Source organism: Mixophyes fleayi, chromosome 5 (assembly GCF_038048845.1).
Source record: "Mixophyes fleayi isolate aMixFle1 chromosome 5, aMixFle1.hap1, whole genome shotgun sequence".
In the NCBI taxonomy this organism is placed as follows: domain Eukaryota; kingdom Metazoa; phylum Chordata; class Amphibia; order Anura; family Limnodynastidae; genus Mixophyes; species Mixophyes fleayi.
The window spans coordinates 33,821,023-33,893,111 of NC_134406.1; the positions used below are offsets into that span (position 1 = coordinate 33,821,023).

Sequence of the window (72,089 nt, forward strand, 5' to 3'; positions counted from 1 at the left end):
TCAATAGCAGTACCATGGATGGAGAAAAAGTCAGGTAACTAAACACTGCTACTGCCATAATACTGCCAGCACCAATATGTCAGTTGAAGGGACAAAAAAAAGAACATCTGTAAAATAGTCTCTAGAAGGAATGAGCATCAATTGGTAATTGTTCCAACTGCAGATACACAAAGAAATATAACACTGTACAATTTTCTTTTGGAAATCAAGTAGGTATCACACATTCAGAGATAAAGCATCCCTCTCAGATTTCTCTTCGTCGAGGAAGGCCTAAGTATCATCTGCAGAATAAAATTCCTTAAAGTCCTTGCTGTTGAAGATGCGCAGTCTCGCCATGTATAAGAGTGCAAATTTCCGACCCATTTGCACAAGGTTTGTGCAGACAGGCGACATCTTTTTGCATACACTGGAGATCTCCGAAGAGTAGTCTTGAAATAGTAGGATATAGTTGTCCATCCACGTCATTTTACCAATTTGTTTAGCGGCAGTCGATAAAGACTGTGGACATCAGTCATCAATTTGAAGATGGCGGTCTGTGGTTTCACTTCAGTGTTGTCCAGCAATACACCTAGCCAATGAGCTCATTCAATTTCGAGGACCCACGTGTCCACCAAAATATTAAAAATATTATGAAGGTCAATCGTAAGGTACTGAAGGGGAGCCGGGCCTTTGACAATTTCATGAACACCAACTAGACGTAGGTTATTACAACGCAATCTGTTCTCCAATCATCAATTTTAATTAGCATGTTTTTGCCTCTTGTGTAATGAGGCAACTTGTTATTTTGGAGTAAAGATATCTTGCATATGTTCACCTAGGTGTTGCTCCTTTACAGTGACTTGGTTGGTAGTTTGTGATATCTGATTCCTGAGTTCCCTTATGGCTTCCATGAATTATGATGCTTGGATTTGCATTAAATCTACCACTATACTTTATAGGGATTGTAGCATGCTTTCCACCAAAAACTTGGTTGCTCTGAATTTCTTAAAAAATAGGAGGTCAGTGCAAGAGATGCAATCTGTGGCCCATACAATTTGTGGGCATTTTTGGCATTCAGTGCTTACATGTAGATCATTGCAGCAGCTTCAAGAAAAATGTCCTGCAAAGCCACCAACTGAAAGAAGTAATAACAACATGGAATTCCACACTGCTCTGCCAGGATGTTTTATATGGATAGCATCTTTTTTTAAACTGCCATGTATTTGTGCCTCTGCTCTGTCACTAATTTTAGCCAGCCAGCTCACTGTAGTCTTGGCCACAATTGGTGAAAATTGACAGTTGTGAAAAAATCTTTAGAAGACAGACGGTAAATGACTGTTATTTAATGTTAATGCTATAAATATTAATATAGGAACAAAATCCCGCTGAAAATCACATGATTTTACCTGTTTTTCTCAATTTTTAGTTAAATACAGATCCAAAACCAAAGCACATGAGGAGTTTTGACCAAAACATGAAGATGGCTTTAGAGCAGAAATCGAAACATGGGGGGTCTGCACACATCTCTACTATATTTTAAAGTCGGTGGGCCTGATTCATTAAGGAAAGAAAGAAAAGAAAATGACTACATTTGCACCTTGGCAAAACAATGTTGCAAGGAGGGGGAGGTAAACTTAAGACAGATTTTTGGATTAGGGCATGCCCTAGATCAACTTTAAATTTCAGTGTAAAAATAAAGCTATCAAGTATTTGCGTGCTACATGAAAAAGCAGCCAGTGTTTAACGTATGTGCAAAATAATAAACTAATTTGCTTCTGTTGTATTGTAACATGGTTTGTCCACGAGCAACTTTACTATTTTTTTTGCTTTGCTTTCCTTAATGAATCAGGCCCAGTGACTAGAAATGTGGGGTAAACTTTCAAAGATATAGAGCGGTATATAATGAGCCACTTGTGAATTATTGTTTTGAGTAAATAATGATAGATACAGTTCATCCTCCTCAAGAACATACTGTATTAACATATTTTTTTCAGGTTGCCCCTGCCCCTGACATGTCTGACCCTAAAGCGCCAATACTCAAAATACTTAAGTACCTTCTCCAACTCTCACCAATTCTTACACTGATCTGACTTTGTTGGCCCCGCCACCAAAAACTCATCCAGGAAATGCACCACTGATTTGCATCCTGTGCTTGATTCAAAACACCACTGCAAAAAGAAGTAGTTGGAATCAACAACATTTGGGAGGTTGGTTGACAAATAATTGACCCAAAACTTAGATGCATTTAAGAAGAATTCATACAATATTTTCAATGACACTTAGAGGTTGCCATAGATTTTACAAGCAGGCCAAATGGAAACCATTTTATTAGGACATCACCACATGTATATTTAGAAAGGCATTTCTTGGGTTCAAATATATATTTGGGTTTTTTTGGGAGCTTGCTCATTATTACAGCGGAGAGCATTGGTGTCTTAAAGGAAACAGTACTAATAAGTGGGATTTACCTCAAAAATATCTGTCCACCACATACTGCCTGAAGTTGGACCCTTGCTCTGATTCCCGACGTCTGGCTTCCGAATCCCCCTCCTCGTCCATCCCAGCAACCTCGTCCACCACCCCTGGAGCCCCCTCCGTATGGCAATATTGTGAAACACCACACACAGAGCTATGATGTCACATACTTTACTCGGCCCATACATAAGGGCACCACCAGACCGGTCAAGGCAACGAAATCGTGCCTTTAATACACCAAAAGCCCGTTCTATGACCGATCTGGTGGCTGCATGAGCCGAGTTGTATGCAACCTCACGCTCTGTGGGTGGGCTCAACATCGGAGTGAGGAGCCAAGGGCATAAGGGATACGCATTGTCTCCTATGTAGGATGAGAGAAAAGACATAAGAAACAAATATTAATACAGTTTAACACTAACAAATCAACACCGTCCAACACGCCTTTCATTGTCAAATATGTCTACTACATTATATCCACAACAAATTGACAGGTAAGTGAGGAATATTACCAAAAAGGAACCAAACATTGTAAACTGGCGACCTTTTAAAAATTAAAGGCAAACAAATATTATGGACCATTTTCTAAAGAGACATTTCCAAACAACGTGACTTACTTACATGGCCTTGTAAAGTTTACTAACACTTTACAAACATCATGTAACCTTAAATGTTAGGTCTGTTTATGAAAGATGCTTACATTACCAGGCACATTTAGAAACGTGGTCAATTTAAAAAAAAACAACTATAAATAAAAGGCACATGCACTATATGACAATGTTGAAACTGAAAATCTGAGCACAAAGATAACATTTAGGGTACAGTAACTTTGAATTTGATGATTCAAAGAAACATAGCAATAAATTGAGTGCACCGCCTTGCCTCTGTTGTAATCTGCGCCACATCCCCGATTGCCTAAACGCAAAGAAGCCATTGGTACTCCCACCCCATTTGGCAACCAGGTTACGAATCTGGAGAGACGGGTCACATATAGCCTGTACGTTTATGGAGTGGAAATGCTTCCTGTTCAAAAAAACAGAAGCATCTCCACTCAACGGAACCAAAGCCACATACGTTCCATATACTGCCCCTATGATGTGGGGAAAGCCAGCTATGGTGGCAAACTGCTGCTTAATCTTCACAAGGAACTCCTCATCGAGTGGCAGATGAATAAACTGTGAGAGCCGCGACAGGAACGCCTTTAGCACAACCTTCAGCACGCGGCTGAAGTTGGCCTGGGACATACCTGCCGCAACCCCCACTTTGGTCTGGAATGATCCAGACGCACAAAAATGCAGTACCGCCAAAAGTTGGGTCAAAGGCGGTACTGCTGTCGGGATGTTGCACATTGGCTCAAGGTCACTCTGCACAATGCGCAGGGTGTCCAAGATGACATGTGGAGGAAGCCGATAGCCGTAAGTTCCGCAGTTCCACTGACAGGAAGTTCGGCATTTGGAACGTTCCAAATGCCGAACTTCCTGTCAGTTCCACTGCGGAACTTAAGGGCTGAAGCATCACTGTTCTAAGTTAATCAATCTCTCTCTCGGAACTTAAGGGCATAAGCATCACTGTTGTAAGTTAATATCTCTCTCTCTCGATGCCGAAACTGTATTAAGTCATGATAAAAGTGTTAGCTGGATATTCTGTAGAGGGTGATCTGTTCTCTCTATGTTACCATTTTACATGGTTACTTTTTGCTTTTATTATATTTCGGTTTATTGTCTGCATATTGTGAGGGACAGCCATCATGGCTGCTTCAATTTAATCGCAGAAGTCATAAAACATAATATTAAATACCCGTTGATCACTTTCATAAGAATGCATGTCGCTCACATGTACTTAGTTGCACTTTTAGTTCAAATCATTTTAGCATCTTTGTATCATACCAACCACTGTCCATCCAGTGCACAATGTAATACATGGATACACAGATTTCATTGCACTTGTATATGGTTATAACTTATTGTACATGTGCGGATGTTATGTCCTATACAAACCTTTCATATGTCACATTGCTGGTGAACGGAGGCAGTGGGATCAGTTAGATGTTTCCGTGTTCTATATACCTATTTGTTACTATATCTTTCTTGTTTCCCACAGCAAGAGTTATTCTCATCATAACTGTTTACGTGCAGATATTCAAGTCTACATATACTACAAATATATATATATATATATATATATATATATATATATATATATATATATATATATATTATATAAAGAAATATATAGTGAGAGAGAGTAAGTATATGTGAACCCCCCCCCTTACATTCATGCCCAGTATAGTTTATGTAAAATAAATATATACTTTGTCCTCTACATAAATACCTATAGAATACCCATTGCTATATATTTTTTGCATACCTTAAATGAGCATTAGGCCAGAGAGCTGGTTGTTAATTTATTGGAATCCCACCACTGTGTGTGTATGTATATATATATATATATATATATATATATATATATATATAAGAATTCTTTCAGTAAAGTGCTAGCCACACCCACGCATTAGGTTGGTCACACCCACTTGTCAAATGCCACTCCCACTTAGATGGGGGGCGCCTGCGCCCTGTCTTACCCAGGGCGCTAAAATGTCTAGTTACGGCACTGACACAAACACAGGCAAGTCCGTTTCATCAATATATCATTAATAGTTAATGTCTTTGACAACTTTAATCTGTTAGGGAGGGGGAGCAGGTAACAAATCGAGACAAAAATAGGAGACACAAAATAAAGCAAACAATAAATAATTCAGTCTTGATGCAGTCCCTCTTCAAAGTATACACAGTGCAAAAATGTTGAGAATCCAAATTAATTTAAATGACTTTACTCCTATCATCCAAAAACCACTGTAGAAAAGGTAATGTAAACCCCTTTCATCAGCAAGTAGAGAAGCTAAAAGAGACATTATCACTGGTGTATCAAACAATAAAACACATTGCAATGCTTTTGGAGCAAATAAAACATACTTCAGGTTGTATAAGGTATTAGTCTAAACACCTATGTCTGACTTGTACTCACCCAAGCCATTGAAACTCCCAACAACACTGAAGTGCAACAAAGGCGTTTTTAAAGAGAAATCTGATTACAGAATTATCTGCCGGTGAGTACGCACTGCGAGGCCACCGTCAGACACAGGTGTGTTTAGAGAGCGAGTGTGTTTATTTTAGCGTATAAAACACAACATGCATATTTTGGAAATCGATACCAATTGTGGGCAGTGTACGTGTTTTTTTTAATTACATAATTAACAAATATATTTACATGTTTCTGGTGTGTAAAGATCCTGGTTTCTTGATTATAGATATGTTGTATAATGTTTTGGTTCAATGTATTCTATCTAACATATATACCATTCAGTCTAGACGGTAGCGTGGTAGTTAGGCATTCCATCTGGCAATAGTAAGCTCATGAGTTCGAATCCTCTAGTATGTCTTTATTATTACTTTTAAATCTGACTTTTAATATGACTTCCAAGTACTTTTCTACAGTGTATAGAAAAGTACGCATGTGAATTGCTCGCTATTACATACTCATCAATGTTTATTTACTGATTTTACTTTTCTATCACATGCTTGTTGTGTTTGTAAAATAAAAAATGTGTATGCATGTTACTTTATTACTTTATCCTTAAACCTTCATGTTGCAAGTAATGCATGTGTTGTGTTGGGAATTTCTATATCCAAACATTTAAAAATGTGCATGTAGCGCAGACTCGAATACTGCATTGTTTGTTATAAGAAATGTTAATGCTTTCCTTCTAGTCTATTTCATGCACAAACTGTTTCACCTTGAACTTTGGTGTAGTATTTAAAGAATACACTTTTCATCCGTGGGTTCCTGACTTTGATTCTTGCAACCTTTTGTGGAATATGGCTAAATGGTTTAAAATTGTGTGCAGCTACAACACAGAGAAGCAGCTGTTCCAAATAAGTTGTTCGCAAACACTTAGGAAATATCCCCAGACGGAAGTCCCAAAATCCAAAGTGGGCCCAAATTTTTTTTTAAAAAAAACAAGCAATTTGAAGCCCTAATCTAATTTTTAGCAAGTTTTTAGTTATTAGGATACATGACTGCATTTCCATATTGACATTAATTCAAACTTATAAAGGAAATAACCTAAACATTGTTATAAGAGAATTCCGGCAGCCGGAATGGAGCGCTGCCGGCTGCCGGAATGGATGGGGAATACTCTCAGCAATCCATTCCGGCTGCCAGAATGGATGGGGAATGTACTCAGCAATCCATTCCGGCTGCCGAAATGGATGGGGAATGCATTCACCAATCCATTCCGGCTGCCGGAATGGATGGGGAATACTCTCAGCAATCCATTCCGGCTGCCAGAATGGATGGGGAATGTACTCAGCAATCCATTCCGGCTGCCGAAATGGATGGGGAATGCATTCACCAATCCATTCCGGCTGCCGGAATGGATGGGGAATACTCTCAGCAATCCATTCCGGCTGCCAGAATGGATGGGGAATGTACTCAGCAATCCATTCCGGCTGCCGAAATGGATGGGGAATGCATTCACCAATCCATTCCGGCTGCCGGAATGGATGGGGAATACTCTCAGCAATCCATTCCGGCTGCCAGAATGGATGGGGAATGTACTCAGCAATCCATTCCGGCTGCCGGAATGGATGGGGAATGCATTCACCAATCCATTCCGGCTGCCGGAATGGATGGGGAATGCATTCACCAATCCATTCCGGCTGCCGAAATGGATGGGGAATGCACTCAGCAATCCATTCCGCCTGCCGGAATGGATGGGGAATGTACTCCGCAATCCATTTTGCCTGCCGGAATGGATGGGAAATGTACTCAGCAATCCATTTTGGCTGCCGGAATGGTTGGGGAATGTACTCAGCAATCCATTCCGGCTGCCGGAATGGATGGGGAATGCTCTCAGCAATCCATTCCGGCTGCCGGAATGGATGGGGAATGCTCTCAGCAATCCATTCCGGCTGCCGGAATGGATGGGGAATGCTCTCAGCAATCCATTCCGGCTGCCGGAATGGATGGGGAATGCTCTCAGCAATCCATTCCGGCTGCCAGAATGGATGGGGAATGTACTCAGCAATCCATTCCGGCTGCCGAAATGGATGGGGAATGCATTCACCAATCCATTCCGGCTGCCGGAATGGATGGGGAATACTCTCAGCAATCCATTCCGGCTGCCAGAATGGATGGGGAATGTACTCAGCAATCCATTCCGGCTGCCGAAATGGATGGGGAATGCATTCACCAATCCATTCCGGCTGCCGGAATGGATGGGGAATACTCTCAGCAATCCATTCCGGCTGCCAGAATGGATGGGGAATGTACTCAGCAATCCATTCCGGCTGCCGGAATGGATGGGGAATGCATTCACCAATCCATTCCGGCTGCCGGAATGGATGGGGAATACTCTCAGCAATCCATTCCGGCTGCCAGAATGGATGGGGAATGTACTCAGCAATCCATTCCGGCTGCCGGAATGGATGGGGAATGCATTCACCAATCCATTCCGGCTGCCGGAATGGATGGGGAATGCATTCACCAATCCATTCCGGCTGCCGAAATGGATGGGGAATGCACTCAGCAATCCATTCCGCCTGCCGGAATGGATGGGGAATGTACTCAGCAATCCATTTTGCCTGCCGGAATGGATGGGGAATACTCTCAGCAATCCATTCCGGCCGCCAGAATGGATGGGGAATGTACTCAGCAATCCATTCCGGCTGCCGGAATGGATGGGGAATGCATTCACCAATCCATTCCGGCTACCGGAATGGATGGGGAATGCATTCACCAATCCATTCCGGCTGCCGAAATGGATGGGGAATGCACTCAGCAATCCATTTTGCCTGCCGGAATGGATGGGAAATGTACTCAGCAATCCATTTTGGCTGCCGGAATGGTTGGGGAATGTACTCAGCAATCCATTCCGGCTGCCGGAATGGATGGGGAATGCTCTCAGCAATCCATTCCGGCTGCCGGAATGGATGGGGAATGCTCTCAGCAATCCATTCCGGCTGCCGGAATGGATGGGGAATGTACTCAGCAATCCATTCCGCCTGCCGGAATGGATGGGGAATGCAGTCAGCAATCAATTCCGGCTGCTGGAATGGATGGGGAATGTACTCAGCAATCCATTTTGGCTGCCGGAATGGATGGGGAATGCACTCACCAATCCATTCCGGCTGCCGAAATGGATGAGGAATGCACTCAGCAATCCATTCCGGCTGCCAGAATGGATGGGGAATGTACTCACCAATCCATTCCGGCAGCCGGAATGGAGCGCTGCCGGCTGCCGGAATGGATGGGGAATACTCTCAGCAATCCATTCCGGCTGCCAGAATGGATGGGGAATGTACTCAGCAATCCATTTTGCCTGCCGGAATGGATGGGAAATGTACTCAGCAATCCATTCCGGCTGCCGAAATGGATGGGGAATGCACTCAGCAATCCATTCCGCCTGCCGGAATGGATGGGGAATGTACTCAGCAATCCATTTTGGCTGCCGGAATGGTTGGGGAATGTACTCAGCAAACCATTCTGGCTGCCGGAATGGATGGGGAATGCTCTCAGCAATCCATTCCGGCAGCCGGAATGGATGGGGAATGCAGTCAGCAATCAATTCCGGCTGCTGGAATGGATGGGGAATGTACTCAGCAATCCATTTTGGCTGCCGGAATGGATGGGGAATGCACTCACCAATCCATTCCGGCTGCCGAAATGGATGAGGAATGCACTCAGCAATCCATTCCGGCTGCCAGAATGGATGGGGAATGTACTCACCAATCCATTCCGGCAGCCGGAATGGAGCGCTGCCGGCTGCCGGAATGGATGGGGAATACTCTCAGCAATCCATTCCGGCTGCCAGAATGGATGGGGAATGTACTCAGCAATCCATTTTGCCTGCCGGAATGGATGGGAAATGTACTCAGCAATCCATTCCGGCTGCCGAAATGGATGGGGAATGCACTCAGCAATCCATTTTGCCTGCCGGAATGGATGGGAAATGTACTCAGCAATCCATTTTGGCTGCCGGAATGGTTGGGGAATGTACTCAGCAATCCATTCCGGCTGCCGGAATGGATGGGGAATGCTCTCAGCAATCCATTCCGGCTGCCGGAATGGATGGGGAATGCTCTCAGCAATCCATTCCGGCTGCCGGAATGGATGGGGAATGCTCTCAGCAATCCATTCCGGCTGCCGGAATGGATGGGAAATGTACTCAGCAATCCATTCCGGCTGCCGAAATGGATGGGGAATGCACTCAGCAATCCATTCCGCCTGCCGGAATGGATGGGGAATGTACTCAGCAATCCATTTTGGCTGCCGGAATGGTTGGGGAATGTACTCAGCAATCCATTCCGGCTGCCGGAATGGATGGGGAATGCTCTCAGCAATCCATTCCGGCTGCCAGAATGGATGGGGAATGTACTCAGCAATCCATTTTGGCTGCCGGAATGGTTGGGGAATGTACTCAGCAATCCATTCCGGCTGCCGGAATGGATGGGGAATGCTCTCAGCAATCCATTCCGGCTGCCGGAATGGATGGGGAATGCTCTCAGCAATCCATTCCGGCTGCCGGAATGGATGGGGAATGCTCTCAGCAATCCATTCCGGCTGCCGGAATGGATGGGAAATGTACTCAGCAATCCATTCCGGCTGCCGAAATGGATGGGGAATGCACTCAGCAATCCATTCCGCCTGCCGGAATGGATGGGGAATGTACTCAGCAATCCATTTTGGCTGCCGGAATGGTTGGGGAATGTACTCAGCAAACCATTCTGGCTGCCAGTAAGGATGGGGAATGTACTCAGCAAACCATTCCTGTTGCCAGAATAGATGGGGAATATACTTAGCAATCCATCCCGGCAGCCGGAATGGATGGGGAATGCACGCAGCAATCCATTCCAGCATACATTAAGGCAGGAAGAGCAGATAACTGGAATATATAGGTGGTATCTGCAATATACATATGTACATATATGTGCAATACTATAATATGTGTACTGGTTGTTCCACATATTCCCAAGAACATATCTGTGTAGCATAAGAAAATGCACTATACAGGCATAGAGAACACAGCAAGCTTTACTCAAGACACACCAAGCAGCAGGGGTGCTATAGTAAGCTGACTCATTCCGGCGTTCCAGCAGTTCCGGGTTTAACCAAAACCCCAAATCTCAGCACCTACCTGTTGACACATCATCAGCCACTTTACATTGTAATTTGTTACAATGTTGGTTGTGAGTTAAAAGAGGGTGGGTTTTTAAAAAAATGTAGGCAATGTTTAGTGTTTGATAAATATCACCAATAAATTTGAAACACCCCCCCCCCACCAAAAGAAAAGTGAAGTATATTAAGATGTATGTATGTTGTGAATAATTATTTGTGAGTATTTTACAAGAATGATGCTTTTTGACCAGTTAAAATTGTTGTTTTAGCTAGCTGTTTTGGATTTAAACATGACCCTCATCTGCATTAACTTTGAGCAAGGAGTTGAGACAACATTCTATTTAACTATCCTACACGGACAGCCTACTATTCTCAAGTCCTGACAAATAACGCAACTTATTTATGATCTCTGCCCACTCTCCTCCCATTCCCATCCCTTTTATCTCAAGTGGACAGCAAACTTCGCAAATGCAGTTGCGATGGATTTTGAGAGATGCATTCCTTTACGCAGCGGATTATCTCCGCTTGCGCAATGGAGTCTAATGGTTTCCGCTTCGCATCTTCTGTTTTTGGGCATGCGCAGAGACGATTATCGTATTATGCGCAAAATATGTTGCTTAATGAATCAGGCCCAGAGAGTCTGATGTAAATGTGTTTGATGGCTTTGAACATTCCATTGTGAGAAGATAACCATATCACCTGTACCAGCTTCAAAGAGCTCTTGGAGTCTTGGACTCCTGAATAGACTTTGTGGGGTCGGTCACAGCTGGACATCCTTGCAGCTCAAGGCAGCATTTTGCAGTCCTATACAGGAATATAGAAATATGAGCTTCAAAGGAAAGTGTCATCATAGTTCATATTGTAGAAAATCCAGGTGTCACTCCATAATGAGCAGCAGAAATCACACTGGGTTTGTGAATGACAGGTACGGGTGGTATCCAGAAACAGCTAAAATCACATATCTTTGGAAAAGGTATATCACATTGTCATAACTTCATCATGTTTGGTTTCAAAAGATGGATAGAATCATAGGGGATTTATTAATGATAAAATTGTATGGATGTGACTTTCTACAGAAAAGTTAGATCACTTAGTAGAATTGGTTAGTAAATCAGGTAACATGCTAATCGTGAATTGAAAAAAGTGTCACAGGTCACAACCCCCTGGGGGCAGGGGCAGGGACAGGTTTTTAAATTGCTGAGAGGAGACACAGAAAGTTGTCAGACTGGGAAATCAATTCACATTGATAAGCTGTCCATCTTCCTTGCCAATTTCCCATTGCACAGAGTATGCAATTAATGAAAGTGACACTCTGAAGGTAACCCCTTTTATTTTAAACTGTTTTTTTTGCTATTAATTGTTTATTCATTATTTTTTATAGCTGTATAACCTGTACTTTTGTATATTAAATCTATAATTTAATATGTTGCGTCCTTGATACTCTTAACAAATCCATTAGCCTGTTAACAAGAAATAGCTCGGCCAAGTTAATCCTTGAAATGCCAGTGTGGGATTTGTTGATACATTTGATTAACAAGCTGTGTGTGCATTTTTTTTACATTTGTGTAACAGTCTAGAGATGTTAAGAGGTAACCCTTTGCTTGCTGGTGTGGGTCTTGCTAGTCTGTGAATAGCTAGAAGTCTTGTGTGCTAGTGTGGAACAGTATATTGGCTGTGTTTGGGGGCGATTCAGTAGGTCTATAACCTATGTGATAGGTAAAGAAAGACTGCGGGCTGGAATCGTGTGAATTCATACAGCAAACACCCCCAAAGTCACGGCAGCTGGGACCGTGTTTGTGACAATATACTATATAGATTTCTAATAAATTGTATATATGTGACCAGTACAAGCGCTTATCTGCTTTATAATTTACTAACCTTTTGATTAGTCCAGATAAAATATGTGTAAGAAAAAAATACTTAGGGGTATATTTACTAAAGTGTTGATTTGCCAAACCGCATTATTGGGCAATGTTATGTGTGGTACATAAGGCCAAACTGCACATAAATTAGCATTTTTCTATATCACATTCCGATTGTTTTATTTTTTTACCTAGAAGATATACAATCCGTGCGATTCATGAAGGGAAAACTGTACTTCAAACCATAAGAAAATTAGCAACTTTTTTAGAACTGGTTCTGATAGACAAGGTAGCTCGAAGCTCAGGCTGTTTTAGTTATCATAACACAGAGAGTTGGAATAGGGCGCAAAGTATGCACTGACAACGCATGACAGTTTTGTATGCTGGCATTTGTAGAACTACAAGTGCCAGCATGCACATGGGCGCCAATACATACTGTCACTTGTAGTGCAACAAGTGTGCATTACAAGTGTTGCCCCCATAATAAATGTCTCAATAGTGACCACTTAATGTAATCAATAAATAATAGTGCCCCTTAATGTCGTAAATAAATAATAGTGCCCCTTAATGTCATAAATGAATAATAGCACCCTCTTAATGTCATAAATAAATAATAGTGCCCCTTAATGTCATAAATAAATTATAGCACCCTCTTAATGTCATAAATAAATAATAGTGCTCTCTAAAGGCCTGAGTCCTTAAGGAGAGCAAGGCAAAAAAGGAGTAAGTTTTCTCCTGGACACACCATGTTACAATACTAAATGCCCCTTTAATAACATAAATGAACTATAGTGTCATTGTAAAAACAAAATGCATTCATTTTTTTTTCTCTAGTGTAGGCTCCCTAATAATTACTTACATAGATTTTTTTAAACTTCTTAATTGATGTAATCCATATGGATATGTAAATAAAAAACACATCAATGAGACAGACTGCTCCCAATGCCTGATAAGTAAAACTCTACTTAACAGCCTACCAGTCAATCAGGAGCGGTCTCTCACAGATTTGTTATGAGAATGCATAAAGGAGCAAAAAGTTTTCACAGTCTGATGGGGAAATCAGGAACAAAGATGAAGATTTATATAAAAAGTTAAATTGTTTAAGAAAAACAGAATGAATCAAAGGTGCACAGAAGTAAAAAAAAGATCAGTGAAATGCCCAAAAATAAATTATAGCAGTTGTATAACATAGGCTTAAGCAAGACAGTTTAAAAAAAATTGTAAGTGAGTGTTGGAGAAACTCTGAGAATTTCAGCATTGATTTATTATGTGCATGGGAAATAAAGTGCAAAAAGAGTTTGGAACATAGAAGAGGTCACTACCAGACGGGAGGAGTGTAATGATGGTCTTAAAGATGTAGAAATACCACAGCCAAGTAATGGAAGAGGGACTTTGCCATAAGTGACCTCATCCCAGAGTTGCTCACCCCAGAGGTTGTGAGCAAAGGTGGAAGTCAGGGGCAGGCTGGGCTGGGGGGCAGGGGGGCATTTGCCCCCCAGGCCGGTCCCATCGAGGGCTATCTTGGGCTGGGTAAATGGGCCACCAGCATTTTTTGTCCTTTAAAATAAGCTGCTGAATTGAGTCTTGCCTCCCGGGCTGAACATTGCCAGCCCTCGCCTGGTGGGAGTTATGTGATGGTTGCAGGGAAAGCGGCACTAGTGTCATGTTACTGGTTGCTTCGAGGTGAGAACCACTTGACTGGAGTTGCTATCAGAGATAGACCAGGGCTAATCAATCCACTTAGTCCTGAGATGACAGGTCATGAGGAACAAAGTTGAAGTCGAAAGGTTGGTAGAATTGTAAGGGGTGATGCCTAAGTCAATATGTTGGAGAAAATAGAATCATTAGGGACAAAGCTGAAATTGATAGACAGGCAAACAAAACAAGACTCTGAAGTACCAGCAGATAAATGAAACTCTAACTTTGCTCATGAAAAGATTGGTGGGACTAAAGGCTTTATTAGAGCTGCATGCAGGTTCTGTCTCTAAGTCCTAAATGACTTGACATTAAGCAAAGTGCTGACTGTAATAAGTAAATAAGAATGAGCAGTTGTCAGTGTTGACTGTGCACTGCCATCTGTCATCCATAGCTGGTATTTCAGCAGATGCTCACAGCTAGTTTTTGCCCTGATGTTTGGAATCTACACCAGCAGGGTTGAATAGGTGTCTGATCATACCCGTCTCCAAAATGCAACTGTAAATTTGTGTTTAGCTATTAAAGGAAAACGTGGTAAACGGCCTAGCAGCCCACTGATTAGATAGGAGCCAAGAAGTGTAGGTAGCCTGCAGAATGGGGGACAGGTGTCGTTGTTTTCTGTAACTCAGTGTTATTTGATGACAAAGTACTGATAATTAAAGCTCATTTATGTTCCAATAGTCTAAGATAATCAAGAGGAGACACTTTGTGCACCTGAAAATTGTATCAATGATCAAAGGCTGCTACATTTGAGCTATTCCTGTCATGACATTTCTAAATATATAAGGAAAAGCAAAGGAAAATATATAATATATACCCTGTATTTACAAGGTTTTGACAGCATCATAGTTAGAGCTCACTCTGGCTATATGCAGTATATGTAACAATGTTTGCTATGCCAATACATCAACCACTATGTTAAATACATCCCACATGAAAGCTAATTTATGAACTGAAAAATGTGTCCACATGAAATGCTTATTTACGTGCCCCAGTTCCTCAGATCCCCCCTTCTTCTATATCTACTTTGTCTCATCCTCATCTCCCTCCTATCATACCACACCTTCCATGTCCCCACTTCTTCCACATCCCACCTGTCCGTTATACCTACCCCAGTCCTCCATCACCCATAACTCAACCCTCCTACAACTTGGATCATTTAGCCTCCAACTTCTCTATTACCCAACTGGACCACTGAGCCTAATTTCATTTCTGCCCCTATTATTGATCATCACCCCCATCCCCTAGAAAGTAAGCTCTAATGGTCAGGGCCCTTTACCCATGTCTCATGCCTGTCCACACTGATGTCTTCCTTGTACTCCCTGCCATGTTTCTGTATGCCATGCGATTTGTTCTATTAATTGTATCTAAACATTTACTATTCTACCTAACTGTCCCCATTTTATTATGTTTGGTCTTTTCATGTATGTTTTATCTGTATGATAATGTCAGGTGCTACAGAATCTGTAGCACAAGGCAAATAAATGGTGATAATAATGCTAAGTGGGAACTTGGTGGGGGGTTCTAAAGATGATTTCAATGTATCAAATTATTTTCGCATTTTCCATACTGCCATTTTTTAATTTCCAATTCAACCTCTGATATAGTATGATGCAGTTTAAAATGGAATGCTGTCTTTTATCTCTAAGTATATGTCTGTTTAACCAGAGAAATAGCCTATAAACTGTACAAATCTCAACTTATTTAAAGACCTCACAGTACATAGGTATATTACTGACATTAATTTATCTTTTTCATGGAAGTCTTCAAAGCATATCAGATGTTTGCGTATACACTATTCGGACAAAAGTATTCGGACGCTTGACCATTACAACAACAGGAACTGTAATGACATTGTATTAAAATACATATACTTTCATATATAGTCGGTCCCCCTTTTGCAGCGATAACATCTTCCACTCTTCTTGGAAGGCTTTCCACAAGATGTTGGGAGTGTTTCTGTGGAAATTTGTGCCTATTCATTTTGTAGAGCATTTATGAGATCAGGCAAAGATGTTGGATGAGAAGGACTGGCTCGAAATCTCCATTCCAGTTCATCCCAAAGGTGTTTGATGGGGTTGAGGTCAGGGCTCTGTGTGGGCCAGTCAAGTTCTTGGTATTCTGAAGCATTAAGCCCTTCACTGAAGATAAGGGGCCTAGCCCAAACCCTGAAAAACAGCCCCATACCATTATCCCTCCTCCACCAAACTTCACAGGTGGCATAATGCAGTCAAGCAGATAACATTCTCCCGCCATTCGCCAAAACCAGACTCGCCCATCCGACTGCCAGAGAAGCGTGATTCGTCACGCCACAGAACACGTTTCCACTCCTCCACCGTACAGTGTCGGTGTGCTTTACACCACTCCATCCGATGCTTGGTTTTGGTCTTGGTGATATGAGGCTTGCATGCAGCTGCTCACCCATGGAAACCCATTCAACTCCAGCCACACAGCTTTTGTGCTTACATTAATGCCAGTGGGTTTGGAACTCTTCAGCTATGGAATCAGCAGATCATTGGGGACTTTTTTATGCACCATGCAGTCATTGACCTCGCTCTGTGATTTTAGGTGGTCTTCCGCTTTGTGGCTGAGTTGCTGTTGTTTCTAAACGCTTCCACTTTCTAACAATATCACTTACAGTTGACCGTGGAATATCCAGCAGGGATGAAATTTCACGAACCGCTTTATTGTAAAGGTGGCATCATAACACAGTACCACGCTTGAAGTCACTGAGCTCTTCAGAACAACCCATTTTGTATCGCAAATGTTTGCAAATGGAGATTGCATAGCTAGGTTCTTAATTTCATACACCTCCAGCAATGGGTCTGATGGATGCACCTCAATTCAATAATTAACAGGTGTGGTCAAATACTTTTGTCTGGTGGTAGTCATGTTCCCAGCACTTACCCCATCATCTTGACTGCGTACCTTGGGACCCCGACATGCTGTGAATATCGATTCTTTAAAAAAATTACTTTCAGTCAGTGCGACTCTTTAAGAAGCCAGGCGCACACAATCACGTAACTTTCAACGTGACCTTAAGGGTGAAACAAAAGGAGGCAGCGCCTGTACAATGCAGTTAAGAAAACTTCTATAATAAGGAGGCGCCGCCTCCTTCCGTTTCACCATTAAGAGTAAGAATAATAGTGCCGGCGTTGAAAGTCAAGTGATTGTGTGCGCCCGGCTTCTTAAAGAGTCACACTTTTTAAAGAATCCACATTCATAGCATGTTGGGGTCCCGAGATTCGCAGTCAAGATGTCGGGGTAAGTGTTTGTACGTACCCAACCCCTTTTGTCCATATAGTATGTATGTATGTATATATTTATATATATATATATATATATATATATATATATATATATATAATGGAAACGGAAGGACAAGGCGCACAATAGTGTAGTATTTAAGTAACACAGTGATGTAATGTGGTGTAAATAAATGTACGTATCAAAATAGTGAGGTATAGATAGGTATAGATACACTGAAACACAGATTGTCACCATAGAGAATGGTTAATTGAACCAGAAGGAATATATACACCCAAAAAAATGTGTATTCAAGAATTGGCAAGCAGTGCACACCATTCCCCACTTATGTGTGTCTTCATACCAGATGTATGATCTTTTAAAGCTTTTCAGTATAATTAAGCTGTATCAAACAGGTTTCCTCAAAACAGGGTGTGTCTGTGTTTTTTGCACTGACACAGACACTCCCTGTCAGTTTGCTGTGAGGAGGAACATTTCAAACCATGTACATGTCTGGAGACTGAAGGACTCCTGGATACAGACCATTCATACAGATAAGCTTTAAAGATTGTATATCTGGTACGCAGCTATACATAAGAGGGGATGGTGTGTAAGGTTCACCACTTTTGAGATGCATTCTCTCTGATACCACTTGGATTTTGAGGAAACCTGTTTGATACAGCTTTATTATACTGAAAAGCTTTAAAAGATCATACATCTGGTGCGAAGACACACATAAGTGGGGAATGGTGTGCACTGCTTGCCAATTCTTGAATACACACTTTTTTGGGTGTATATATTACTTCTGGTTCAATTAACCATTCTCTATAGTGACCATCTGTATTTGAGTGTATCTTTACACCTCACTAATTTTGATATGTACATTTATTTACACAGCTTTACATCACTGTGTTACTTAAATACTACACTATTGTACGCCTTGTCCTTCTGTTTCCATTTTAGATTTTTTCCAACTACACCGCCTGGTATCTTTTGGGGGACTGGCAGTCGCCTGTGCATTGGAAGTGTATATGAGAACTCTATTTGAACTATATATATTTTTCCATTGAATTTGTATTCCTAATAATTGTTTTTTGCATCTTTTTGTATATGAATTGTTTTATATATATATATATATATATATATATATATATATATATATATTACTACTGATGTAATTGGTAAAGGTTGTTTTAGATATGTGATAGTGTTCTTCTAAAGGGAGATTCCAACCAAAGTTCATTTAAATGCTTCCTGATTGCTAAAGTAAGTGTCCTTTGAGTCACCATTAATCATTTGCTCTAAATGACAACTCATAATTTTGATTGGCTAACGCAATGTTGTAATAATAAATGTGTAGAATATAAAAGGAATGATTTGCAACTTAATTTACAACTTTCTTTTCCTGCTTTCAAGAAGACAGATAAAAGGTATATATAATTTTTTACTTATCATCCTTTATTCAACTTAACATGATTTTATCAGCTTGATCATTTCTTATTCATGTCAGCTGTTTAATCACTTTCAACTTTCTGTAAGCTTTCCTTTTGCTATTTAAGTATAAATGTATCCTGGCTCAATAATATTTGCTACTAAAATATCTAATTACATTCTATGTGCTTTATATGCAGTACAGGTGTCTACATCTCCACTCGCTAGTGTTAGTTAAATCTCTGAGATCATTTCACACTATACTCTACTCTATGCTGACCATACTTAAATGCTATTAACCTAATTATCAAAGAGTTGAGTAGATAAGCAATTAGACCAGATACCTGGACAGTCAAACTAGACTGCTCTAATCATCCAGGGGTCTGGTCATATATCTGAATTGCAAGGGGTTCCATGCAGTCTACTCAGCTGAGTACTGTACACACAGGCCATTGGGTCATTGGTTTTCAGATCAACCTGATCAAAGATGATAATGATATGATTGGTCAGATCCACCCACGCACACTAATTTTAGGTCATTTTGGTGTAAAATTAACAAATTGGCTGACAGAATTGGAACGTGTGCTCAGATATATTTGTTAACTGTGCTCTACTAAAGTCAGGCTGCACTGCACAGTGTAAATCACTATAGTCTTAACATGTTGTTCCATTTCCTATGCTATTTTTTATCTCGAACTAAAACAATTGCAATGTATGTCAAAACTCCTCACCTAAAAATTAGCCCATAAAGGTGCCCAAACCTTCCTTATATAAACTCAGTGGTACAAGGTGGTAAAAAAATAAAGTGAACTTGGAGATTTGGCATTGCTGCATATTCTAATGTCCTTGGGGAAATGTTCTTGATGTTACAATTACTATGAGGCTTCCTGAGTGTAATAATAAGTGATCCTAGGTGAATATTAAAGTAAGAAGTTTTTTTTAGTAGATAATACTGCACAAGATGTGGTGTGGGCTCCATATCATCAGGACCACCCAAGTCCCACTTTAGTTTAATTAGCCACTACATATGGTTGTATGATCAAGCCCGAAGAGTGACGTTTTCGGTTCAAATTAACAAAGGCACTTAACATGTTATATTTTCTATATCTGATTTAAATGGGAGTCCTTTAAATAAATACAGATGTCTCTTCAATTTCTTTTTAATCTTGCTTTTTACAAATCACTTGCTTTTTTAAATTCTGAATTACTAACAGTACTGTTTGCTCTGCTCAGATATAGTGGGGACATTAACAAAAGCAAGTACACTGTAACTGCAAACAGGGTGTTGTAAATCCATGGTATTCATACATATAATTTATTTCATTTTTTAATATAGTAGAACAGTGACAGCTAGTATATGATTGGCTGCATTGGGTTATGTTAATTTTTTCACATTTATTGTGCACCAGTTTAAATATCGTCTAATGAATTTATATTATTGCAAAATCATGACATCAGAAATGATATAATAGAAAATAAGCAGACATAGAGTCAGAATTTTGTTTTTATTTTTTTTGCCTTGATAAAGCAAGCTACAGTGAAAAACTCATTGAATGTATGCTGGGAGTCCCTGTCCTAATTAAATTACTTTAACATAGGTTTATGTCTCCATCCTATTTAGATAGATAAGATGCAGTATTAGAATGTGGCATTGTGATCACAAGGGTTAACTTAGGTAATATTTCCTGGGATCGATTAGTACATATACCTTACAGGGATTTGAGAGCTGATACTCCAATAATATACATACATAATACTGAGCACTTCCCTTTAGGAATTATGCGATAGACGCTAACTATCTAACTTGATTATATATCTACAATTAGAGGTAAAACTGCATATGAAACAATACAAAGTGACTGTCATCCCTTATTTGTCTCTCTGAATACACCTGTGCTCCAGCAAGGAGATATGGAACATCTGCACTGTTGGGGAGCCCTGATGACTGGGTTTGGGAAACCCTGGTTTAGTGGGTTAGAATGTAGGTACCTTTTGCCTGTTTAATTGAATGCATTAAAACTACATACTCCCTGATAAATATTTTTATGTTTACTTTCCAGGAATACATATTCAGAAGAATGGATGAACCGGATGATGCCATAGCAATAGTTGGAATAGGGTGTAATTTTCCAGGAGGTATGTGCCTAAAAGAATGATATATTGCAGTGTGACAATATAATCCATAGGTTTCCTTACTTTAAGAAAACCTCCATTGAAGGTAAAAGTAAAAAAATGCTCTGAGTGTGGCACCAACATGACTCAGATCAGATGGTGGGTGACATGGATTATATATGCTGCTAGTGATTATGGCAGGATCTTCTGAGGTGTGGAGTCTAATGGCTGACCTCAGTAAGGTGATGTTCCAAAGAAGGATTTTAGGCATGGAGGAGGGAAGAGAGTAGTGCACACACAGCATGGTAATGTTAAATCTCATTACAATCTGTGAGCACTGTAGCTCCACTAATGTACAAAAAAACCCTACTGATTCTTTTCTGTGGAATACAGCTACATATGTAACATTGAGGTATTACATATAATGTAGCCTTGCTTCGAAGCGGATATGGAGGAAAGAGCTGTGCATTTCCATCCTTTCTCCATATTTGTCTCCTCTCATTGCTTTGTGTAGCTGTCTACTGGGAGAAGTGCATGGAGGAGAAGTTGGTCTGGTTTTTGTTCAGAACTGTGTTGTATGTAATAACAAAATATTACATAAAGTGCCGCTCTGCTCTAAAAACAGAGGTGTCCACGTTTCAAGGTAAATATGGAGAAAAATGTCACATTCCCACTTTTTCCTCCATATTTACCTTTAAATGGCCAATTTGTGAGTCCAGCCAATGGGGAGCATATCTGGAGGAGGATATGTAGTGAAGCAAAAGTGAGCACCTACTGGTATGATATTAACCACTACTATGCTATGTTTCCACCGATCCTTCCCTTCCTCCCTGTACTGAACTTCCTCCGTCACGTCTGAGATGGTGGAAGCAGCACTGCGAAGTCTTGTAGAAGAGCAGCTTTATTTTTTACACCTCAGTGTCACCATTCCAAAATCACAGGTTAAATTGGTTAATAAAATGTTTAAACGTTATTGTTTCAACCAGAACTAGCCAGCATAAATTGTGTCTGAAAATAGAACTTTCCCTGGACATATTGAGAACCAACCAGCAGATTCTTTACTGCTTTTCTCCTATGAGACAATGTTTAGGAGGTTGTGTTTACCCCACATATATTGTGGTTTACTGTTCTTCTAGGTATGGATATTTTTAGAGATAGTTTTACTTTTACAGCTGCTTAGTAAGTCTCCAAATTGTGAAAAAACGCTTTGTGTAAATTAAGAAAACAATATATAGGAGAATTTATGATTGACAGTTTTTATTGCATTGCATATGATATTCTAAACAGTTTTATTTTCATTGAATAGGTGAAGGAATTGATAATTTTTGGAAAGTTATTGTTGAGGGGAGAAACTGCACAGTCGAGATACCAGAAGAACGATTTAACACAAAACAATTGGTACAATGCCGATTATAACAAGCCAGGCAAACTATGGACAAATAAAAGTGCCCTTGTAGATGGGTAAGTGCATATGTCAAAATATCAATTATATTATGCTTAGCCTCGTTTAGCTAAAACTGCGCATTCACAGGCAGATCTGGTTGAACAGCCAGAGTGTCAGTGACCATATCTGTGTCTAGCTTTTCACGTGGGTGGGAAAATCAAAGATGCCTTAAGCTGTCCCAGGTCAAAGATCCCATTAGTCAATCTTCAATCCCTTTTGAAAGACATAGAGCGAGAACAGTTGTACAAATTAGTCTGGGGTGAGGGTATTGCATCTTTTGAGGAGCAAGAGCAGAGGTTTGTCTTTTTTTAAATCAGGATAGCTATAGAATTTGAACTTGGTTTATAGTATGTTTTTGATTAGAGCTTGGGGTAGGCTTAGTGTTAATCCTTGATGCAACTTCAGATTTAGGACTAGGACATTAGTTAAAAAATTAGGATAAGTGTTAGTATGCGGTTGAGGCTAGTATTTTTTTTTTTTTTACCCAAGCTTTTTAACTTTAGATTTCATTTAGAGTAGAGAATCCTCTTTGAAGCGAAGGCTTTCTCGTGTTCCTAGGAGGTTCAGACAGAAACTCACAATCCAGACTCCTTTACTAAGGAATACCATTGCCTCTTTGTTTAATTCATTTTCACTTACTGCATTCAGCACTTTGTTGCCGAGAAATAGGAGCATGTCTTTATTGTGCTGCTAAGGTCATTGGAAGAAGTACCCAAAATTAGAAATATCTGAGTGTTAGGAAACAGCCGTGCTCACCGGAATAAAAGGTGACTCTTGTGAGCATAGGGGTATTACTTCTTCTATGCTCCTCTCTGCAATTTACACTGTCCATCACCATCTCCTGTGGAGCTTGCTCCGTAGACAGCAAGGTCTTCTACCCTTGCTTCTGAAGATCACCAGCCAAAGTCTTGAGTCGGAGTTAAACAGACGCTTTATTGTGAGGATCCAAAGCATAACATATCAACACACATGAACAGCAAACCAGAGCTACGCTCAAGTTTCAGGGTACATTGGCTCCTTCAGTAAAGCGGTGTCAAGAGACTAGGCTGAATCTGACCACTTAAATAGGCCAAACTTCTTCTGTATGAGGAATAGGTGGCACTTCCTCCTATATCCCAGGAGGTTAACCATTTCCCTCAGATGTGGCAGTTTCTCATCTAACGACAATATAGTGGAAAATAAGGGTAATTCTTTTTTCCCAGAAATATAATTCAATTATTAACTAGAAGCAGATTTTGAATCATTTGAATGGACACAATATCTAAATTCTATAGATTTGTGTTGCATTGTTACATATCTTCTTTTTCTACCATCTAGAATTAATGAATTTGATAATACACTTTTTGGAATCCATAATTCAGAGACCCAGAATATGGATCCACAACACAAATTACTGCTTGAATGTACGTACAGGGCTCTGGAAGATGCAGGATATGCTACAGAAACCATCAGTGGAAGCAAAACTGGAGTCTTTATAGGTACCATTTACAATTTACTTTCAATTGGTATTCACTATTTCTTTGGACAAGTAGGCTATCCTAAGAAATAGCAAAAATGTGTGATGGAAAGACAAGCAAAGCTAGACAATTAGAAAATGAAGTGAGGTAAACTATACATTAAATAACAGAAGTGTTTAGCCTTTTAAAGTATAACTTATGAGTTTATTGCATAGTTTTCACTATTAAAATCAAAATTGTGCCTTAGTTCAATTTTGTTCTTGCCCCAGTTCTCTTCAGCAGAGGTGGCCCTTTCTACCTTTGTTTAACCTGAGAGGAAGTATATCTAAAATTACAGCAATTCTTTTAATTTCTGTAATGAAATACTCATAGGGGGGAATACAGTTCATAGTAATGTGCCATTGGACAATCTTCGATGTACAACTGTACACACTACCGGTTACTACGGTAGAGGACGCACAGCTCATCTTTCTTTGCATCTCTATGGCGTTTGAGGAAAAATGAATGGAGATTTCAGGCCAGACATCTCCAATGAGTGTCTTCGCAGACCGTTCACGGGACATTGCTAAGAACTGATTCCTCCCATAGAGTGCTTTGATTTTCTAGGACTTTTTTTCTTAAATATAATATCTACTATTTTATTATGTTCGAACAACATAATAAAGCATTTCTCAAACATATTTTTAAGCAAAAAGAAAATCATAAAACATGTGGGGCATTAAGTAATAGATTTGCTGCATAGTTTGTTCATAATCTACAATTATCATGTTTTGGAGTGTATTCCTAATTCCTTAAAAATATGTCTGTCATAAGGGATGAAAGTAATTGCATGTGGTGTATAAGTAACACAGCAAACAATGGGAAATTATTTTACACTTTGTGATCTGTTGAAATGAGCTGTATTTGAACTAAAATTAAACACTCCTCAAACAGAGCCTATCTGAGCTAAAATCATTAAACAACCACTTGCTAAAAATCTGAGGTGTTTAGAATATTTACTTTTAGTTCAAATACAGCTCATAACAACAGATTTTTGCATTCTCAGGCCTCTATACAATTCATTCAGTTCTTACCTGTGTAATAGGATTAACCTTATAGATTTAATCTATTTAGAAGTGAGTTTGTTTGGTGCAAACAACTTGGTTTAGATAAAAAGCTAAAGCCCTATCAGGCAGCACAAATCATTTGTCCTTTCAGACTCTTGGGGGCGTATTCAATTGTGAGCGTTAACCCTGCAAAACGAGCGCTCGAAAAATATTACCGTTTATACGGTAATATTGCGCGCGAAAAGCGTTAATACGGTAGTTTACTCGCGGAATTTCAGCTCGCAGCTCGGGGAGCTGCGAGCTAAAATTCCGCGAGTAATTACCGTATTAACGCTAAGATTTTTTGAGCGCTCGTTTGTTAGCGTTAACGCTAACAATTGAATACGCCCCATGGAACTTGAAATCACATGCTTGAACAAGCTATATTTAGTAACATGCTCAGCATTAGAAAAGCTGAAAGGATAGCATTAGAATAAGCAAATGAGACAAAGATTTCAGTTATACAAATTACTTAGCATATAATAACAGAACTTTGTCATCTCAGGAGTGTATACAATTCATCCAGCTCTGAATTTAGTAACAGGATTAACACTATAGATCCATTTTATTTAGCTGCACTAGCAAGCATTTGTTTGGTGTGAGTAATCTGATTCAGATAATTATCTATAGCCCTACTGAACAGCACAAATCATTTGTCCGTGCAGGTTCTTTTTCATACTCAGTAATGTGCTTGGTATTATAAAAATTGAAACTATTATAGTCAAATAAATTGTATAAAATACTCTAGCCATATTAATTACTTTTATCTTAGTTTACAAAAGATATATCTGTAGCTACTCATTAACACCACTAAGTTTTAATATTTCGCTTTTAATATATACAATTTTAACTTATAGGAATGAAATTTTGTTTTTATGTGTTTCTTTCATTCATATCATGTCCATGAGCAATATAAATTGGAATACACTAACCCTCATTAAAATTACTATCTGACTACACATTTGAGGTGAGCCTTCCCTAGTTAGTATTTCTTTCTCTTTTTTTCTCAGAATACATAACATCCAGTCAGAAAAAGTGAGAAACAAATTTCACAATATTATCTACATATGTAGATATGAACCTTATATTCATAAGTACAAATTGAGTTTGCTAATGCAGAAATCAGTAGTTGCCATGCAAACCATTATGATGCCAATAAGAAGGACTACAGCAGAGGCCTCTGGCGCTCCCGATCTTATTAGAATGAGGCAGCTGATTTCTGCATCACGTGACCTCCTCTGTCCAATACAGGGACTTCACGCAGCATACCCGGACAAGGAGGGAGTGCACTGTGCACACCATCCTTCCTCTGTGAGGCAGCTGCCCCTTAGAAGGGTGGAAGGCCGCTCCTGCAGCCTTCCAGGTACTTCATGTTGCCCCTCACTGTGTTACAGTGATACATTTTAAAATACTATTTCAACAGGAGACAAAGGGGAAGATGTACTAAAATTTCCAAAAAGAATTAGATTCAAGTGATCATTTATCTAATACATTCAGGAAAATGTCAAAATAAAGCAGTATATTACGTATTCAAATTAAGTGGAACTTTTTAACTATGATTCCATTGATTATTGCCCTTAATTTGTGTTAAAATAAGTCATGTTTCATACATCTGCACCTCATATTGTAGGTCTCATGAATAGAGATGCAGAAAGCATATATACTAATTCTGCAGAAGGCATCAATCATTTTAGTGGAACTGGCACTTCAACATGCATAGCAGCCAACAGGATATCTTATTGCTTCAACTTGACTGGACCATCCCTTTCAATTGACACTGCCTGCTCCTCTTCCCTTGTTGCTTTACACTATGCCTGCCAAGCCATCAGACAAGGTATGGAAGTTTTGTTGCAAAATTCAAGTTTATAATAAAATTTACAAAAGCAAAAAATTTGGGTGCATAGTAGGATAAGTGATTCACATGTTTTTGTTTTTTTGTGATGTGTTGGTGTTGGTTTTCAATTTGGAAACACCACGCTGGTGTTTTTCTTTTGCTTCTGAATTTCATCCAAAAATATACATTTGGTCAAAAATTGGAAAGAAAAAAAACCACCTCAAAATCATGTAATTTTCAACAGGTTTTTTTTTGCTTCTGATATTTATATTATTTATGGACTGCAGCAATCTGCATGACTGAACATGTTACATATACACTCCCTCCAACAGTCACTACATTGGCTCCCCATGCCCTACAGAATTACATTTAAACTCCTCAGCCTCACCTTTAAAGCTCTTAAGCAATCTTCCCCTCTCTATATCTCCAATCTCATCTCTACCTACACTCCTACCCGCCCCCTCCGCTCTGCCTGTGACCACCTCCTCACTACTTCACTGATCATCTCTTCTCACTCCCATCTTCAGAACTTTGCCCGGGCTGCTCCCCTGCTGTGGAACGATCTTCCACGTTCCATCCGGTTAGCATTTACGCTCAAAGGCTTCAAGCGTGCCCTTAAGACTCTTTTCTTTATTCAAGTCTATCAGCCATCCTCCTAACTCCCGTGTCCTGGCTCTCTCCCCCAGTTAGTACAACCCTGTTTGTGTCTCCCCCTTTCCTTTAGGATGTAAGCTCTCAGGAGCAGGGCCCTCTTTCCTTGTGTGCTCCTTCTACTATTCCATTACCCTCTGTACCTCTTGGCCTGCTTCCCTAGCCCTGTTTTCATTAGCTCCGGCCTACTTATTGCTGATTTCTACCATCCCTTTCACTAACTGTCCCAGAAATAATTTGATGTGCTTTACCTTGTACCTGTGTTTGTATATATTTTTGTTCTTTCTGTATCATGCTGTGTCTTGGGTCTCTGTTTTCTGTATATGTAATGTACAGCGCTGCGGACCCTTTGTGGCGTCTTATAAGTTAAAGATAACAATAATAATAATAATAATACTACACAATATTAAATGGATTTGTGTAACAGGTCAATGGAAAACAAGCTATTATACAGACTGACCTGTTTTATGTTATATGTCCTTACAGGGGTGGATTGGGAACTTAAAATGGCCCTAGAATAAATTCTTGAAATAGCTTAATGTGGGTGGGACCAAATCAACTGTGGGTGGGGCCAACACAAAAGTAGGCGGTAGTAACATTTAGGAAAACCTAAATGTGATCACTTAAGACACAGTCATTTCTAAAACAATGCAGGGAAAAGCTGCCAGTCCTGTATCCTCTATACCCCTGGGTCTCTCATAGAAGCCTGCCTCCACCCCTATTCTATAATGTAAGATTGTCTCCTCCTTTTCTATCAGAGGTATTGTCCTGAGCTGTACAAAACCTACATTTTATGATTACTAAAACATTCATGTTTTTCCTAACAAACAGGTGATTGTGAGATGGCGATATGCGGTGGTGTGAGTCTTACCTTTGAACCACGTGTCTATGTTGCACTCAGTAAGGCAAGAATGATCTCCCCTGAAGGAACAAGTAAACCATTTTCCAAAAAAGCAGATGGATATGGAAGAGGGGAAGGCTGTGGCATTGTTCTGTTAAAGCCTCTGAAAAAGGTATAAAGGATTTATTTTAAATGCACTGTTTTATATATCATTATCAACAATTGAATGTAACCTTTATGAACACTATGCTGCTAAGCAGATACATCTAAGCATCCAATCATTACATGAGTTTCTACTCTGTAATACCCATCATGATACTTATAAAATATGGTTATAATTAAATTTTTGGTCATTTTAATACTTACTATAAACCCATTACTGCGTGTGTGGTCCTGGGTTGCATAGCTGGGCAATGCCCTTCCTCACTTGCACCTTTCTCTACCCTGGCTAACTCTTAGGTGTGGGAGTAAGAGACCAGGGGTCCCTGCACTTGTTCTCTCAGCCTTGATTGCCCCTCCTCTTCAGAGGTAACATCACTCACTTGTTTGAGACCTGACACTTACTCGCTAGTGTTCTCTCACCAATCCTCTGCGGATTGCTGGGACCTTCTCTTCTCCATACTGGGTCCCTGGATGTCACTCTCTCAAAACACAGGCTAACCAGCTCATAACAGGCTTATGTTGCTGAGCAACAATTCCTCTATGGTCAGAGTAGTGGGGTATACGTTTAGTCACCAATAGGTGACTAAACGCAAGGAGGGGTATTACATTATCTTAATAAATAACTTATGAAGCCAGGACATTGAGTTTATTTATAATCATCATTGTTGTTTATTTGTTTTCCATTTATATGTCTCACATTTCTATAACAATCGGGCTACTCTACTTGCATGGGTGGATTTTGCCTACAATAATGCCTGTCATTCTTCTACACTCCCCTTTCATCTGTAACTTCGGTTTCCATCCACGGGGCAACTCTATGGCCTCACTGATGCCAAGTCCCAGTCGTTATGCCAAACACGACCTCACTTCCTCACCTTGACGGCTGTCACTAGGGCAACGGCCAGGATGTTTTCAGTATCCGTGCTGCGTCCAGGCTACAGCTAAAAGCCAGGCACGTGCACATGGGGCATCTAATTACTTAAGCATTCCTGGGGATAATTACCAGGGCTGATGCCCTTGGCTGCCCATTGGTCCATATGTGTATATGTAACAGAAAGAATGGGATCCCTGTGCTAATCCAAATTAGTGCCGCCTGGCCAGTGGTGCAGAGTCTAACGAGCTCATCGGTGTTCACCAAGAACTGCAGAAAGGTGGGATGGGCTTTGCTGCCGAGAGCTCACAGGTCCCGGTCCACTGGTCTGCCTCTAGATGTAGCACTGCAGAAGAAGAGGTAACAGGTGGCCGGAAGATGACAACGAAGAGACAGACAGCCGGATCCAGTACACAAACTTGTAGGGAAGTACAGAGTCAACAGGCAAGACAAGTCGGGGTCTGGTACACAATTAGGCAATGAAGAACTAAATCAGCAGACAGGAGCAAGGTCTAAACTAGCTGGGTCTGGTAATACTATCTGGCAGCAGAGTAGAGGAACGACAGGCAGAATCAAGGTCAGGGCAGCCAAGGTCTGTAATACTGAAGGTGGATAGCACTAAGACAGCAAGTAGTCAACAAGCCAGGATTGGTACACTAATGCAGGAGAGCCTGGATGGTCAGACAGATAGGAACTGGTACACAGGGATCAAGCAGCATACAAGCAAAGCATGCAGGAACAGAGTCAGGATACACACAAGTTGCTCTGACACTGAACGAGTGTCAGAGCGAGGTTTATATAAACAGCGATTTAAAATTCCCCACCCAGACATGTGGTCATGTAACCGCCGATACCCAGAAGCTTTGTCAGATGCAGAGAACGAGGATGACACGAGTGAGGACAAGTGAGTGAAACAGTATATAAGGCAGAGTACATGAGGAGAACTCCTTAAATTAGGGCTGTGGGAGGACTGTAAAGTATTAAAACCTGAGTTGATCATTAAGTATCATGACTGATGCCAAATAGGTTGGATGGTGTCTAGGGAGCTGGTCCCTGAGATATATATATATATATATATATAATTACTAATTAATTGGGGATTGTGCTCTTGGACTGCCTCCAGGATCTGGACGTTTACCACATGCACACATATATTAATACACATACATACATACATACATACATATATATATAACAGAGACCAGCTCCCTAGACACCATACAACCTATTTGGCATCAGTTATAACACTTAATGATCAATTCAGGTTTTTATACTTTACACTCCCCTAGCCCTAATTTGAGGAGTTCTCCTCACGTACTCTGCTTGATAAGTCTTAGTGCAAACTCACTCAGGCAACTGCTGTTTGCTGTGGAAAAGGATACCTATAAACCACTTCAAAATATGTAAGTTAAATCACTCTCTTTACTTTTATTTTGTCAAACTTATGTCCTCCACTGTTACCTCTTTAACCTAGGTGCACTACTGTACAAACATGTAACTGTTTGCAGGCTTGCCCTGCAGATTGTCAGCAAAATACCGTATATACTCGAGTATAAGTCGACCCGAATATAAGCCGAGGCACCTAATTTTACCACAAAAAACTGGGAAAACTTATTGACTCGAGTATAAGCCTAGGGTGGGAAAGAGCGCTAATTTAAAAACCTAAATGAAAATGATAGGTTCAATCTATGAAATCATTTCTAGCTAGATGACAAGGAACATTCATAAATGATTATAAAATCATTGGGTACAAACTAACTTAAATAAAGGGGTAGGGATATAAATGTATGAACATGGTGGCTGTATTGTTTGTTCACTATGTAATTGCACGAGAGAGAGAGAGAGAGAGAGAGAGAGAGAGAGAGAGAGTTATTGATCGCATAAATAAAGAAGCTTTCAATGCATACTGTGCATATGATGCGTTTTTATAGAATATCTTAGCAGCATACAGTTGTTCTATGATAGCAATATCTAGTGTCTCCAAACCTATGTCCGCTTCCACCTGTAGTCAGGAACAACGGCATAGCGGCATCTTTTGGACACTGCCTTCTCCATTCATCTGTCTTGATCTCAGCAGCGGCAGCTCACTATACTGATGTTCCCCACGGCTGACAGACAGGCAGAGAATCCTGTCCGGCCGCTCTGATTGTTTTAACACAATCAGCGCAGCCGAACTGCATTATCTGCTTACCTGTCAGCCGCCGGGAACATCAGTATAGTGAGCTGCCGCTGCTGAGATCAAGACAGATGAATGGAGAAGGCAGTGTCCAAAAGATGCCGCTATGCCATTGTTCCTGACTACAGGTGGAAGCGGACATAGGGTGAGATTTTTTGTTACTTACCCGGCAGTGGAACGCATATGCGTTCCAACAACAGGAAGTTCGGCATTTGGAACGCAAGTTTGCGTTCCAAATGCCGAACTTCCTGTTGTTGGAACGCATATGCAGAAGTTGACAGCCAGGGACCGGCCACCAGGTAAGTTCACCCGTGTATAAGCCGAGTGCCCTTTTTCAGCATACAAAAGTATGCTGAAAAACTCGGCTTATACACGAGTATATACGGTACTTCATTCCTCTCCTAGAGGCCTGTGACAAACCTCTCCCTTTGTCACATATCCCACCCCTTAGAATCACCAAGCAGGGTGGTGTGGCACTCGCAAAATGTGCAAGTTTGTGTTACAATGCATCTGCATTTTTGTGTATTTTGTGTCTTCTATTGTAAACCTGAAAGGTTTCAGTGCCAAGAACCAGCGGGTTACCTTGACATTTACCTCCAGGTTGTTCCACATCCACCACAATGGTGGATGATCTGTTATTAATCCTCCTCTTCATAATCATCAGCTATTTATATAGCTCCACTAATACCCCAACGCTGTTCAGAGAACACACCCACATCTGTCCGCACCCCATTGGAACTTACAGTGAAACATCAAACTTACTGTGGCCCATTTTAAGGCAAGACATTCCTTCTCTACGATAGCATACTTAAATTCCCTTGGAAGTAACTTCCAACTCAGATACAGGACTGAATTCTCTATTTCATCCTTTTCCTATGACAAGACTGCTCCTAACCCGACACCGAAAGCATCAGTTTGGAGGAAGAACCACCGGGTAAAGTCAGCTGCTTGTAGTAGCAGAGAGGAACAAAATGCTAAGAAAAGATCTGATCAAGCAGCCTCAGTCTAAATACTCTAACACACACACACACACACACACACACACACACACACACACACACACACACACACACACACACTAGGGTCAATTTGGTAGCAGCCATTTAACCTACCAGTATGTTTTTGGCCTCAGTGCTGTAAGGCAGAAGTGCTAACCACTTAGCCACCATGCTGCCCAAAGTTCCCCTTGACATGCTACAAATAACACAGCCGGTTGCCCGACAATCTACTTACCCACCGCAGACTCGCTCTGATATAGTTCAAATATACAGCCAGACCCCATGCAAATTTTTCCCCAATTTTCACGCAACCAGCAGTAGGCTGGCAGCACTTGGGTTAATAGTGCTCTGACTGGGGGACCCCACAATTTAAATTTTTTTTTTTTTATCTCTTTTTATATTTTTGACAGTTGTCGGACCTCCAGCTCTATAGACAGGCAGTGTAACAGTGATCCCTTTACTAATCATGCAGTTAGGAAACAGCATGTTGTATCTGGAGATTTTTAAAGCAAACTCTGAAGAGTTTGCTTAATCGCAGCTTCATACATTTCAGACTTGTATAGCTAGAGTGGCAAATAGTCAGGACTTTGATCTCTATCGATTTTGGAAATTCCAATTTTGACAGAAACACATGTCTGGCGATTTTACATGAAACCTCAGGTTCATACATCAGCGAGTTTAAACTCTCCCGAGAAAATCGCTGAATTTTCAAAATTGGAGCTTGATACATTTACCCCAGATATGTTCCTAGGTTAACTGGTGACATTTTCTGCAGAGCCAGACCAGGTGGTACGTTTCTGTCACACTTCACTTGGGTTAACTCTTCCCGTAACAGCCTGGTCTTTTCCTCCTGTGTCTTCACAACTCGCAGCACCTTAGCTTGCCGCTCTTGCTGTGCAGTGGCTAGATTCACAAGAACTCTCAAAACGTCCTCCATGTTAATATCTACGTGGGTTGGGTAGCGGAAACTTGCTTCCCTAAGCATCCGCACTTCTGACACCACTTGTGGCACTGGCACCCTTCTGGCGATCCACAAACAAAAACTTCTTAATTTGTACTTTTGCTTTTTATTGTTAAATAGGCAATATTGAGAACTTGAATGAATATATGTGGGAGGAGGTATCTTCCAACTTAACATCTACAGTAATCAGTACATACTTCATATTAAAGACAATGGGCTTGAGTTATTAAGGAAGAGCATGGCAAAGAGAGGAGTAAATTTGAGCCTGGACAAACCATGTTACAATGTAAGGGGAGCAAAATTAGTTTATTATTTTGCACATAAAGAAAATACTGGCTTTTTTTGTCAAGTAGCACACAAATACTGGATATCTTTATTTTTACACTGAAATGTAAAGTTGATCTAGGACATACCCTACCCAAACTATAAATCTGTACCCACATTTTACATTTACCTCCCCCTCTAATGCAACATGGATTTGCCAAGGTGCTAAGTTACTCCTTGTTATTGCTTTGCTCTCCTTAATGACTCAGGCCCAATGGGTATTGGGCACTGAGTAAACTAGACATGATATATTGATAGGCCCCTGAGATACTGCTTTTTTAAGAGTTCCAATGGCACTGCAATGTAGAATTCACTAATAGACTGGAGGAAGTATGGAGGGCAGGCTAGACTTTTGAGTCTGAGAACTAGTCATGTATTTCACTACAATGCCTTGTTTTTTAACTTTGGAATTAAATCATAGTTGCCCACTTTTACTACAATAAATAACATAAACAAATTAGAATAAATAATGCATATAAAATAATAATTCAAACGTATTATATATACAACAATAAAACATTTGCTCATAATTACCATTTTAACTTTATTACAGACCAAAGAAGATTATAACAAAGTGTGGGGAGTGATATGTGCTAGTGCCGTTAATCAGGATGGACGGTCAGTAACTCCAATCACCAAACCTTCTCAACACCAACAAGAAAACTTATTACAAAGCTTATATACAACTATAGACCCATGTTCTGTGCAGTATGTTGAGGCTCATGGCACTGGAACACCTGTTGGGGACCCAATAGAAGTCTCCAGCTTAGGAAACATCATTGGGAAAAAGCGTTTGAGTGGAATGAAGCCTCTAAAAATTGGATCAGTTAAAGGGAATATTGGTCACACTGAATCAGCTGCTGGGATGGCTGGTTTGATAAAAGTTCTTCTTATGATGCACCATGAAGTGATTCCCCCATCTTTACATTACACTAAAGAACTTGGCATCGAAAACATAGAGGAATCCAATTTAATGATCCAAACAACTCCTGAGAAATGGCAGGAGGATATCAAATTTGGACGGAAGGCAGGGATTAATTGCTTTGGGTTTGGGGGAACTAATACCCATGTGGTTGTCAAGCAACATAAGGAAAAATATCCCAAATGTAATTCAGAAAGACCTGTTGAAATATTTATTTTATCTGCAGCCTCCAGAAAATCACTTCAACTGTCTATTGAAAATACAAGTTATAGGCTGAATAAGACAACTAATTTGTCTCTGGAAAACCTGGTCTACACAGCTGCTTGCAGAAGAAGTCATCTTAATAATAAATACAGAGCAGCTTTTCAGACCTCTTCATTGACCCATTTACAACAACAACTTCAGTCTGTGAATACAGAGACAACTCCGGCCACAGGGAGTCCTCAGATTGTGTTTGTATTCTGTGGAAATGGAGTCCTTTATAAAGGGATGTGCAAGATGTTACTGAAACATGAGCCAGTGTTCAGAAACAAATGTTTAGAGATAGATGAGATGATACAAGTCTACACATCTCTTTCTGTGGTGGAATTGTTAGAGAATGAGTGTGAGGATTTCTCAAGACCAGATGTGGCACAGTTGCTGCTTTTTACACTCCAGGTGTCTTTGGTGGCACTTTTGAGATATTGGGGGGTCAAGCCAGACTGCATTGTGGGACATTCAGTTGGAGAAGTTGCGGCAGCACATTGTTCTGGACTTCTTTCACTTCAAGATGCTGTTAAAGTTATTTATTACAGGAGCACACTACAATGTAAAGTCACAGGGGGCAAAATGTTGGTACTTGGAAATGTACCAGTGACTGAAATTTTAGGAGTTATTGAGTCTTACAACGGAAAAGTATGTATTGCTGCTTATAACAGTCCTACCTCATGTACAATCTCTGGGGATGGAGAGTCTATAGAACGTCTTAATGATCAACTGATCAAACATTACAGCAAAAGGAATGTATTTCTCCATGCACTAGATGTTCCTGCTGCATATCACAGCCACTTAATGGATCCTATATTAAATGAGATAAAAGACTCATTGAAAGTTTTACAAGCACAAAAGATGGAAACGGAACTAATTTCAACAGTGACTGGAAAGCCAGCATCAAAAGGAGATTTCACAACTGGTGAGTACTGGGCTAATAATATTCGGAAACCAGTTGCTTATGAACAAGCTGTAAAAGCTTCCGCAAAAGATAAAAAACAACCAATATTTATTGAAATAGGACCCCGAAGAGCATTGCAACGAAATATAATCGAAACTTTAGGATCAAATACAATCATTTTACCAGCTGCACAACCTAAAAAAGAGTATGAGACAATATTTTCGATGTTGAGTATACTTTTTACAGAAGGCTACAATCCAGACTGGTGCAATGTCTACAACGCATATAAATCTTCCCCATCTGAAATTCCCAGATACCAGTTTGATCACAGGAAGCAAGATATCAATTTTGAAAAAATGAGGCAAGGAAATTTAACAGCAACAATTGCCAACCATCCACTGCTGCACAGTATAAGTGAAAGTTTCACTGAGTTTAAATGTACAATATCTAAAGCAAACACCCCATATGTCTATGAGCACAAGAACCTGGGCTCTGTCCTAGTTCCTGGTGCATTTTATGTAGAACTTGGACTTGCAGCTACAGTTACCAGTTTAAAACCCAAAGTTTCTTTAGGTTCTCTGGAAATCAGTGTTTCATTTTCTAATCCTTGCGTTCTTCACCAAGAATCTCTAGATCTAAACATCAAGCTTCACCAAGAAGACCAAATAACTCATTTTGATGTTCTGACATCACATGTTTATGCCACGGGGAAAATAAAAAAAAATAGCGGCAAAATAGACATAAACAAACCAATCTCTATTCAACACATTTTCAAAAGATGCCAATCAATTTTCAAAAAGGAAAATATTTATGAGCTGCTATCTAAATTTGGATTTGAGTACGGCAAGGCTTTCACACAGCTTTGTGATGATATTCATTGTGGAGATGTTCTTAAAGAAGGGATTACCAGAATAAGAGTGAGTGAAGAAGTCAGAGAAACAATGTATGAGTACCACATACACCCAGTCATTTTAGACTGTTTTCTTCAAATGGTTGTTTGTGTGGGAGGGGTAGCCAATAAATCAGCAGCAATCTTCCCAGCATCCATTGGTAGCCTGACTGTTTATCAACCTTTCCAAGAAGAAATGGTAATTTACATACAAATGATAAAAACAACAGAAAACTTCATTGAACTGTGCGGATGTTTTTTAGATAACAATGGTGTGATGTTAGTGGAACTCAAAAATGTGAAGATGGCATTTGTGAAACACACAGTGGCCAAACAAGAGAACACATTTTTCCAACTTACATGGATAGAGTCTCCCCAACCCATGAACATACCAGAACAAGAGCCGAACATGTTGATTTATGCAGACAATTGTGGAGTAAGCCAACAATTACCCAAATACATAAACAATGGACTGAGCTATATTCTCTTTAAAAGCTGGGATTCTGATATTCAAGTACATAAAATTCTCAATAGTGAATGTAAAGATGTTGTGTTCATGTGGGGAGTTAACACACTTAGCAAGGATATTTCAAACAATCTCACAAAGTATCTAGCAAAGTGCTGTGAGGTCTATCGACAGGTGATTTTAGCAGTAAGACAACAGACCCATAAGGCTTCTATCAGGACAGTCACATTCAGGACAACGAAAAATACCCTGGATCACATCAATCTCGGTTGTTCTTTGATTGGTATGACAAGATCTTGTATCATTGAAATGTCTGATATTACATTTCAACTGATTGATATCAGCTCTTCAAATCCCCAAGATGTGGAAGCCCTAGCCCAAGTTCTTCTTAATTATCAACCAAATGACTATCCAGAGATTTGGATCAATGAGGGTTCTATTTATACCAGTGAAATAACACCCACTAACATTGAAAATCCCAGACAGCAAACAGCACCTTTAGAAAGGTCAGACTATTTCACCTTGTACACTTCAGAACCTTACACTATTACAGAACTTTCAGCTGAACTAACTAACTCCAAACATAGTCAGCTCCCAAACAAATGGATTGAGATTACTATTGATCAAATATGCACCCACACTGAAGATTATTTTCCTGTTAGTCTTTCAAGCTGGAAGCATGGAAGCACTTTGTATTGGAGTGACTTGTCTAGTGACAAACATGCACTAATTGCTCTGGACTTTGCTGGTACTGTAACATCAGTTGGAAGAAATGTTCGAAAAATACAAGTTGGTGATCGAGTCTCTTCATGTTATCCGACTGTTGCAATGTCTAAAGTGAGGCTTCCTGAGAGTGTTTGCTATTTAGTCAAGAAAGTTCCGATATTAAGAAATACTCCCTGCGTATCACTATATGTTTTAGCCTGGGAAGTTTTTTGTCATCAACTACCACGTGCAAAGAATAAACCAAAGATAGCTATAATAACTACTGAAGTAAAGTCAGTTTTCTGCAAAATTTTATCCAAGACAGCGAAACAAGTAGGCTGGGAAACAGTGATATCTCCAGGAAGTACAGTGGACCTCAAAGAGTGCAGTGCCATTATTATTCTCCCTCCATCGGAAGTTGTCTCAACTGAAGATCTTTCTGAGCTGCCACTCCTTAAACATTACATGGTTATATGTGACCAGAAAAACCATAAAAGTTTTCAGAACCTGGAACCAAACTGCAGAGAAGACATTCATGTCCACCTGCTTTATCTTGATGCCATTTTTCAAAAGGCATATTTACAGAAATTTGCAAAAGACATATATAAATGGTTAAAGTCAGTAGCTGCAGACATCAACCTTGTTCTTCCAAAGAACATGACTCAACCATCATGTAGTACAACTAACTTAATGGACAAAATGTCCAGCTACTTTACAGCTCAATCCATACCTCTTATTGAGCTTCAAAACAGCATGATCTCAAAAATTCCATTGTCTTCGCCTCATCCAATGCTTTTCAGGCACAACGCTGTTTACATTGTCACAGGCGGTCTGACTGGTCTTGGGTTTGAAACAGTGAAATTTATTGTACGGAACGGAGGTGGCCACATTGTGATTCTGTCCAGAAGAAACCCAAACACAGAAATGGAACAACAAATATCCGAGGTTCAGAATGAAATGGAAAATACTAGGATAATCACACTACAATGTGACATAATACATTACCCTGAAGTGAGAAATGCCATAGGTTCAATACAAAAAATGTTTCCAAATTTTCCAATCAGAGGTGTCTTTCACAGTGCAGTCGTTTTCCATGACGTAATTCTGCAGAATCTAAACTTGTCACTGTTTGAGAAAGTTCTTAGCCCGAAAGTGGATGGAGTAGTGAATCTTCATCGTGCTACATTAAACCAAAAACTTGATTACTTTGTATGCTATTCATCTGTTGCTTCATTTATTGGAAATACAGGACAAGCAAATTATGCTGCTGCCAACTCCTTTCTGGATATGTTCTGTCAATACAGAAGAAACATTGGTCTTTCTGGACAATCAATAAGTTGGGGGGCGCTCAATCTTGGAGTATTACTAAATCAGCACCACATTCATAAACTTTTACAGGCAAAGGGAATACTTCTTTTGAATTTGGAGGAAATTCATAAGTATCTGAAAATATGTCTTTTACTAAACAATACCAATCAGGCAATAGTCAAATTTGACTTTAAAAACATGTATGAGACCCTGGTTTCACATATCCCAGCACTGAACAAAAGGCTTTACAATGTGACGATGGAAGAAATTAAAAGTTGGGAGGACACTGCAAAAATGAAGCAATCTTACAAAGATAATAGTGAAAAATTAGAGGATTATATTTTGTTACTGGTTAGTGAGCTCACCAGTGCCAGCTCATGTGACATCACTATGAACAGTCTTCTGAGTTCTCTGGGGATTGACTCAATGTTGGCCATGACTTTACAAAATCGCATCTTTATGGAGAAGAATATAAATATTCCTCTTGTAACACTTCTGGATCCCAACACATCTATCTCAATGCTGGTGTCAGAGGTTAAAAAAAACACTTCTATTGAAGAAGAACCTGTGAAAAGTGTGATAGAGGAAACAAAGTTATGATAAGGAAATGTCCATAAAATGAATGAGTCTTCAAAATATGAAAGTGGACTTGAACAAAGGAAAAGGGCAAGATTAATTTTAAAAAAATGTAATAAAAAAAAACAAGTAAAATGTTTAAATTCATTCATGTGAAAGTGATAAATGAACTTTGTATAGTGACTTTTGCAATCTCAGCATTACCTGGCAGGAATTAATTTTAAGATCTCGCCGAAAGGCGACTGTACTTTGCAGTATATATAAGTAAATTGGAATTTTTTCCAAAAAGTGTGATATGTAAATAAATAAATGCATACATTTCCACAAACAGGATATTTATCTATTTATTATAGTCAGTGACAAGAAATGTGTAGTAAACTTGCACAGATGTAGATCATTATGTAATGAGCAACTTGTGAATTATTGTTTTTGAGTAAACAGTGATAAATAGTACAGCTCATCCTCCTCAACAACATACTGTAAAAAATACAACAAAGATGGTAAATTTATGCAAAATTATTCCACAATGCATATACATTGCAGTATTATTATTGTTATTATTATTTTTTATTTATAGGGTGCCACTAGGTGTCCGTAGCGCCGTACATGGACAAACGAAATTACAATACAAGGTGAGATTGCACAGTACAATAAGCACAGTAACTCAGTGAGCTCAAAACACAGCTAGAGGGGCAGGGGAGGGGAGAGGGGAAGGTCCGCATACGACGGAGCCCAAGAGGGAGGGTACGAATGACAGGGAGACCCCCAGAGGGGAGAGGAGGGAGCAAGAGGGGACGGGGGAAGAGGGTCCTCGAAGATGAGGGCTAGGTAGCTAGAGAGCAGAGTTAAAAGTGGTGAAGACAGGAGGAGAGATGACCCTGCTCGAAGGAGCGTACAATCTAAGGGGTGGGGTAGACAGACAGAGAGACACGGGGGGGAGAGAGGGAGAGGAGGAGGAACGGATGATAAGGATAAGGGAGGGGGAATGAAGGGGATGAGGCAGAAGAAAAGGTAGGAAGTTAAGTGGGAGACTGGAAGGCTTTAAGAAAAAGGTGGGTTTTTAAAGCCCGTTTGAAACTGGACAGATTAGGGGAAGTTCTGATGGAGGAAGAAAGCTTGTTCCAGTGGAGGGGGGCAGTGCAGTCGAAGTCTTGGAAACACGTGTGGGAGGAGGTGATCATGGGGGAAGAGAGGCGACGGTCATTGGCAGATCGAAGAGGGTGGGATGGAGCATGAATAGAGAGGATGGTGGAGATGTAAGGTGCAGTGGAGTTGGCGAGGGCCTTGTATGTAAGAGTGAGGAGCTTGAACAGGATTCTCTAGGGGAAGGGGAGCCAGTGAAGGGATTGGTATAGGGGGAGACAGACGAGGAGCGGTGAGAAAGGAAGATAAGCCTAGCGGCTGCGTTAAGTACAGAACGAAGGGGAGCGAGATGAGAGTGGACAAGGCCAGTAAGGAGGAGGTTGCCGTAGTCCAAGCGGGAGTTGATCAGAGAGTGAATAAGACATTTGGCGGCATCTTGGGAGAGGAAGGGCCGGATGCAAGCGATGTTACGCAGCTGGATGCGGCAGGATTTAGCAAGAGAGAGAATGTGGGGGCCAAAGGAGAGAGAGGAGTCGAGGATGACACCAAGGCAGCGAAGTTGGGGGACAAGGGAGTACTCCTTGTTTGCTTGTTCATCTCTGTAGACACTTGCTAGATATTTGTTAGTAATTCCCTCGGCGCTGGGTGTATATACTCCTAAAGGGTTAGCAATTCCTCTGCAGCTGTATATTAGAGTGTGTATGCTTTAATAAAAATTGATAATATATCCAATAAACGACTGCGCTGAGGTTACTCCCATTCCCACGCCATTATTCATAAATACATTAAAATATAATTTTATTTAAAACAAAACATCCAAAAAACAATAATAGTTATATTCAACACAATTCTTATATAAATCACTACCCCTGAGTGCACTGATAATGTGTGTGTGTGTGTGTGTGTATATGCATATATGTATACATATATGTGTGTGTGTATATATATATATATATATATATATATATATATATATATCTATACATCTCCTCCTCCCACCCCTCTCCCGCCACCCACAGCACCTCACCTCCCGCCATCAACCAGCTGTGGTCCTCCATCATCCCATCAGGTGAAGTTCGCTCCCTTATTCTTTCCTCTCCACCCTCTACATGTCCTCTTGATCCCATCCCCTCCCACCTCCTTTGCGCTCTCTCTCCAACTGCTTGCTCTTACCTCGCACACCTATTCAACCTATCACTCTCCTCTGGCGTTGTCCCATCCTCATTCAAACACGCTTATCTCCCCAATCCTCAAGAAACCCAATCTTGACCCCACCTCTCTTGCTAACTACCGCCCTATCCCTCTTCTCCCATATGCCTCCAAATTACTTGAGCGGATTGTCTGCAGCCGCCTCACCAGACACCTCTCTGACAACTCCCTCCTTGACCCTCTCCAATCTGGCTATCGCCCCCTCCACTCCACCAAAACGGCCCTGGCAAAAGTTACTAATGATCTCCTATCAGCCAAATCCAAGGGTCACTACTCCATACTCATCCTCCTCGACCTCTCCGCGGCCTTCGACACCGTGGACCACCCCCTCCTGCTGCAAACTCTTCTCTCTCTCGGCCTTCCTGGCCCTGTCCATGACTGGTTCACCTCATACCTTGCTAACCGCTCCTTCTCTGTTTCCACGTCTGGCTCTTCCTCCTTCCCCTCCCCTCTCCCTGTTGAGAGTCTCTCAGGGCTCTGTTCTTGGCCCTTTACTCTTCTCGCTCTACACTTCCTCCCTTGGGGCTCTCATCTCCTCGTTCGGTCTTCAGTATCACCTATATGCTGATGATATCCAACTCTACATCTCTTCTCCTGATCTTTCCTCCTCCCTCCTCTCTCGTGTAACTGACTGCCTCTCAGCCATCTCCTCCTGGATGTCCTCACGCTTTCTTAAAATTAACAACTCCAAAACCAAACTCATTGTCTTTCCCTCACCCAGACTCCCTTACCACCACGACCTCTCTATCGTTGTTAACAACTCCACCATCTCCTCTGTCACCCAACTCCGCTGCCTAGGAGTCACTCTTGACTCCTTTCTCTCTTTTGCCCCCCACATTCAATCCCTCGCCCAAGCCTGTCGCTTCCAAATCCGTAACATTGCCCGCATCCGGCCCTTCCTCTCTCAAGATGCCACCAAAACGATCATCCATGCTCTCATCATCTCACGCCTCGACTACTGCAACCTCCTCCTTACTGAAACTTTCACCTCTTCTGTTTCTCCCTTGCCCCTTTTTTCTCTCCCCTTTGCTTCACTGGCTCCCTTCTGTGCCTGATTTTGTTTACCCTCCCTTAGGATGTGAGCTCGTATGAGCAGGGCCCCTCTTCCCTCCTGACTCCATACCGGTTCTTCCGCTCCATCTCTACTGTATTTGACTGCCTGGAGTTTCTGAAGTACTGGTACTTTGTGTTTATTGTTCTGTACTGTTTTTACCCTGTATAGCCTACTGTTTGTACTGTGTACGGCGCTGTGGAAACCTTGTGGAGCCTAACAAATAAACAATGATAATAATAATATATATATATATATATATATAGATATATAGATAGATATATAGATGTATAGTTACACAATTAAAAAAGAACTGCCAAAATAGGTATAAATATCTATTCCAAAGTGCTTGATAGTTATTATTTCCTTTTTATGTATATTCAATATGTACACTACAAGAGCCTCTTCCTAACTGGTAAATATGCGGACTGGCAGCACATTTTAGTATGCACAAATGAGGCTAGATGCATGCCAACATTCAGCTTTAGGATACACATGAAAATAAGTAAGGGCAGCACAGTGGCCTAGTGGTTAGCACATCTGCCTCACAGCACTGGGGTCATGAGTTCGATTCCCGACCATGGCCTTATCTGTGTGGAGTTTGTATGTTCTCCCTGTGTTTGCGTGGGTTTCCTCCGGGTGCTCCGGTTTCCTCCCACACTCCAAAAACATACTGGTAGGTTAATTGGCTGCAATCAAAAATTGACCCTAGTCTCTGTCTGTCTCCCTCTCTGTCTGTCTTTGTGTGAGTGTGTGTATATATTAGGGAATTTAGACTGTAAGCTCCAATGGGGCAGGGACTGATGTGAATGAGTTCTCTGTACAGCGCTGCGGAATTAGTGGCGCTATATAAATAAATGATGATGATGATGATGATGATGAAGTATGCTGAAAAGAGCTAAACTTAACTTCAAACTCCAACCTAATAGCATTGTAGGAACATCCCATTCATCCTTTCCAAATTTTCCACTTCACTCTTAAAATACTACTTGGTTTACTGTCATTTATGTCTTAAATAAATCCTGTCTTACTGTTGACACTGTCTTATCTGCTATTCTAACTAAAAGACAAGAATGTTTTTCATAGAGGTAATCCAGTTCACTGATTTTTTAAAAAGTTATGTTTTATTGAATCCTCATTAAAATAAATAGCATCTACATATCTGGACCTAAATGTGACGAAATATATAAAAATACAGACTATTGAAAAGAAATTAAGATATTTGTGCTCAGAGTATTTCAGATCGTATCCTTCAGAAGGGCCAAGTATTTTAATTAGGGATGTGCACCGTCGACTTTTGAGGTCTCGTGTTTTGTGTTTTGGATCCGGATTTTCATTATTTTTGGGGTTCGGATTTGTCTCGCAAAACACTTGACGAAAGGTCTCGGTTCGGATTTAAGGTTTTGGATTCGGATTTTTTTTGAAAAAAACATAAAAAGTTTAAAAATCAAGTTTTTGGGCTTATTTTCACTCCTACGCTATTATTAACCTCAATAACATTCAATAACAAGCATTTCCACTAATTTACAGTGTATTCTGAACACCTCAAAATATAGTTATTAATCCAAAACGTTGCAACGAGGTATCTTTCTGAACTGCGTAGAGGAGTGGGTCACCACAATATATATAATAAGAAAACCATCAACTTGTATGATTCGCAGCAATAAATGTACCTGGACTGCGTAGAGGAGTGGGTCACCACAATATATATAATAAGAAAACCATCAACTTGTATGATTCGCACCAATAAATGTATCTGGACTGCGTAGAGGAGTGGGTCACCACAATATATATAACAAGAAAACCATCAACTTGTATGATTCGCAGCAATAAATGTACCTGGACTGCGTAGAGGAGTGGGTCACCACAATATATATAATAAGAAAACCATCAACTTGTATGATTCGCACCAATAAATGTACCTGGACTGCGTAGAGGAGTGGGTCACCACAATATATATTAAAAACCCTGAACTTTTATGATTCGCACCAATAAATGTACCTGGACTGCGTAGAGGAGTGGGTCACCACAATATATATTAAAAATGCTGAACTTGTATGATTCGCACCAATAAATGTACCTGGACTGCGTAGAGGAGTGGGTCACCACAATATATATTAAAAACCCTGAACTTGTATGATTCGCACCAATAAATGTACCTGGACTGCGTAGAGGAGTGGGTCACCACAATATATATTAAAAACCCTGAACTTTTATGATTCGCACCAATAAATGTACCTGGACTGCGTAGAGGAGTGGGTCACCACAATATATATTAAAAACCCTGAACTTGTATGATTCGCACCAATAAATGTACCTGGACTGCGTAGAGGAGTGGGTCACCACAATATATATTAAAAACCCTGAACTTTTATGATTCGCACCAATAAATGTACCTGGACTGCGTAGAAGAGTGGGTCTCCACAATATAAATTAAAAACCCTGAACTTGTATGATTCGCAGCAATAAATGTACCTGGACTGCGTAGAGGAGTGGGTCACCACAATATTATTAAAAAACCCTACACAGGTCTGAATTCCACCCAAAAAGTTTATGGACTGCGTAGTGTAGTGTTCCCCACAATATTATTTAAAATTTTTGCAGCAACAGTCAACTTTGTTTAATATCTGATACACCTCTATCTGGACTGCATAGTGGAGTGGCCCCGGTACCCAATTTGGTACCGGGGCCACAATACCTCTTCCAAACATGGTACAGACCATTCGTCATTGAGATCCCATCAAGTATGTTAAAGACAGACAGGGTCGAAGTGTTATTGGTTGACTTTGTAAACCAAAAAACTGTCCCTGTTGCACATAGTCGTGCAATGAAGACTGACTTTTTCATTTAAAGGCACCATCTTTCAAGTGTAGTGTTTGTAAGTCTAAGTCATATTATACTTTTGGTAAAATTGGTTTATTTTGTTCCTCTTTATGGTAACTACTAATAGAATTAAAGTATTAAATAGAAGCGGCAGTTCCTCTTTATGGGAATTAGTAATAGAATTAAAGTATTAAATAGAATTAAAGTATTAAATAGAGTGGTATAGAGTTGTAGTGTGGTATAGATAGAGTGGTCCCCACAATATAATAATAAAACCCTCAACTGGTCTGAATTCCACCAAACAAGTATCTGGACTGCTTAGTGGGGTGGCCCCGGTACCCAATTTGATACAGGGGCCACAATAAAATAAATACACCCTCAACTGGTCTGAATTCCACCAAACAAGTATCTGGACTGCGTAGTGGGGTGGCCCCGGTACCCAATTTGATACCGGGGCCACAATAAAATAAATACACCCTCAACTGGTCTGAATTCCACCAAACAAGTATCTGGACTGCGTAGTGGGGTGGCCCCGGTACCCAATTTGATACCGGGACCACAATACCTCCTCCAATTTCCAAGTGTAGTGTTTATAACATCTTAACACTACACTAATTCTAGCACGTCAAAAAAACTCTTGTTTTAAAATAATGACAGGGCATTTAACTTTTGATTTAATTTATTGAATTTGTTGGCATTTTCTTTTACTTTTTGAACATGGCAAACGACTGTTGAATGGTCACATAATGCCAAAAAAAAAGTTGCAAGATGGAATTGTCCTTGGGCCCTCCCACCCACCCTTATGTTGTTGAAATAGGACATGCACACTTTAACAAACCAATCATTTTAGCGACAGGGCCTACCAAACAACTGTGGCTGAAATGATTGGTTTGTTTGGGCCCCCACACCAATAAAACAATTCATCTCTCCCTGTACAAACTAAACAGGCTCTACTGAGGAAAGATGTCGTCCTCATCCTCAACCTCTGATTCCTCTCCCCCTACAGTGTGTACTTCCTCCTCCTCACACATTATCAATTCGTCCCCGCTGGACTCCACAACCACAGTCCCTCTGTACTGTCTGGAGGGCAGTGCTGTACTTCATTGAGGAATTGATTATTCATTTTTATAAACATCATTTTTTCAACGTTGTGAGGAAGCAACCTCCTTCGCCGCTCACTGACCAGGTTCCCCGCTGCACTAAAAACTCTTTCCGAGTACACACTGGAGGGGGGACAACTCAGTTAAAAAATAGAGCCAGTTTGTACAGGGGCTTCCAAACTGCCTTTTGGAGTTCTACCACGTCACTACCTCTAGTTAATTTAGATTGCAAGGCTTGTAAATATAAATACTTTGAAGATAAAAAAAAGCAGGCTGCACAGACTGTGGAGCTAGAAAGTGAAATTAAATGGACCACGTTACTTTGGTGGCTATCTATGCCCCCCCCCCCCCCGCCCTACACTTGTAGTTGAATATAAATAAAGCAGCCTGCATAGACTGTAGAACTAGAAATTCAAATATACAAAGAAATGGACAAAGGCAGTTTGGTATCTGTCTGCATCAGATCCCCTCTCCACTAGGAGTAAAACAGAAAACTTTTCAGCCGTTATATAATCTAGAATATAAATAGAAATTGAGAAAGGCAATTTGGTATCTGTCTGCATCATAATCATCAACATCCTCCTCAGCGCCTGCTACATCAATATCCTCCTCCCAGTGTACAACATTCACACCTTCATTAGCCAAATCTGTAACTGGACTGTGGGTGATCCTTCCAGCATATGCAGAGGGCGTGCTGCAAATGCTGGATGGAGTCACCTCTTCCCGTACAGTGATGGGAAGGTCAGGGTTCACAACCAACAACACCCTTGGACTCGCCTTGGGGATTTGTGATGTCATCTGTTTAGAAGGCAGAGTTCTTTGCTGTTTTGTTGTTGTTGCTGACAGCATAACTCTCTTAAATTTTTTGTAGGGGGGGGGGGGAGGAGGGCTTAGATCCTTGGGTGAAGCTGGACCACTAGTCATGAACACGGGCCAGGGCCTAAGCCGTTCCTTGCCACTACGTGTCGTAAATGGCATATTGCCAACTTTACGTTTCTCCTCAGATGATTTTAAGTTTCTCTTTTTGCTATTTTTTGAGAACTTGGGCTTTTTAGATTTTACATGCCCTGTACTAGGAGATTGGGCATCGGGCTTGCCAGACGACGTTGATGGCATTTCATCGTCTATGTCATGACTAGTGGCAGCAGCTTCAGCATTAGGAGAAAGTGGGTCTTGATCTTTCCCTACTTTATCCTCCAAATTTTGGTTTTCCATTATATGTAGCACAAGAGAGCGTACCCCTAAGCCACACACACTCGGCAAAGCCTTTAAAAATTATATGCGGCACAGGAGAGTAGCACTGGACTTATACTGCTGAATCAGTGAACTTTGTAATAGCAGTACCACTGGACTTATACACTGCTGAATCAGTGAACTTTGTAATAGCAGTACCACTGGACTTTTACTGCTGAATATGTGAACTTGGTAATATTGCAGTACCAATGGGCTTATATACTGCTGGATTGGCTTTGCAAATTTGGTTATAATTATTTTTTTTAAAAAAAATTTATTTAAATTTTTTTTATAACTTTTTTTTTATTTTTTAAAAACTTGGGAATAATGGGGAAATAACTATGCCCTTAGAAGCACAGAGCACAGGACACAGCACCACTGGACTGAACAGGACACAGCGCAGGACCCAGCAGCACTACTGAACTCAGCAGGAAAGAGCACAGGACACAGCACCACTGGACTGATACTGCAGAATGTGTGAACTTTGTAATATTGCAGAACCACTGGACTTTTACTGCTGAATGTGTGAACTTGGTAATATTGCAGTACCAATGGGCTTATACTGCAGGATTGGTTGTGCAAATTTTGTTGTAATTAAAAAAAATGTAATTATTTTTTTGTATTTTTTTTAAATAACTTTTTTTTATTTTTTTAAACACTTTGGAATATTGGGGAAATAACTATGCCCTTAGAAGCACAGAGCACAGGACACAGCACCACTGGACTGAACAGGACACAGCACAGGACCCAGCAGCACCACTGACCTCAGAAGGACAGAGCACAGGACACAGCACCACTGGACTGAGCACAGCACAGCACAGCACAGCACAGCACAGAACTTAACTGAACAGCACAGAACTTAACTGAACAGCACGAGATATAGCAGGACAGAGGACCACCTAACACACCCTCCCTATACCCTGATCAATGCCCGAGTGAAGATGGCGGCGACTAGCGGGGAATTTATAGGATCCGAGTTCGCGAGATCCGACAACGGGATTATGAGTCAGAGCCTCAGTTTCAGATTTGAATTTGGCGCCAATACCCGGATCTGTCTCGGATCCGACTCGGATCGGCAACGTTCGGGTGGGCTCGGATTTCATAAATCCGAGTGCGCTCATCTCTAATTTTAATATGTATCTTATTGTGGCTAGTGTTCACTAAATGTTCATATTATGTTTTAGAAACACTTAGGGCTAGATTTACTAAGCTGTGGGTTTGAAAAAGTGGGGATGTTGCCTATAGCAACCAATCAGATTCTAGCTTTCATTTATTTAGTACCTTCTACAAAATGACAGCTAGAATCTGATTGGTTGCTATAGGCAACATCCCCACTTTTTCAAACCCGCAGCTTAGTAAATCTAGCCCTTAGATTTTTCCACAGTTAGTTGGAATCTCATATAAATAGTTACATTCATCCAGGTCATATATACAAATTTGTATGTTTTTTCACCAATAATTGTAACAAATGATTACTTTTGTCAAGTAAAATGGTCTTGTATCCTTCATTCACATGAAACCTACATATATTACATGCTTATGGTACATATTCCAAATCTTTAGATGTAATATCAGATATTATATTATTAGGTGTTGGTCGTCCCACATATAGAAACAATTTTAAGAAATTCCTCTAGTTCCCTATTGATAGAAGATAATATTCCAAACAAGAAATATGTATTGAATGACAACAAGTTGTAATTAAGTAGTGTTTTATACAGAGTCACTGAAGAAATTAATAACCTAAAAATTAGTGACTATATTATCTGATAATTAATCTCACTTTCATCATCATTCATCCAGAATTACAACACATTCATGCTGTATCTTATGTTTTGTGAACTTATATCGCCACCTAATGGTGCACTGGAAAGGCTCAAAAGAGTCCACTTATTCATTATAATAATGTGGTTTCAACCCTTGTGTATGTATGGATATTATATATATTTATACCAATAGTTATTATTATTCCACATGATATGATGTTAGAGATCTAAAGTGTTACAAATACATCATTAATTTGTTCAAATACAAATTTGCATATGTAAGCTTAATGATAGCATTTATAAACATTTAAGATGGCAATTTTTCAATTGGCATTGATATCCTAATTTTTATGTTTGGAAATTATCATCTTCTTCATCAACAGCTATTTATATAGCACCACTAATTCCGCAGCGCTGTACAGAGAACTCGCCCACATCAGTCACTACCCCAATAGGGCTTACAGTCTAAAAATTCCCCAAAAACATACAGGCACACACACACATCATAGAGTCACTTGACAAATGAGATGGACAAGTATTGTATTCGCATTGATATTCTGTTTTGCTAAATTACTATTCTACTATTATTGGCATTTCTTTATATTTTATTTATTATGTAAACCTTACACTACTAATGTCAATACATCACATTGGTGTTCGGTTTACTAGCTGTCACCTCAGTTCCCCACTTCCAGGTTTGTGACATCACAAAGGACGTCTTACCTGACATACATTTCGCCTGGAAGTTTATAAATTGGGTAAAATTGTCTGGTCTGCTGCCAGGGGCGGATTGAAGACTTAAAGTGACCAGGAAAATATTTTAAAAGTGGCCTCATATTATAGGAAGGTCAAATTGTTGGTAGATGGGGTCAAAATGTTGGTAAGTGTGGGCATGCATGCATCACCACTACATGGCAGGGAACCACAGGTGTGGGCATGGTAAGCATACAAGGGGCATGTCTATCTCTCTAGACAGTATAACCACTTCCCTTCAACTTCAAACACACCGACAATGCTACGTGCACTATTAGATGCACACATCTCACTCTTCATGAGCAGAACAGCAAAAAGCGGGAAATACTTCCCACTGTCCCTGCAGTTGGGACAAAGTCCTGATAGTGTGGTTGTCAGACGCCGTCTGCGTGCCTCCCCGCTGGCCGGGGACGGACGTCTTCCTTCTCCTAGGCGCTCCCATGCTAGGCAACGGAGACGCCACTTCCGAGGATTGCGCGCTGCGCGATTCCCTGTTGGTAGTCAGCGTGTCTGATCGCCGCTCCCTGTCCACCAATGAACACTGTCCACCAATGAACACTGTCTGCTTCCTATTTAAAGATGGCTCTGACACCCTTAGGGTGCCAGAGCAACTAGTTTACCTAGCCTCCAGCGTTCCATGATTCCAGTATATCCAGTTGTTTTCCTGTGTACCGGCCCGGCTCCGTTTGACCTCGTTTTGGATTACCCTTCTGCCTTATACCTCTCTCTCTGGATTGACCCTTGGCATGCTGACTACTCTTTGGATTCTGATTCTGTACCTTGTTTGCCCACATGTTGCCAGACTACAGCCTGTACGACCACGATTCTCATCACTGCCTCGTGGATAGCTTCCTGGGAGGGCCGCGACATGCACGTCACTTCCGGCGAAACCCAAACTTCCTTGCGGGGGTCCCTGGTGAAGACCGGCGGCGTGTTAGACTCCACGCCTCCTAATGTTGCAGTGCCAATATCCGCAGCATTCTCATCGTGACAGTGGTACAGTGCCTGAAAATCGGGGCAGTTGACAGACTGAGCTGCTCTCTCCTACTTGTTCTTGCAGCTTTGTCTACTAGCCTCTAGAGATGAGCAGTTTGGATTCAGAGAAATCCGACAGATCCAAGATTTGGGGTTCCAAATAAAACTGAGTCATGACTTGGTTTTGCACGCCAATTACGGATCTCATAACAAGGCAAAATGTAATTTAGAAGTCGATCTAAGACTTGTGCAAGTTTTGGATCGATATTATATAATTTTATACATATATATATTGTGACAAAATCACAATATATATATATATATATATATATATATATATATATGTATAAAAGTGTTTAGGAACAACAGCAACTTAGTCAAAAAGTGGAAGACCGTGTAAAATCACATAGCGGGGTCAACAACTGCATGGTGCGCAAAAGTCGCCAACGCTCTGCTGATTCCATAGCTGAAGAGTTCCGAACCTCCACTGACATTAATGTAAAAACAAAATCTGTGTGGCGGGAGCTTAATGGAATGGGTTTCCATGGACGAGCAGCTGCATGCAAGTCTCACATCACCAAGAGCAATGCCAAGAGTCAGATGGAGTGGTGTAAAGCACGCCGACACTAGACTGTGGAGCACTGGACACATGTTCTGTGGAGTGATTATATATATATATATATATATATATATATATATATATATATATATATAAACAATCAGCATGTTGGGAGGATGCTAGCTGTAGTGCTCGGCTCTGAAAATCACATATAAACTACGGACTACAGTGTTAGAGAAGGTACAAGGAACAAAGGAAAGAATAGAATAGCTGTGATTGATTATAATTTATTTTAATGCAGTTGAGCAGGGTAGAATACTTTGCAGATCAATGTTTCCATATTGTACTATATGAGTTAGACATCAATCTGATCAAACTATTATTTTGTAGAGAAAAAGTTTGCTTTTGCTGTATGATTACTAGCAGCAGTAACAAAAACATAATAAGAATTATGTCTTTTAATATTTTACGTTTTTCTAGTGAAAGTAATCTTTTGTTGGGTAGTAACATCTGTATTAAGTGGGAAGAAATTGGGTGTTCGTTTTTGGAGGGGTTCTGCTGCTGACCCTCGTACACAACTATATTTTAAACTTTTTTGCATTTTTCAATACGTGTGAAGTTGTTAAGCATCATTCAGTGATATCTGTATTAAGTGGGAAAAAAATGAGTGTTTGCGTGTGAGGGTTTTTTGTGGGCGTTTTTGACATTCAGCGACGGCATGTAGAACATTGCAGCAGCTGCAAAAAAGGATGTCATCTGTCATTCCACCAACTGAAGCAAGCCCGATAAATTAAACAATAAAAAAACTTACTCTCAAGTGCAAGAGATAAAAATGTTAAAACACTATCCACACACTAAATTTGGAACTATAGACAGCATCTATCACTGAGTGTAAAGAGGCATTAACAATCAGATGTCATTAGATGGACAGAGACATCAGTAGATATTTAGACATGTAGATACCCAATTGTAAAGCACTAAGTAATTTTCTGGTGCTATATAAATAAATGATGATGAAGATGATAGACGAAGGTGGCATGCACTCATACTAAAAAAAGCTTCAAAGACTGCATGCAATAAATTTGGAACATAATAGCGCATCCATCACTGATTCTACAGCTACAGAGGTCATTGGATTGACAGTGTTATTGTCACGAGCTGGGATGCTCTGATGGCCTTACCTGCCAACATTGGCGCTGCTACGTTGTGAGGCGCAGAGTCTCAACACACATCAGGTCTTCCCCAGGGATCCCTGCAAGATTTGGGTTTAGCTGCAGACACGTGCAGGTCGCTACTAGCGAGGTGTGGGTGAACTATCGGAGACGTACAATCCAAGGTTAAAACCGAGAGGGCAAAACCAGATACCAAAGGATAAGGCAATGGACAAAGGTCAAACCAGAGAATCAGGATGGGTCCAAGGGAGAATACGAAAGAGTGGTCAGGCAGAGCTGGGGTCCAGAATCCAAATAGTCAGGAGTGCAAAATACAACAGTGCTGGAGCATAGAAAACTAGATACTTTGGCACCCAGTGGTGCCAGAGTCTGGTTTAAATACATACTGACCCTCTTTCATTGGTGGATATGGGGTCGGCGGTCAGCTGTTCTGACCATAACAGGAAATGCTGGTTGATGTCTCCGTTGCCTGAACCACCTACTAGACCCGGAAGTAGTGTACCATTGCTAAGCAACGGGATGGCCGGGTAGAATCGAAGGTGCCCGTCCCCTGCACCCAGGGGCGGATCTAAAAAAAAATTCTACCCCTGGCGATATAGGGGGGGGGGGGATTTACGCCCCACCCCCTTTCTAACTTCTGAAGGCTGCCGGCGGCTGCACAGTATGTGCAGGTCCGTTAGGCAGTGATAATGTGCTGTCCCGCTGCTCTGATTGTGTTTAAAACACAATCAGAGCAGCCGGGCAGCACATTATCACTGCCTAACGGACCTGCACAGTGTGCAGCCACCGGCAGCAAGCCCCTGCTAGGGGGGGCGATCGCAATGTGCAATCTCTTCAGCGAAAGAACCAGACAACTGCTGATGAATAGGGGATTAAAATGATACCAGACATGACACATTTCCTATAACCTGGACCTTAAATAACACTAAAGTGTACATAAAATCATAATATATAAACTAATAATAAACTAAATGCTATCTGCTCATAACTCACTGTGGAATGGAATCAATATAAATATGAAATATATAAATAGCTAAATGTTGTAGTGCGAGTGTGTGCGTGCGTATTTTACCGAGTGATCGTGCCATGCCACATGTAGCGTGGCATACTGAGTGCAATCGCTTGATAAAACAATATTAACTAATATACTTTCGCTCATCCAATTATACGACTTCGACAAAGGTATTGTGCATCTTCAGAGAGGGGGGAAGACGCAGCCTGTAGGTTACCGGGTTGATGACCTGTGTCACCAAATATGGCCCAATAAATCATGGAGCCAGTTTCATCGATGGCAACCGGAGTCTAAGGTTCTGTGTGGAGAGACACACTTTATCGTTGAGACGCTTTTAACAGGTTTACATTGGTTGAGGACCAGATACGAGCAAAATCTTGAGCAAGAGAATTAGCGGCTGGAACAGTAGGTGCCAAAGGAGGAGAGAAATCAGGTAGGATGGGATTTGAGCCAGAGACCGTAAAGAAAGGGGAGGATCCAGTGGAATCATGTATGTGATTATTATGGGCGTATTCAGACCAAGGGATCAAGTTGCACCATTCATCTTGATTATCAGAGGAAAAACAGCGGAGAAATAGTTCAAGATCCTGGTTTACCTGTTCCATCTGGCCATTGTTCTGAGGGTGATACCCCGAGGAAAAATCCAGAGAAAAACTTTAGGTCAACTCCATGATCCTTATAGAAGGCTCTCTATAAACGAGATATAAATTGTACCCCATGGTCCGATATAATCTCCTGTGGACAACGATGAAGCTGCATGCAAGTTTAGGAGCAGATGGAAGGCCGTTTAATGGTACAAAATGGGCCATCTTTGAAAACCTGTCAACAATCACACAAATAGTATTGAAACCCTCACTGGGGGGCAAATCGGTAATGAAGTCCATGGAAAGGCTTGCCCAAGGACGCTCAGGAACAGGTAAAGGCAGGAGCAACCCAGAGGGAGGGAGCCTAGGAAACTTGTTTTGGGCTCATATATCACAGGAGTCTATGAACTCTTTAAGATCAATCCGGAGGGTGGGCCACCAATAGCATCGGGATAAGAGAGAGAAGGATTTCTTGAACCTGGCATAACCAGCAAATTTAGTAGCATGGGCCCAGCAGAGGGCTTTGAGGCGAAGGTGAGGTTCGAAATAGGAACATCCAACTGGAGGATTCTTGGCACTGGTCAGAGCAATTATGCTGGAAGGTTTGAGAATGTGAGGAGGTTCGGCTGAGTGTGCCACATCAGATTCATCAAATAACCAAGAGAGAGCATCCGCTCGAGAATTCTGAGTACCAGAGCGAAAGGTAAGTTTCAGGTTGAAGCGAGCAAAGAAAGAAGATCACCTCACCTGACAGGGATTTAGGCAGCGAGCATCCCAGAAATAAATTAAATTTTTGTGGTCCATAAAGACGGTAACCGGGTCCAGGGCTCCTTCGAGGAGGCGGCGCCATTCTTCCAACGCTGACTAGATGGCAAGTAATTTATCTCCAATCCCGTAATTGTGTTCAGAGGAGGAGAATCTTTTATAGAAGAATCCACAAAGACGAAGGATACCAGAGGGAGAATTTTGGGAAAGGACAGCTCCGACCCCGATTGAGCAGGGTACCTCTAAGAAAAATGGTTTCCCTTGGTCCGGTTGGGTTATGACAGGTGCAGACATAAAGTCTTCTTTCAAGGAAGTAAATGCGGAGATGGCCTCTGGGGACCATACCTTAGGATTCGCTGGTCTTCGGGTGAGGGCTGTGGTGGGAGCAATAAGTGTGGAGAACTGATTAATGAATTGTCTATAATAATTGGTGAAACCAATAAAACGTTGAACAGCCTTTAGACGCTGTAGTTGAGGCGAATTGGTGATAGCAAAAACCTTCTCCGATCCATCTGCAAACCTGAGCCAGAGACTATGTAACCCAGAAAATCAATGTGAGATACCTCAAAAATACATTTTTCAAGCTTACAAAAGTTTGCTTTGGTGTAAGCGGGCCAGAACTTCTCTTAGATGAGAAACGGTGGGAGATTGGGGGGGGGAAAAAATCAATATATCATCCAGATATACCACCACAGACTTGTAGAGAAGGTCTCAGAATATCTCGATAACAAGGGTTATGGTTGTGCCAGAGTCTGGTTTAAATACATACTGCCCCTCTTTCATTGGTGGACGTGGGGTCGATGGTCAGCTGTTCTGACCGACGACAGGAAATGCTGGCTGATGTCCAGGCACATGTCCAGTTTGAGTTTAAAATGTCACTCTCGATTTGTCCTTTTTGCTAAGCTCAAGTGTAGTATCTGACCTAGTACGTGTGGGTTTGGGACGCAATTTGTATATACAGTCATGGCCAAAAGTTTTGAGAATGACACAAATATTATTTATAAAGTCTGATGCTTAAGTTTTTATGATGGCAATTTGCATATAGTCCAAAATGTCATGAAGAGTGATCAGATGAATTGCAATTAATTTCAAAGTCCCTCTTTGCCATGAGAATGAACTTTATCCCAAAAACAACATTTCCACTGCATTTCAGACCTGCCACAAAAGGACCAGCTGACAATCAGATCATTGATTCTCTCATTAACACAGGTGAAAGTGTTGATGAGGACAAGGCTGGAGATCACTCTGTCATGCTGATTGAGTTAGAATAACAGACTGGAAGCTTTAAAAAGAGGGTGGTGCTGAAAATCATTGTTCATCTTCTTTTAACCATGGTTATCTTCAAGGAAACATTTGCAGTCATTGCTTTGCATAAAAAGGGCTTCACAGGCAAGGATATTGCTGCTAGTAAGATTGCACATAAATGAACCATTTATCGGATCATCAAGAACTTCAAGGAGAGCGGTTCAATAGTTGTGAAGAATGCTTCAGGGCACCAAAGAACATCTAGTAAGCACTAGGACAGTCTCCTAATGTTGATTCAGCTGCAGGATCAGGGCACCACCAGTGCAGAGCTTGTTCAGGAATAGCAGCAGGCAGGTGTGAGTGCATCTGCACACACAGTGAGGCGAAGACTTTTGGAGAATGGCCTGGTGTCAAGAAGGCCAACAAAAGAAAAACATCAGTGACAGACTGATATTCTGCAAAAGGTACAGGGATTGGACTGCTGAGGACTGGGGTAAAGTAATTTTCTCTGATGAATCCTGTTTCAGATTGTTTGGGGCATCTGGAAAAACGCTTGTCCAGAGAAGAAAAGGTGAGCACTACCATCAGTTCTGTTTCATGCCAACAGAAAAGCATCCTGAGACTATTTATTTCAGGAGTTGCTTCTCAGCCAAGGGGCTCACTCACAATTTTGCCTAAGAACACAGCCATGAATAAAGAATTGTACCAAAACATCCTCCAGGAGCAACATCTCCCAACCATCCAAGAACAGTTTGGTGATGAACAATGCCTTTTCCAGCAAGACGGAACACCTTTCCATAAGGCAAAAGTGATAACTAAGTGGCTCGGGGATCAAAACCTTGAAATTTTGGATCCATGGTCAGGAAACTCCCCAGACCTTAATCCCATTGAGAACTTGTGATCAATCCTCAAGAGGAGGGTGGACAAAAAAAACCCACAAATTCTGACAAACTCCAGGCATTGATTAGGCAAGAATGGGTGGCCATCAGTCAGAATGTGGCCCAGAAGTTGATTGACAGTATGCCAGGGCGAATTGCAGAGGTCTTCAAAAAGAAGGGTCAACACTGCAAATATTGCCTCTTTGCATAAACTTAATGTAATTGTCAATAAAAGCCTTTGACACATATAAAATGCTGGTAATTTTACTTCAGTATATCATAGCAACATCTGAGAAAAAGGTCTAAAATCACTGAAGCAGCAATCTTTGTGAAAATCAATACTTGTGTCATTCTCAAAACTTTTAGCCATAGCTGTACACCACTTGCATATTGCTTTGACATAGGAGGTATTATTAAAATGAAATATTTTCAATTGTATGTAATCACACATGTAACCATAGTATTGAGACATCATTGTTACATAGCATATGTTGTACCTTGTTGTGTGAAGGGTATTACAAGCAACATTATTATATTTAATACTTTATCTTCTACACTGGGATAACTACATGTTCCAGATAAAATTCTAATCATAAGAGTTGAGGCAGTCTACTGCAGAGCTGCAGCTGTGGAACTTGAGCCTGCTGCCTGGAAGCTCTATAAGCATTATTTTTGTCTGCATTCCAGACATATTGGAGCACAGCACCAAATAAAATGGTCATAAAAGGGCCAGCAGCTCCGACCTAGATAAACGTGCCAAGTACATGTTTGCAAGTGAATGAGTCAGTCAACATTCTCCTCACTAATTGGATCGCAGGACGCGTGTGGGTGTAGGTACGTATGCTGCAGTTCCTTTCAATACTATATTGTCACTCACCGGACTGTGAGCGCTTCTTCCCGGACTATTAGGAACCGTGGACGTCCTCTATCCTGAGGGACTGCGCATGCGCAGCCCTTTCCAAACCTTCAGTGTATGTTCCTTTAACTTAATTGGCAGATCAGGCAACCTCCCTATATTAAGCACCTGTGGTCAACACCACGTTGCCTGATCTTGGAGTCTCATTCCCCATGAGTCTCTGAAGGTGTTCCTGTGTTTCCTTGTTTATTCAGCCCTGCTGATTCCTGTGGTTTCCAAACCACTTCTACCTCTGTGGTTTCCAAACCACTTCTGCTACTGTGGTTCCCATACCACTTCTACCATCTACTGTATCATCGTGACTGTGAGCTGATTCCTATCCGCTGCCTCCGTGCACTACAGTCTTCTAATCACTTCAACTCTACCATGTATCATTGGGACTGTTAGCTGATGCCTATCCGCTGCCTCCGTGCATTACAGGCTTCAACCACATCCACTCACCTGTTCATGATTGTGACTGCCAGCTGATTCCTATCCGCTGCCTCCGTGCACTACAGGCTTCAACCTGCAACTCGTCTGTGTTTCATCATCGTGACTGTTTGGCTGATTCCTATCCGCTGCCTCCGTGCACTACAGTCTTCAACCTGCAACCCGTCTGTGTTTCATCGCGACTGTTTAACTGATTCCTATCCGCTGCCTCTGTGCGCTTCAGTCTTCAGTCCTTGTCAACTCTACCGTGTTTCCTTGAGTCTGCTGCCACTATTGCTACCCGCTACTCTCCGTGATCATCTGTTCCAGTTCAACTCTGCTCCGGTGTCCCATCGTTACTGCACCTGCTGGTTGCTATTGGTTACCTCCGTGTTCCCGCAGAGACCCGCTGCTGTTACTTCTCAGCGCTACTCATCCATCTACTGCTGATCCGCTCTCCACGCCTTCCTGTGCTCCCTGCTGGTCTACCTACCTGTGCGCTGCACCTGCTAGACCCCCGCTTCACCCATCCAGGGACTTGTATCCTGCTGGCCTCCTGCCCTTCAGGTATCTCTGCACTCCTGTCTGACTGCCTTCTCCTGAACCACGGTATGCATACTTCCCATTGACTGTGCTGTGTATTGCATACCTTGCTGGACTGTGTTGGTTCTCCTCTGGAGTGTACTATCTGCTGACTCTACTGCCATCATTGACTGTGTTATCTCATGCTGGATTACTTCAAGAGACTTTCTATATTGGCAGTGTTGTTCAGTCATTTATACATTTATATTGTGCATATTACTGTGGATCAAAGTCAAGGTGCCCGTGTATATATTGTGTTGCAGTCTCTCCCCGTGCACCTCCTCACATATATATTCAGTGGTACAACTTGCTAGTGGCAGACCACTGACTCCTGTTTACAGTTTCACCTGTTCCAGTATCCTCTCACATAGCAGTGGTACAACTTGCTAACGCAGACCACTGACTCCCCGGATACCTCCACTTGGATTCCATTCCTTCACTCAGACAGCGGTACAACTTGCTATCCGCAGACCGCTGACTCTCATCACCTCCTCGTTTCTGTTGGACATTCCTCCTCACTATCGCAGTGGTACAACTTGCTATCCGCAGACCGCTGACTCTCATCACCTCCTCGTTTCTGTTGGACATTCCTCCTCACTATAGCAGTGGTACAACTTGCTACCGCAGACCACTGACTACCTTCACGTGTCCTTTGTCCATACAGTTCCTCGTGTATTACTACCTCCATATTGCCAGTGCTGCTAGTCATAGACTTTCCTGAGCATCTCATCATCTGCTATTTCCTGTTCCGTGATCACCCTGCTACCAGAGTACCATATTACCACCTATACTGCTCTGGTAAGCCTATCACCTGGTGATCCCTGGGTAAAGACTCCTAGTGCCCGTGACAGTAAGATCAGGCCATGACAGACCCAGATACGGAACCTACTGCTAAAGAGATGCTGCAGCATCTGGTCAGCCGTGTGGAGCAACAGGATGCTCGCCAACAGCTGTTACTTCAATGTTACCAATCGTTAACCTCCCAAGGAACATCTGGACAGACTGTTACAGCTAGTATTGAAGCTCCTGTGCTTTCCTCCGTTTCCCCAGTGCCATCCCAGGTGTCTACAGCTCCTACGCTTCACCTGCCTACTCCGTCAAAATATGACGGGGACCCCAAAACTTGTAGAGGTTTCCTTAACCAATGTTCAGTCCATTTTGAACTCCAACCTCAAAATTTTTCTACCCATCGCTCCAGAGTGGCCTATCTTATCTCATTGTTTTCTGGACAAGCCCTGGCTTGGGCCTCCCCTCTGTGGGAAAGAAACGATCCAATTCTACAAGATAGTGCCAAATTCATTTCCACGTTCCGAAGTGTGTTCGATGAACCAGGTCGTGTGACCTCCGCTGCTTCCAGCATTCTTCGTTTGCGACAAGGCTCCCATACAGTAGGACAGTATGTCATTCAATTTAGGATCTTAGCCTCTGAACTTCAGTGGAACACTGAAGCATTAGTTGCCGCCTTCTGGCAGGGGCTCTCCGATAAAATTAAAGATGCACTGACTACCCAAGAGCTTCCTTCGTCACTAGAAGATTTGATCTCTCTTTGCCATCGTGTAGACATGAGATTTCGTGAAAGAGAATCTGAGAAAACAACTTCTGCTAAAGCACCTCTTCGTTTAAACCCTCAATTTCGTCCAGTTTCACCTTCTGTGATTCCCATGGAGATAGGACGTTCCAAATTATCTTTAGAAGAGAGGAAACGAAGAGTAAAGAATAGACTCTGTATCTATTGTGCTGATTCCACACATATGCTCAGTTCTTGCCCTAAGAAATCGGGAAATGCCAGGCCCTAACTAGTTCTGGAGAGGTGAAGTTAGGGTCCCTGGAGTCCTCTCCATTGTCTATGAAATCTAAAGTCTGCGCTTTCGATGTTACGATTTCCTTTGCTACCAAATCCTTTGAGTCACAGGCATTGATTGATTCCGGAGCAGCAGGAAATTTCATTTCTAAATCACTAGTGAATCAATGGTCCCTACCAGTGATCACTTTAAAAACACCCATTACTGTGACGGCTATAGATGGATCACGTCTCATCAATGGTCTCATCACCCAGAGTACGTCTCCAGTAACCCTTCAGATTGGTGTACTACACCATGAAGAAATTTCGTTTTTAATTCTTCCTGTTACGACAAGTCCGATTGTCTTAGGCCTTCCATGGCTTCAATGTCACTCTCCCCAGATTGACTGGCGCACCCCTCAAGTTACGTCTTGGGGGCCTGAATGTCACCATCGTTGTCTCTCTCAAGTTATTCCTCTTAAAGTACAGCAATCTTCCATCTCATCGTCCTCCCCGGGACTCCCTCCTCAGTATGCTTCATTTGCCGATGTGTTTGATAAAGCTCAGTCTGAACGTCTTCCTCCTCATCGTTCTTGGGATTGTCCGATCGACCTTCTACCTGGCAAGACTCCTCCCAGGGGTCGGGTCTATCCTCTCTCGTTACCTGAAACTCAAGCCACATCTGAGTACATACAGGAGAATCTCCAGCGTGGGTTCATTCGACCTTCCACCTCTCCCGCTGGAGCTGGGTTCTTCTTCGTCAAAAAGAAGGATGGATCATTACGCCCTTGTATAGATTTTCGTGGACTCAACGCCATTACTATCAAGAATCGGTATCCCATTCCGCTGATCACTGAGCTATTTGATCGCATCAAGGGAGCTCGGATATTTACTAAGTTGGATCTTCGTGGTGCCTACAATTTAATTAGAATCCGTTCCGGTGACGAATGGAAGACCGCGTTTAACACCAGAGATGGGCATTACGAATATTTAGTAATGCCCTTCGGGCTGTGTAATGCCCCCGCGGTTTTCCAGGGTTTCATCAATGAGATCTTTCGGGACTTATTATATGTATGTGTCGTTGTCTACCTGGACGACATATTGATCTTCTCACAGGACCTGCCTTCTCATCACCAACATGTGGCAGAGGTCCTCTCCAGACTACGGAAAAACTCATTGTTCTGTAAATTGGAAAAATGTTCATTCGAGTTACCCCAGATTCCATTCTTGGGGTATATAGTTTCCGGAGTTGGCCTGAAGATGGATCCAGACAAAGTAAATGCTGTACTACATTGGCCTCAGCCAACTACTCTTCGTGCCATCCAGCGTTTTTTAGGTTTTGCCAATTACTATAGACGCTTCATTCAAGACTTCTCATCCATTGCATCTCCCATTGTGGCCTTAACTCGGAAAGGGGCTAATACTAAGCAATGGTCATCTGAGGCTCTCCAAGCCTTTCAAATCCTCAAAGAGTCCTTCTCGTCTGCTCCCATTCTGCGACAACCTGATGTGACACTCCCCTTCTTCCTAGAAGTAGATGCCTCTAATGTGGGCTTAGGAGCTATTCTCTCCCAACGCTCGGAGCAACAAAAATTACATCCTTGTGCCTTCTACTCTCGGGGTCTTCTGCCCGCAGAGAAAAACTATACTATCGGGGACAAGGAGTTGCTGGCCATCAAAGCTGCATTAGAGGAATGGAGATACTTGTTGGAAGGAGCTCGCCATCCTGTGACGATCTTCACGGATCATAAGAACTTGTCATATTTGCAATCTGCTCAATGCTTGAACCCTCGTCAAGCAAGATGGTCTCTTTTCTTTTCCCGTTTTGAATTAATTATAACCTTCAAACCAGCTGCTAAGAACAAGAAAGCTGACGCTCTATCTCGAGCTTTTGTGACGTCCTCTGATGTAGAAGAGGTTCCCAACCATGCTATTCTAGACCCCAAATGTATTTCTCTGGCTGCGTCATCCACCAAAATGCTACCATTTGGGAAGACCCTCGTGCCTCCTACTCTGAGGAGGAAAATCCTTTCGTGGTTCCATGCCTCTCGTTTTTCTGGACACGCCGGTGAACATAAGACCTTTGAGATTCTCTCTCGTAGTTACTGGTGGCCTTCAATGAGGAGAGACGTCAAAGAGTTTATTGCTTCCTGTGATTTATGTTCTCAGTTCAAATCCTCCCGCAGAACTCCAGCAGGGTTGCTGCGACCACTACCCATTCCGTCCAAGCCTTGGACCCATATTAGTATGGATTTCGTTACTGATTTGCCACCAAGTAAGAATCACAATACTATTTGGGTAGTGGTAGACAGATTTTCGAAGATGGCTCATTTCGTCCCTCTGTCCGGTTTACCTTCCTCGTCTACTCTGGCTGAACATTTCATTAAAGAAATCTTCCGCATCCATGGATGTCCGTCTGAGATTGTGTCAGATAGAGGAGTACAATTCGTTTCCAGATTCTGGCGGGCCCTTTGTAAAACCTTGGGCATACGATTAGCACTCTCATCGTCTTACCATCCGCAATCTAACGGACAAACGGAACGAGTCAATCAAGATCTTGAGACTTTTATTAGGATGTTCTCTTCAGCCAACCAAGACAACTGGGTAGAATTGCTCCCTTGGGCTGAATTCGCCCATAACAACATGTACCATGAGTCATCATCCAAAACTCCATTCTTTGTGGTTTACGGTCACCATCCGTCTTTTCCGGAATTTCCTGCCCTCCCACCCACCCAAGTTCCTGCTGTGGAGACTGCTTGTCAGACCTTCAAAAATATCTGGTCTCAGGTCAAAACCTGTTTAAAGAAGACATCTAACAAATATAAGTCTTTCGCAGATAAGAAGAGGCGGGCTATTCCACCACTAAAAATTGGAGATCGGGTTTGGTTATCTACCAAAAATATTCGTTTGAAGGTTCCATCTATGAAATTCGCCCCTCGTTTTATTGGTCCATATAGGATCATTCAAGTTATCAATCCAGTATGTGTTAAACTTCTTCTTCCTAAGAATCTTCGGATTTCCAATGCCTTCCATGTGTCCTTACTCAAACCTCTTATTATCAATCGTTTCTCGACTCCTCCCTCAGCACCGCAGCCAGTTCAAGTTCATCAGGAGGAGGATTTCGAGATTACTGAGGTATTGGATGCAAAAATTTCGCGAGGAGTCCTCCGTTTCCTCGTTCATTGGAAGGGCTTTGGTCCTGAAGAGCGTTCATGGATCAAAGCTGAAGATCTTAATGCTCCTGCCCTTCTGAAGAAGTTTTATTCCAAAAATCCGGACAAGCCCGGTTCCAGGCGTTCTGTGCCCACCTTTAAAAGGGGGGGTACTGTCACTCACCGGACTGTGAGCGCTTCTTCCCGGACTATTAGGAACCGTGGACGTCCTCTATCCTGAGGGACTGCGCATGCGCAGCCCTTTCCAAACCTTCAGTGTATGTTCCTTTAACTTAATTGGCAGATCAGGCAACCTCCCTATATTAAGCACCTGTGGTCAACACCACGTTGCCTGATCTTGGAGTCTCATTCCCCATGAGTCTCTGAAGGTGTTCCTGTGTTTCCTTGTTTATTCAGCCCTGCTGATTCCTGTGGTTTCCAAACCACTTCTACCTCTGTGGTTTCCAAACCACTTCTGCTACTGTGGTTCCCATACCACTTCTACCATCTACTGTATCATCGTGACTGTGAGCTGATTCCTATCCGCTGCCTCCGTGCACTACAGTCTTCTAATCACTTCAACTCTACCATGTATCATTGGGACTGTTAGCTGATGCCTATCCGCTGCCTCCGTGCATTACAGGCTTCAACCACATCCACTCACCTGTTCATGATTGTGACTGCCAGCTGATTCCTATCCGCTGCCTCCGTGCACTACAGGCTTCAACCTGCAACTCGTCTGTGTTTCATCATCGTGACTGTTTGGCTGATTCCTATCCGCTGCCTCCGTGCACTACAGTCTTCAACCTGCAACCCGTCTGTGTTTCATCGCGACTGTTTAACTGATTCCTATCCGCTGCCTCTGTGCGCTTCAGTCTTCAGTCCTTGTCAACTCTACCGTGTTTCCTTGAGTCTGCTGCCACTATTGCTACCCGCTACTCTCCGTGATCATCTGTTCCAGTTCAACTCTGCTCCGGTGTCCCATCGTTACTGCACCTGCTGGTTGCTATTGGTTACCTCCGTGTTCCCGCAGAGACCCGCTGCTGTTACTTCTCAGCGCTACTCATCCATCTACTGCTGATCCGCTCTCCACGCCTTCCTGTGCTCCCTGCTGGTCTACCTACCTGTGCGCTGCACCTGCTAGACCCCCGCTTCACCCATCCAGGGACTTGTATCCTGCTGGCCTCCTGCCCTTCAGGTATCTCTGCACTCCTGTCTGACTGCCTTCTCCTGAACCACGGTATGCATACTTCCCATTGACTGTGCTGTGTATTGCATACCTTGCTGGACTGTGTTGGTTCTCCTCTGGAGTGTACTATCTGCTGACTCTACTGCCATCATTGACTGTGTTATCTCATGCTGGATTACTTCAAGAGACTTTCTATATTGGCAGTGTTGTTCAGTCATTTATACATTTATATTGTGCATATTACTGTGGATCAAAGTCAAGGTGCCCGTGTATATATTGTGTTGCAGTCTCTCCCCGTGCACCTCCTCACATATATATTCAGTGGTACAACTTGCTAGTGGCAGACCACTGACTCCTGTTTACAGTTTCACCTGTTCCAGTATCCTCTCACATAGCAGTGGTACAACTTGCTAACGCAGACCACTGACTCCCCGGATACCTCCACTTGGATTCCATTCCTTCACTCAGACAGCGGTACAACTTGCTATCCGCAGACCGCTGACTCTCATCACCTCCTCGTTTCTGTTGGACATTCCTCCTCACTATCGCAGTGGTACAACTTGCTATCCGCAGACCGCTGACTCTCATCACCTCCTCGTTTCTGTTGGACATTCCTCCTCACTATAGCAGTGGTACAACTTGCTACCGCAGACCACTGACTACCTTCACGTGTCCTTTGTCCATACAGTTCCTCGTGTATTACTACCTCCATATTGCCAGTGCTGCTAGTCATAGACTTTCCTGAGCATCTCATCATCTGCTATTTCCTGTTCCGTGATCACCCTGCTACCAGAGTACCATATTACCACCTATACTGCTCTGGTAAGCCTATCACCTGGTGATCCCTGGGTAAAGACTCCTAGTGCCCGTGACATATATCTAAAATGGCAGATAAACTATATGGCCAAAAGTATTCAGACGCTTGACCATTACACCAACAGGGACTGTAATTACATTGTATTCATATACTTTAATATGAAGTTGGTCCCCCTTTTGCAACAATAACAGCTTCCACTCTTCTTGGAAGGCTTTCCACAAGATGTTGGAGTGTTTCTGTGGGAATTTGTGCCCATTCATTCTGTAGAGCATTTGAGGTCAGGCCCGGATTGTTGGCCTGGCTCACAATCTCCGTTCCAGTTCATCCCAAAGGTGTTCGATGGGGTTGAGGTCAGGACCAGTCAAGTTCTTTCACACCTAACTCATCAAACCATGTCTTTGTAGTCTTTGCTTTGTGCACTGGGGCAGAGTCATGCTGGAATAAAAAAGAGCCTTCCCCAAATTGTTGCCACAAAGTTGGAAGCATAGCATTGTCCAAAATTACTTGGTATGCTGAAGTAATTAAGAGTGCCTTTCACTGGAGATAAGAGGCCTAGCCCAAAACCTGAAAAACAGCCCCATACCATTATCCCTCCTCCACAAAACTTCACAGTTGGCATAATGCAGTCAGGCAGGTAACATTCTCCTGGCATCTGCCAAACCCAGACTCGCCCATCTGACTGCCAGAGAAGCGTGACTTGTCACTCCACAGAACACGTTTCCACTTCTTCACAGTCCAGTGTCGGTGTGCTTTACACCACTCCACGCCTAGTCTTGGTGATATGAGGCTTGCATGCAGCTGCTCAGCCAAGGAAACCCATTCCATTGAGCTCCTGCCACACAAATTTTGTGCTTACATTAATGCCAGTGAAAGTCAGGAAGTCTTCAGCTATGGAATCAGCAGAGTGTTGGCAAATTTTATGCACCATGCGCCTTAGCAGTTGTTGGCCCCTCTCTGTGATTTTACGTGGTCTTCCGCTTCGTGGCTGAGTTTCTGTTGTTCCTAAACTCTTCCACTTTCTAATAATATCACTTACAGCTGACCGTGGAATATCCACCAGGGATCAAATTTCATGAACCGTCTTATTGTAAAGGTGGCATCCTAACACAGTACCACGCTTGAAGTCACTTATCTCTTCAGAACGACCCATTTTGTATCACAAACGTTTACAAATGGAGACTGCAAGCCAGGTGCTTGATTTTATACACCTCTGGCAATGGATCTGATTGAAACACTTCAATTCAATAATTTACAGTTGTGGCCACTTTTGTCCATATAGTGTATATTTTGATTTTGTTTTTTCATACTGGAGTACTTGTCATATACCCATTGATGATAAGGCAAACATAACCCACGCAATATGCCTCTTCAAATACTATATAAAGCAGAACAGGTGAATTTTGCATTGCCATTTTGTGAGAGTTCATGTGCATTTTGGTATTCTGCTGTATTGCTATATTTTGCATGGAACATCATGTCCCAACCTGAGAACAAAATCCTGGCTATAGCCAAGCGACCATAAAGCGGGGCCAGCCAAACTTCAGTCATTAAGAGATGGAGCTACTGGTGCAGCTCGTGGTAGATAGGATGCACCACATTAGCTGGGAGCTATCAGCAGGCGCTAAACAACACATATGTGAAGAAATCACACAGCTGGACAATGCTGTGGCTCCCATACTCAGAACAGAAATAAAAATTAGGTAACTATCATGCCCAAAATAAATTGCATGCTCATAATACATTCTGACAATAAGCACCTACTTTCACTCTTTTTCTACACAAATTTTGCCTATTAGGTATAATTTTTATATTTTCATAGGATATGTTCCTAAGCAATAACAATCAATCACAAAACAAGTCAAAAAGCTAGCAACTTTTGTAGTTTTATGACTGGGATTAAATCAATGTATCAAGCTGAGAGTTTTCTGGCGGGTTTGAAAAGTGGAGATGTTGCCTATAGCAACCAATCAGATTCTAGCTGTCATTTTGTAGAATGTACTAAATAAATGATAGCTAGAATATGATTGGTTTTTCAAACCTGCCGGAAAACTCTCAGCTTGATACGTTTACTCCCCTGGAGTGCACAGTGTTGGCCTGTATTGATGACCAACAAGTTCAGGATATGGGGTGTATTGACACATCAGGAAGTCCCCCACGAGCCATGGAACAAACACCATCAAGTAAATATCATTGAATACATACATTAATTATTACAAAAACCTTGACCTCTGTGAAGAAAGAAACATGGCAACACTACTAAATACTTGTTAAAATCTGCAATAGTTGGCACAAAGGCACAAAATGTACATATTATGTGCCAATATGCACAAATATAAACACATGTGAAAAAGTAGTAAAAGATCAAGATATCTAAATGGCGTTTAATATAGTGTTTGGATCTTCTGAAACTTACAAAAGGGTTATATTTATAACACACCTCCACAAATATGTGTGTGGCAGCCAATCTTCAAAAACGGATGGTTAATCCGGATAAATTAAAGGAAACAAATAAAGAAGGACGACGCTTTCAGGTGTATAACAGGATATAGATAACAATGCAATATATATGCAAGCAGTGAAAATAATAATGCAATATAGATGTAATCAGTGAGAACAAAACAGTCCAGAGGGTATAGTTCTAACCAGTGCCTCTACGGGACACTACATATAGTTCATATAAACAATTTACAGGAAGAGAGTAGGGAAGTCCAATAGTGACAATATCAATCAGCGTGTGTCAATATAGAACACGTGCAGTATAGTGAACTGGAGACCAATTGCTCTAAGATAGCATGCGTACCAAATGTGAAATCATATATCAGCTTATCTGTATGATGGCTCCTTGGTCTTTCCGAAAGGCTATTCAGTTGTTTCTAATCATGCCTCCTCCGTCCGCAGGGCTTCATGTGTGTGTGTGCATCACAGACCCACTCACACACATGAAACCCTGCGGACGGACCCTACTGTGCCACTATGGTATCTCATTTTGCCACACAAAGACCCGTTCCACCAGGCCCTGCTGCAACTGCTGCTTCCGGGGAGCCTGAATATGCAGAGCCAGAGGCTGAAAGTCTTCATAGGCAGTTGCGCACCAAGCATAAAATTGTAAATAATTAAAAAGGTACTTACATGTAAAGTAATTAGAAATTACATATGCCTTGAGCAGCATAGTCCTGTGATTCTGGAGGACCAGCATTTACGTAGTCTTCCTCCTGGTCAGTAACCTTCCGCCCATGGAACCCCACTCTGAATGGCAATATTATGATGTATTACACACAGCGCTATGATGTTGCACAAAATTTTCTGCCCATTTACAAGTGCTCTCTAGAGCGATCAAGGTAATGAAATCATGCTTTTAAAAAACCTGAAAGTCTGTTCTAGAACAGATATGGTTGAGGTATGAGCGGAATTATATGCAACCTCTTGCTATGTATTGATATAAAATCGGAGTGAGGAGCCAATGGCGACAAAGGTAAGCATTGTCTCCTTTGAAATGGGGAAAAAACAAAATTATTATATGTATATATGTATTGGGCCACATTTGTGCTCAAATAAATGTAAAATTACATGGGAGAGAGGAAGAGAGAGAGAGAAAGAGAGAGGGGGAGGGAAGGGGAGAGAGAGAGCTTACAATAAGCAATTATATAAAAAACAAAAGTACATAATTGCCACGCATCTCTATAAAGCCTTGTGCTTCCTTGCCTCTGTGTTAATTGTCGCCAAATGTCTGATTATTGAAGGCAAAAAATCATGGCTCTTTCCTGGCCATTTAGCAAGCAGGAATCGAATCTGGAAAAATGCATCACATTTAGCCTGAACATTGAGTGAAAATGTTTCCCATTACTAAAAATAGGCTCAATTCCACCTAAAGGGCTTAGGGCTATGTGCATACCATCTAGTGTCCTATAATGTGTGGAGATCCAGTTATGGTGGCCAATTGTTGCTTTTCATATCAGCTTTCTTATCGTTTGGCAGATACATAAATTGACAGATGCAGGACAGAAAAGCCAGCAGCACCACCTTCAGCAGTCGACTAAAGGTAGGCTGGGACATTCCTGCCGCAACACCAACTGTAGTCTGCAACAACCCAGACATATAGAAATGTAACACCACCAACAGTTTGGTCAGCTGCGATGTTGCTGCCAGGATGTTGTGAAGAGGCTCTAGGTCACTCTGCACAATTTTACATTTTAATAATTACAAAACAGCCATGTACCATGTTTTATTCTCAAATGTATTGAAAACTCTAAGTAAATACAGGAAAAGAGGAACATACACTTATAATTCTACAATTGGCATCTGTCACGATCACTTACCTTATCCCTGCTCCAGTGATGTCTGGTAGCACCCGCTGTCAGTGTGGGTGCACGGCACTTCTGAATGTCGGCGGAGATCATATGACCACGGCAGAGGTGGTCAATTCAAATTGCTTAACATATCATCATCATCATCTATTTATATAGCGCCAATAATTCCGCAGAGCTGTAAAGAGAACTCATTCACATCAGTCCCTGCCCCATTGGAGCTTACAGTCTAAATTCCCTAAAATAGACACACACACACAGAGAGAGAGACAGACTAGGGTCAATTTTGATAGCAGCCAATTAACCTACCAGTATGTTTCTTGGAGTGTGGGAGGAAACCGGAGCACCCGGAGGAAACCCATGCAAACATGTGGAGAACATACAAACTCCACACAGATAAGGCCATGATCGGGAATTGAACTCATGACCCCAGTGCTGTGAGGCAGGAGTGCTAACCACTAGGCCACTGTGCATATAAAAACTTGCTCTGACACTGCATCAGTGTCAGAGCAACAGTTTCCTATACTTGTCAGACTTCCTTGTTACTGTGATTCTGCGCAGACATTTGGCTATTCTTGTTTGACATTCCCTCTTGGATCCTGATTCTGTATTTCGCTGACTGTGTACCAGTTACAGGCTTGTTTGACCTTCCATCTTGGATCTTGATTCTGTACTTTTCGGACTGTCTGTGTACCAGTTCCTGACTCGTTTGACCTGCCTCGTATTCTCCCTATCTCCTGAATCGCCTCCTACATCAGTGTTACATCTAGTGAAAATTCAGAGGACTTTCACTAGATGTATCATTAGATAAAATGAGATGGGGGACAAAGGTAGAGGAGGTGATGGACAAGATGGTCAAGAGGTGGTAGGATATGCAAGCATGAACAGGTGAGTTTTGAGTGAGCATTTGAAGAATTGTAGATTGTCAGAGAGTCAGGTGA

General features: G+C 41.6%; 1 pseudogene; it reads left to right on the forward strand.

Moving 5' to 3' along the window:
* The first annotated feature begins 20,065 nt into the window (after nucleotides 1–20,065).
* Nucleotides 20,066–40,114, forward strand: LOC142158231 (mycolipanoate synthase-like; annotated as a pseudogene).
* Nucleotides 40,115–72,089: the final 31,975 nt, after the last annotated feature.